The sequence below is a fragment of the Coenobita brevimanus genome, chromosome 57 (assembly GCF_032717465.1).
Source record: "Coenobita brevimanus isolate Jiangsu-jjx chromosome 57, ASM3271746v2, whole genome shotgun sequence".
Classification (NCBI taxonomy): Eukaryota; Metazoa; Arthropoda; class Malacostraca; order Decapoda; family Coenobitidae; genus Coenobita; species Coenobita brevimanus.
In genome coordinates, this window is record NC_137010.1 from 27,822,452 (window position 1) to 27,892,081 (window position 69,630).

At 44.7% G+C, this 69,630-nt stretch overlaps 1 protein-coding gene and 1 non-coding gene across 2 annotated transcripts; one reads left to right on the forward strand and one right to left on the reverse strand.

Moving 5' to 3' along the window:
• Nucleotides 1–24,130: 24,130 nt before the first annotated feature.
• On the forward strand, nucleotides 24,131–52,909 carry LOC145402321 (uncharacterized). Its single transcript, XM_080274461.1, has 6 exons — nucleotides 24,131–24,236; nucleotides 31,703–31,904; nucleotides 34,524–35,518; nucleotides 35,994–36,133; nucleotides 50,751–50,997; nucleotides 51,324–52,909. The coding sequence occupies exons 1-6, from the start codon at nucleotides 24,192–24,194 to the stop codon at nucleotides 52,386–52,388; spliced, it is 2,694 nt and encodes an 897-aa protein (XP_080130587.1). The 5' UTR covers nucleotides 24,131–24,191; the 3' UTR covers nucleotides 52,389–52,909.
• On the reverse strand, nucleotides 30,552–30,670 carry LOC145402502 (5S ribosomal RNA). The gene has a single exon (XR_013897797.1). It is a non-coding gene; the product is annotated as a 5S ribosomal RNA (ribosomal RNA).
• Nucleotides 52,910–69,630: the final 16,721 nt, after the last annotated feature.

Below are 69,630 nucleotides of genomic sequence, written 5' to 3' on the forward strand. Positions count from 1 at the left end.
AGGGTTAACCCGCCGTGTAACTTGTTGCGGGTCTGGGCTCACCTGGTGTTGAGGTAGTTGCGGGGAGAAGGGGCCTAGGTCAGTGGTGGTCGGATGACCCTCTTGTCCTGGGTCACTAACCTGACCATTATCTCCTCCTCGGGTGGTGGGGTGGTGGTGGCCCGGTGGTGGTGTGGGGGGTGGCGGGGCGGAAGGTCCGGTCGCGGGTATTTTACCACCGTCGTTCGTGAAAAAGTCACGACCCCGTGACTGCAGGTGGTAGGTGATGGTGGTTGGTGTCATGTTGACTGGGGTGAGGTGATGCAGGAGGTTGGTCCAGTGATTGGTCATTCTGGTTGGTTCGTGGGCTGGGTTGATGAACAGCCTGATGGAGGATGGGTGGTTCGTGCAGCGTAGACGGCGAAGAAGCTGGGGCGTCTGTCGGATTCTGATGGGCGGCTGACCGTGAGATAGCCACTGGACGCGGGTGATTTTCATGCTGGTGGTTGCTGCTTGGTGGGGCGGCTGTAGCTGAATGCTGGCTAGGGTTGGCGGATTGGTGCTTATATGGGGGATGGGTCGGTGGTTAGGGGATCTGACTTTGGGGAATTGGGACTTGGGGTTTTTCCATCGTGCTTGGTGGAGAGGGAGAGTGATGGGGGAGGTGTTTGGGGTAGGGGGTCTTTGTGGTGGGGTATGGTGGGTTGGCTGGTTACCGTGGGGTGGTGTAGGTGTATATCTGGGTGGTGGGCGTGTATAGTAGTGGTGGTGGTAAGGGTGGGTGTGGGTGGTGAGGGTGGTTGAGCACGTGGTGGTGGTGAGGGTGTACGGGTGGTGGGAGGTGAGGTGGGTGGCCTGGTTGTGTGGCGGGTATAGTGAGCATGGTCGCTGGGTAGGGCGGGCGCGTTTGCTTGGGTGGTTCTGGGCGTGGTGCGGGCGCAGGTGGGCGAAGGTGGAGGAGTATGGTTTGAGGAGGCAGTGGTTTGGGTTGATGGAGAGGTAGGGGATGGAGGAGGTGTGGTGTGAGGGGTGGTGCGTGAATGGGTGGGGGAGTGTGGTGTGGGCGTTGTTGAGTATGTGGTGGTGGTGGGTGGCGGTGGTGGTGTAGGCGGCGGCTGAGGTGAGGCAGGATCCGGGGTGGTGAGGGGTGGTGTGATTGTAGGTGAGGTGCTGGGTGGGGGTGGTGGTGAGGGTGGCGGTTGAGTTGGGTCAAGGTCTGGGGTGGTGGGGGGTGGTGAGGTGGTAGGTGAGATACTGGGTGGGGGTGAGAAGTAATAGGCGTGGTAATTTCCGGAAGTGTCGTCATGGCCAGGTGGTCGGGTAGAGGTGTTGGGTGTGTGGTTATTGTTGGGTGGGTAGAAGGGTCGCATGTGGCGGTTGCGATACGTGCGCTGCTGGCCGTGTTGATTGATGATGACTTGATACGGGTTGGGGACTTGAGTTATGGTGAAGGGTCCGATGAATCGTTGCGCAACTTTGTTAGGAGTAGGTAGTTGGGCGACGACGACGGATTGTCCTGTTTTGTAGGGGTTGGTGTGGTTGGTATCGGGTGTCAGGTCTTGTTGTGTTTGTAGGTGGTGGAGGCAGCGTTTGAGATGGTGGAGGGGGTCGGTGGGGAAGGGTGGGGAGGGTAGCTGGAGGTGGTGGCGGAGCGGGAGGAGGAGCAGGGTTTCCCTGAATATTCGCTCGTGTGGTGTTATGCCGTCTTCTCGCGGGCATGTGTTCAAGCCCCATTGAACTATTTTGATGTGGGCAGGCCAGTCTTCATTTCCTGTTTGTGTGATGCGAGTGCGGACTTGATTTAGGAGGGAGCGATGGCTTCTTTCACAGATGCTGTTGCCTTGTGGCCAGTAGGGGGATGAGTGGGAGATGTGGAATCCGAATATTTTAGCTAATTCCTGCCAAACTTTTCCGGTGAATTCTGGTGCATTGTCGGAATGCAATGCCTGGGGAATGCCAAAATATGGGAACACGTGGCGAGTCAAAGCATCAGCGACAGATACTGCACTGTGATCTTTAGCAGGACAAGCTATGATGAATTTTGAGTAGACGTCCACGAAGGTGATAATATATTTATATCCTGCCTTGGGGGTGAGTGGTCTGACGATGTCAAGGGATAGCAGTTGCCAAGGTTTAGTGGCCGTAAGTTTTCCGGATGGGCCTGGTGTGCGGGTGATATCTTTTCCTAGCGCACAGGCTCGGCAGGATTGCACGATGGTTTTGGCGATGGTGGTGGGGTTTGGTGTCCAGTATATGTCGTTGAACACTTGGGTGAGCTTCTTGCTGCCCAAGTGGATTCCGTTGTCGGCATGGAGGTGGAGCATGGTGTCATGGGCGGCTGTGGGGCTTAGGACTATGTGGCCGTTAGGGTCAAACAAGTGTTCGCCATGCAGGTGGAGCTTGCTGAAAATATTAGGCAGAATCCAGGTAGGCCTTTGGTTGTCTTGCCACATCTTAATCAGGTCGGGTTCTGGTGTGATGGCATTAATGGGTAGTCTTGATAGGGCGTCGGCGTTCGTGTGGAGCTTGCCTGGATGATACGATATTTCAAAATCGTATTCTTCTAAGGTTTCGCGCCACCTAGTGAGCTGGGCGTTCGTGGTGTTGGACTGGTGCAACCATTGTAGGGATTGGTGGTCCGTGATGATGATCACATGGGTGCCTGATATGTATGAGCGGAAGTACTCCAGTGACCATATTATCCCTAGGCATTCACGTTTGGTGGCCGCGTAATTTTTTTCCGCCGAGTTGAGGGTGCGGCTGGCACAGGCGATGATGTGTTCGCGGCCGTCCTGTACTTGTGCAAGAACTGCCCCTATTGCGTGGAGGGAGACGTCCGTGTAAAGGCGGAATGGTAGGTTGTAGTCCGGAAAGGTGATGACTGGGGCGGAGGTGAGTTTGGCTTTGAGAGTGGTGAATGCGATGTGTCAGGGTTCAGTCCAGGCGAAAGGTTCTCCCTTTTTTGTCAGATCGTGCAAGGGTTTTGCGATGTTCGCGAAGCCTTTCACGAAGCGCCGATAATAGGAGGTTAGTCCTTGGAAGGCCCTGGTTTCGTGCACGTCGCGGGGTGGTGGAATGTTGGCGATTGCACGCAGCTTGTCGGGGTCGGGGGAGATGCCTTCTGCGTTGATCAGGTGTCCGAGAAAGGAGACTGATCTTTCAGCTAGCACACTTTTGGTTGGTTTTAGCTTCAATCTGGCCTGTCGTATGCGGTGGAATACCTGTTTGAGGCGGAGGAGATGGTCGGCCCAGGTATGGCTGAAGACAATTACGTCATCCAGGTAGGCTAAACAGGTTTTCCAGGTGAGTCCACTCAGCACAGATTCCATCAGGCGGGAGAAGGTCGCAGGGGCGTTGCAGAGTCCGAAGGGAAGGACGTTGAATTCGTAGTGCTTCCCGTTTGATGTAGAAAAAGCGGTTTTTTGTTTGTCGTCGTGGTGAACTGGAACCTGCCAATAGCCTGATTGGAGGTCTAAGGTAGAGAACCAGGTGGATCCATGTAGTGAATCTAGGGAGTCGTCGATCCTGGGTAGTGGCGTAGCGTCTTTGATGGTAACGTCATTTAATTTTCGGTAATCGACGCAATACCGCATGGTTCCGTCTTATTTACGCATGAGTACTACAGGTGATGACCATGGGCTGGTGGAGTTTGATATGACACCGGCATCTAGCATTTCTTGAACCTGCCGGTCTTCTTCAGCCCGTTGTTTAGGATTTTTTCTGCGAGAAGGTTGGCGAATGGGAGGTCCTGTAGTGTGAATTTCGTGGCTGAGGTAGGTGGTATGGCCGAGATCAGTGGGGCCGACGGAGAATAAGTCCTGGAAGTCCAGGAGTAGTTGGTGGAGGCTGTTTGACTGGGCAGGGGAGAGATGTGGTGGTATGTTGGGGAGGGTGGGGTGATTGGGGGGTGGTGTTGGACATGGTTCTGCCTCTTCTGTGTCGCCGATGATGAGGCCTCGGGGCAGGGTTAAAGGTGTTGTGGCGAGATTAGCAATACGTATCTGGTGGGCGTTGGGAGGGAGGAAAGTGGGGGAGACTAGGCAGGATGCTAAGGGCCCGTTGGGGATGGATGGTGAAAAAAGGACTGATGTACTTGAGGGTCTGGTGAGCGTCACCCATGCTTCGTGGTGGGGTGGAATGGTAATGGTGGAGGCAATAGTGGCAGGGAATGAGGGGGTTGGTGATGGCAAGGGTGGAGTGGGGGGTGGTGGTGGGAGGGAAGTTACTGAGGTCCTTGGGGATTGTAGGCTTGGGTTACAGGAACAGGTGGGCTGGAGGTGGAGCGTGTGGTGGTGTGTTGTGTGGGTGGGTGGTGTGGGGGTGGTGTTGGTGTTTTTTTTTTTTTTTCTTGTCGGTGAATGCTTGGTTGGGTTGGGCTGGACCGAAGTGGAGGCGACGTTGATAGCAGTCAATGGTCGCGTGGAGTTTCTGCAGCAGGTCTAGGCCAAGGTAACCATTATATTGGCTACAGGAGGAGTCAAAAATGATGAATGGGTGGTCGGTGGAGACTCGTTGGTGGGTGGTAGTTTGTAAGGCCCTGGTTTCCCCATGGATGGGTAGGGGGCCATCCCCGGCGTCTACGAGGTTGGCTGAAGTGGGGAGAAGTGGGCCGAATGCTGAGATGTGGCGGGAGTAGAAGTGGGAGTAGAGACAAGACCTGGCTGCTCCCGTGTCCACCAATAATCTTGTCTTGACCCCAATCAGCCATATCTTGTTGTAGACTGGAGGTTTGTAGGTATTTGAGGTGGCCCCCGCCACCGTGGGGAGGTGTGGGGGCGGGCCTAAAAATCCATCTGCTGAGGATGGGGGTAGTCGTCGTGCTCGTCTTGTTCCGGTCCTTGGTAGAGCAGTGGTGGTACGTCGTCCTCTTGGGCGTCGTCTTCAAGGGAGGAAACTTTTCTACGGCTTTGTTGGGTGTTCTTTCGCCGATTCGCCTTGAGTTGTTCCCTTATGTCATGAAGGGGGCAGGTGCGGCTGCAAGCCGTGAACTCCCAAGGGTTTATACTGATTAAGTTCCCTTATTCCCTGGGGTTGTGGCGCTTCCTGTACGGGTAAGCCCGGGGTACTGTGGGGGGCGGGTCTGCAGGCGTCTGGTGGGGCGTTGGCTTGGCTTTTGGTGGGAGGTTGTGGTTTGTGGGGAACTTTGTCACTGCGTGAAGCGGTTGTGGTGTGGGACGGGCGGCGAGAAGGCGCCTGACGAGCTGCAGGTCTTGGTCCATATTTCCTGAGGGATCATATATGGAGAAATGTTCCCTGACTATGCTCGGGAGGATCCTCAGCAGGGCGTTGAAGGTATGAGTGTCCCGAGTATTTACCTCAGCTTCGGGATAAGCGGCGGTGACGAGGCGCCGAGCCTGGGTGAAAGTATCATCCAGGTTACCGTCATAGGTGAGGGCGTCGAGTTGTGAGAGTGCGACAACTCTGCCCATGGAAAGCATAAAAGCCTGTTTCACTATCTGAGTGAACTGGTCCCATGACAGTTCTGGGACTATTTTGGGTGCGACATTTGTGATGATTTTTCCCAGATTCGGTAGTGTGACTGCAATTTTCTCCTTATCTGACTCAAATCCTATGTCTAAAAGGGGTTTGATCATGTCCAAATAAACATCCATGTCACATTGGTCCGGGTTGAATTTTGGTAATTGAATGTGCGGTTTAGCTGCCATTGTGCAAGGTTTCCTTTAACGTTCCCCCGTGCGTTACTCGGATCCAGAACCACCGCTTGCCACCAGTGTTATGCTGAGTGTTTTTAGGCCGACTCCTCGTACTAAAGACACTAGCTACTGAGCGGGATCCTCTTTCCGGACCGGAAGTAATGCACTAACAAGGGAACAGGACATAAAAACTAGGCAGTCCACCTTTAACACATCTATTACCTTAATTACAACACCTTAACAATATCACATAGGATGGTATTATAAACAGAGGATACAGATATACAGAGTTACGTTAGTGTAATATGGGATATTCACACACTCCTTAATTATGCTTTATAATAGGTTAAGAGTCCGTAAGTGGATGGGATTCACTTGTATCAAAGTCCAAAAGGTCTTAGCGTGTCGGGGCAATAGAGATGTCTGGGCTTGATGAGCCGAGGAGGGATTATTACTATAAATTAACAAGGGAGGTAGAGCACTAGAGTTCATTGTTTAGGCTCGGCGCAGCAACTCTCGCCCGCGCGTACACTGACAAGGGCGGAGACTACTCTGGGTTGGACTTTGGGATAGCACTGCTCGGATGATCCCGGAACTTATAGTCTTTGCTAGGGGAAGGTATTTACGGACACTTTTTGGTGTAATCCCGCTGGTTCACTCTGTCACTGGATCACTACAGGAAAGGGAAAGTCACTATTCTTGCCCGAGTTTCTGGGGCGATATCACTTTGTCACTGTAAGGTGTAGGTCCTCACTCTGGTCACGGTGCAGGGAGACCCTCTTGCCTGGGGTCTCGACCTGCTGTAGACCCTCCTCTGGTCACGGTGCAGGGAGACCCTCTTGCCTGGGGTCTCGACCTGTTGTAGGTCTTCCTCTGGTCACGGTGCAGGGAGACCCTCTTGCCTGGGGTCTCGACCTGTTGTAGGCCCTCCTCTGGTCACTGTGAAGGGAGGCCTGTCTGTGTTGGCCCTAGGGACTGGGGCCAAACAGGTGTAGCAGACGGGCCTGACGTCGTAGGGTCTGCGGCAGGGGGAGGTCGGCGTCGACGGGTTGCCGGGCCCGCCTAGGGGTCCGAGGACTGCGGAAGTCTACTGGGGGACGCGCCGTCAGGTGTGGGCTGCGGCCTCGTCTTCCGCTGGTACCTGGGGAAGACAAGAATTTCCCGGGGGTAGGAGGTAGGTCCCAACTGGGACCAGGCCTCTGTTCAGGTGACACTTTAAGGGTAACTCCCCCGGGTGGTGTCCGGCTACTCCTGCAGGAGTTAGCTGGCTCTAGAGGACACACGGAGGCCGTGGTCTCTCTTGCACTTATGGAGGGTAGCACAGAGGCGACTCTCTCTCTTGTCTCTACAATTGCCGTGGCACCAGGTTGATCGGTCCTGGGACCCACTTGTGGCGGTGTGTGAGGGTCTCTTACCCTTAGAGTGGCTAGGGGCGTGAGCCCCGTACAATCCACTATTGGGCCTCCTGCCCTATTTGTCATAGAGGGCTCTCTTTTCTCGTCAAAGGACCTCCTGTCCTGATTGTGGCAGAGGGTATTACGCCCTCATGGCTCACGGTGGCAGAGGATACAAGCCCCTCGTGGCTCACCTGGGTTGTTGCGGCAGAGGAAGGTACTTCCCCGTGGCTCGCGGTGGCAGTAGGTGTAAACACCCCGTGGCTCGCGGTGGCAGTAGGTGTAAACACCCCGTGGCTCACCTAGGGACCTCCTGTCCCGTTGGGGTGAAGTTGTGGTCGTCACCACAAGACTACGAGGGACTGACGTATCAGTCCCACCCCACTGCTGTCGAGGGTTAACCCGCCGTGTAACTTGTTGCGGGTCTGGGCTCACCTGGTGTTGAGGTAGTTGCGGGGAGAAGGGGCCTAGGTCAGTGGTGGTCGGATGACCCTCTTGTCCCGGGTCACTAACCTGACCGTTATCTCCTCCTCGGGTGGTGGGGTGGTGGTGGCCCGGTGGTGGTGTGGGGGGTGGCGGGGCGGAAGGTCCGGTCGCGGGCATTTTAGCTACCTAGTGGAAACATATAAATTAAGTTACAAGGAAAACCAAAAAAAAAAAAAAAAAAAAAAATGGCCAACACAAATGACGTTAGCAAGAATGAACATCAACACAATCGTGAAGACAAAGATTTCCACACAGTGCTGACACAAATATTGCCCACGATAGGTACAAGTGAACAACGTCAGTGTATATAGTTAATACTGTATATAGTGTATATATATTTTTTATATAAAATAACAAAATATGGGACTACAGTATATAATATCATTTTCAGTAATATCTGTGCAACATAAACTAAACCTTAAAAAAGGATCCCAAGGAAATTAGCCAGCAATTATGCAACCATGAACAACAGAAAAAGCGTAGACAAACGAAGAAAAACAAACTATAGAAAATCAATACATACAATACAAAAAAAAAAAGAAAGAAAAAGAAACAGAGTAAGATCACATAACAAACAAGTGAAAATAAGTGTACTGTAAGTGTTTAATTACTACAAATGCCAAAATACCACATAAACTACAAACAAACAAGCAAATTGTTGTCTCCACAAGCTAGTGGCATGGCACATCATATCATCGACCGCAGCATGACCGGATTCAATGTCAGGACTGCAATTATTACAATTATGTAACTACAAACGATATGTAACAATTATGTAACGACAAACGATTGCATTATGTTACACTTGCTACAATTATGTAACTACAAACAATATGTACCAATTATGTAACAGTTGCATTAACAAGATGTAACTTTTATGTAGCTTTAACTACAATTATGTAACTACAAACGATATGTAACAATTACGTAACGACAAACGATTGCATTATGTTACACTTGCTACAATTATGTAACTACAAACAATTTGTAACAATTATGTAACAGTTGCATTAACAAGATGTAACTTTTATGTAACTTTACAATTATGTAACTACAAACAATATGTAACAATTATGTAACAGTTGCATTAATAAGATGTAACTTTTATGTAATTTAACTACAATTATGTAACTACAAACAATATGTAACAGTTGCATTAACAAGATGTAACTTTTATGTAACTTTAACTACAATTATGTAACTACAAACAATATGTAACAATTATGTAACAGTTGCATTAACAAGATGTAACTTTTATGTAACTTTAAAATTATAAGGCCAAGACACTTATGTAACAGTTGCATTAATGACCCTTAGTTAATACTCTGCCTCATGGTGTCATGGTGTGGTGTAGCGTGGTGTGGTGTGACGTGGTGTTGTTTGGTATGGTGAGGTGTGGTGTGGTGTGGGGTGGCTTCATTAAAGTCTACGGTAAACAGTTCGTGTCCAAAAAGCCTTAATGAGAGACAGATGGACAATTCTTGGAGATGGTTCTGTAATCTGTAACAACTGACTGGCAGGGAAGTGGAGCTGATGGAGCCTCCTGGCACTCGACAATACGGCGAAAGGCTTCGTAGCAATGTTCTTTTTGCGTTAAAACTTTCATATTACACGTTAATATTATCTACGCTTTTTACATCTTTGTAACATCATCAGGGTTTGTCAGTAACATACAAAGGAATGTTAAGATATAACGAGACTAAATAAATCTATGATAAAGAGTTTTTACTAATTCTTGTAAGTCAACTAGAATATGCCCCATTGCTACCACAAATCTCCATGCCAGAGAAAATACCAATAAAATGGGTGTTATACCAGGGACTGTATAATGCCGTCAGCTTGTGAGGTTTTCTCCCTTTGCGATTTATTTTTACATACTACAACCTTGTGACTACAACTTACTGTGCCTGCGAGTTATTTACGTCTTGCCAGCAGTAACCGTTTCACTAAGATGTCGTCGCTTGTATTATTTCTTCTTGCCTACAGACGATTTTATTAAACCTTGAAGAGAGTTTTTGAATTATAGGTGTTGGATCGTCTGTTAAATATATAGTTTACCTCGAGCGAGGGAGTGAGGGTGTCCTTCGCAGATAACCTAACAAACCAGAATAAAGAAAAGAATAAAAAAAAGACATCCCCAGGCTGAAAGAGATAAATACAAGGGAATAGGCCTATGTATGTGAGGAAAAGTTTCGCTTGTTATTTACGCCGTGTTTGGAGGACATCTTAAATTTATACTGACGATAAAGAAGCTATTTATTGTGAGTATTTGATCAGTTTTATATTTATGACTTATTTTCAGCGATACCTTGTATTTTCTTTGTTCCCATATGTAAGCAGTTAATTATGACTATGCTGCTATTACTGTACAATAATTTATATATATATTATATATATATATATATATATATATATATATATATATATATATATATATATATATATATCTACGAGGTGTGGGTGGTAGTGGGTTTTGTTGGAAGGATGCCATTACATCAAAATTTAATTAATGTAAGTTTGCACAACAAAATAAGTACAAGCAATAAGGATATAGTAAGGACAAGTGCTCGTGGGGGCCTGCTCGCACTTGCTCCTGCGGAGGGCTCTTGCGCTGGGCGTTCGCTTTCTAATGCTTCTCACTCGTTTCCTCGCGCTTCGCGCGCGCGTTGCGATCATTTAAGATAATCCGAGTCACGTTTATAGTCTAACGTTGTCACTATCGGCCGTCAAGGCCACATCGAAGGGCCCATGATGGTCCGTTTATGTGCTGTTCTAGTCTAACGTTGTCACTTGGATTTTTGATCGTGTTATTTGCAGCTTCGGGAATGGAACCCAAGTTGTCCGCATGCAAGTCCGAGATATTATCCACTCGGCCACGGCAACCGACCGGGCGCCAGGAGCGGCGTTTTTTTGTCAAAATTTGATCGTTCATTAAATATAGTAAAAGTTTTTCAATCATGATGGGACAAGTTTTTTCACATTAGCGATTTTTTTTGCGATTTTTGTCCCAATTTTGGTGCGACTTGAATGTGTAGTTTCGGCTGCCCAGAATACACACACACACACACACACACACACACGGCTACTGTTATAGTATATTATACAAGGAAGTACACAGATAAGCACCAGAGTTATGAAGCACACATTCTGAACAAATCACGTCTTTCGTAGACCAGATAAATGATGCGAGTGGCAACCCAGATGAAATGATATGAGGAAGAGGCAGAATGAGATCCCTGATGGAAGGTTGCGTTGACGTGAATGCTTATTAACCAACAGAGCAAGCCTCCCAATGGACTAACACTGCTAATCTGATAATGATTAAAATGCCCGCGACCGGACCTTCCGCCCCGCCACCCCCCACACCACCACGGGGCCACCACCACCCCACCACCCGAGGAGGAGATAACGGTCAGGTTAGTGACCCGGGACAAGAGGGTCATCCGACCACCACTGACCTAGGCCCCTTCTCCCCGCAACTACCTCAACACCAGGTGAGCCCAGACCCGCAACAAGTTACACGGCGGGTTAACCCTCGACAGCAGTGGGGTGGGACTGATACGTCAGTCCCTCGTAGTCTTGTGGTGACGACCACAACTTCACCCCAACGGGACAGGAGGTCCCTAGGTGAGCCACGGGGTGTTTACACCTACTGCCACCGCGAGCCACGGGGTGTTTTCACCTACTGCCACCGCGAGCCACGGGGTGTTTACACCTACTGCCACCGCGAGCCACGGGGAAGTACCTTCCTCTGCCGCAACAACCCAGGTGAGCCACGAGGGGCTTGTATCCTCTGCCACCGTGAGCCACGAGGGCGTAATACCCTCTGCCACAATCAGGACAGGAGGTCCTTTGACGAGGAAAGAGAGCCCTCTATAACAAATAGGGCAGGAGGCCCAATAGTGGATTGTACGGGGCTCACGCCCCTAGCCACTCTAAGGGTAAGAGACCCTCACACACTGCCACAAGTGGGTCCCAGGACCGATCAACCTGGTGCCACGGCAATTGTAAAGACAAGAGAGTCGCCTCTGTGCTACCCTCCATAAGTGCAAGAGAGACCACGGCCTCCGTGTGTCCTCTAGAGCCAGCTAACTCCTGCAGGAGTAGCCGGACACCACCCGGGGGAGTTACCCCTAAAGTGTCACCTGAACAGAGGCCTGGTCCCAGTCGGGACCTACCTCCTACCCCCGGGAAATTCTTGTCTTCCCCAGGTACCAGCGGGAGACGAGGCAGCAGCCCACACCTGACGGCGCGTCCCCCAGTAGACTTCCGCAGTCCTCGGACCCCTAGGCGGGCCCGGCAACCCGTCGACGCCGACCTCCCCCTGCCGCAGACCCTACGACGTCAGGCCCGTCTGCTACACCTGTTTGGCCCCAGTCCCTAGGGCCAACACAGACAGGCCTCCCTTCACAGTGACCAGAGGAGGGCCTACGACAGGTCGAGACCCCAGGCAAGAGGGTCTCCCTGCACCGTGACCAGAGGAGGGTCTACAACAGGTCGAGACCCCAGGCAAGAGGGTCTCCCTGCACCGTGACCAGAGTGAGGACCTACACCTTACAGTGACAAAGTGATATCGCCCCAGAAACTCGGGCAAGAATAGTGACTTTCCCTTTCCTGTAGTGATCCAGTGACAGAGTGAACCAGCGGGATTACACCAAAAAGTGTCCGTAAATACCTTCCCCTAGCAAAGACTATAAGTTCCGGGTTCATCCGACCGGTGCTATCCCAAAGTCCAATCTAGAGTAGTCTCCCCCCCCCTTGTCAGTGTACGCGCGGGCGAGAGTTGCCGCGCCGAGCCTAAACAGTGAACTCTAGTGCTCTACCCCCCTTGTCAATTTATAGTAATAATCCCTCCTCGGCTCATCAAGCCCAGACATCTCTATTGCCCCGACACGCTAAGACCTTTTGGACTTTGATACAAGTGAATCCCATCCACTTACGGACTCTTAACCTATTATAAAGCATAATTAAGGAGTGTGTGAATATCCCATATTACACTAACGTAACTCTGTATATCTGTATCCTCTGTTTATAATACCATCCTATGTAATATTGTTAAGGTGTTGTAATTAAGGTAATAGATGTGTTAAAGGTGGACTGCCTAGTTTTTATGTCCTGTTCCCTTGTTAGTGCATTACTTCCGGTCCGGAAAGAGGATCCCGCTCAGTAGCTAGTGTCTTTAGTACGAGGAGTCGGCCTAAAAACACTCAGCAGAACAATGATGATAACGATGTAGCCGCCGCGAAGAAGTTGGTTAGAGTGCACGCCATCGACCAAGGGGTCAAGCAGTCGATCGCACTCACCCTTGGTTGACGTCAGGAAGGGTATCTGATTGCAGATGCGAAACGCTTCAAGCAGAGTCTAATTAAGTAGCCCCGCAAAGAGGAACATTCACGACAAAACTTCACCATCACCATAGTGATGACGATATAAATTGCGACTTGAATAATGATGAAAATGATGATGGTAATAATGATACTGATGTTAACGCTATTGGTGATAAGGAATTTGATGATTATGATGATGATGTAGGTTAGTCAGCATTTCTAGCGGTTAGAAGTGCTAACGATGATAACAAAGCTAATGATGAATGATCATTATGGTGAAGCTTCTAACATCGATAAAGTTGTTAACCCCTTCATCCCCAAAACAAACTCTTCTATTAATGAGCTGTTGCTACCACCAGACTATTTCATCCAAGGATATAGATATATATATATATATATATATATATATATATATATATATATATATATATATATATATCCAACACAACCTCTTCTATTAATGAGCTGTTGCTACCACCAGACTATTTCATCCAAGGATATATATATATATATATATATATATATATATATATATATATATATATATATATATATATATATATATATATATATATATATATATATATATATCATTTCTAGCAAAGGAGTTGCTTAAGGTTGTCTAACGTCTCCAGTAAACATGTCCCCTAAACTGAAGATGCTCAGTAATTGGCAAGAATAAACAGATAAATAAATAAAAAAGTACTGCACGTTATCCGATTCATAGGTGAATGGTAACTAACGATAAAATCTGTTGTGGCATGGTTCTTTCACCTAAATTACCCAAATATCAGTCTTCTTGTAACTTATTTCACATAGTAAATTTGCAAAAGGAGACAATGCTGCGATTCTGCATCCTTTCCATTGCACGTCGCGCACTAACACCTTATATTAGTGTTGATCTGTTGTTACAACTCAGTATTCAATATGGAGAAATGGCAGTTTTAATCCAAGTTAGAGTGAAAAAAGTACAGAATAGTGTTAATCTCTTCCCTGCACTGACGCATTGTTACCTCAGCTAACGAAGTTGGAGGAGGCTATATTCACCCATGCCTGTCCGTCTGTGGACAAGATATCTAGAAAAGGGAGGTTGTGTATTCACCCGTGCTGGTCTGTTTGTCTGTCTGTATGTGTTGTGGACAACACATCTCAAAAAGTTATTTTCGAATTTCAGTGAAATCAGGTAGATCGGTGGGCACTGGGTCAAGGAAGAATTTATTAGATTTTGAGATGCATCGGGATTGGAATGAAAGAATCTTATCTATATTTTTAAAGTGTGTGTGTGTGTGTAATTCACCGGGTCGGTCAGGATCACTTGATGGTCGTGATCGTCAGCTTTTACCCTCCCGGAAGGGAGCTGAGAGCTCATATAGTCCGATCTAAGAGCAAGACTGTGACCTTCACACACGCGCACACCCGTCCCCTTGCTCCAGGGGGACAGTGACCACCCACTTCGTCAGTGAAACTTTTCACAACCTGAGCGAGGCGCGAACTCCCGTCTACCAGATGGCAAACGAGAACGTTACCACTGCGCCAGCGAGCGTGTTAAGAATATATGGAGTGGAGTGGAAATTGTTGAGTGCTGTGAAGAGTATGTACGAAGGAGCTAGGGCTACGGTGCGAGTGGATGGTGAGCTGAGCGAGTTCTTTGATCTCAATGTGGGACTGAAACAGGGTTGTGTGATGTCTCCATGGCTGTTTAATATATACATGGATGGGGTAAAGGAGGTGCAGGGTAGGGCAGTGGATGTGAGGGTGGCTCTAATGAATGAGGGTGAGATGTGGAAGACTCCGATGTTGCTGTTTGCTGATGATACAGTATTGTTGAGTGAAGATGAATGGGAGTTGCAAGGTTTGGTGAATGAATTTGGGACAGTGTGTAGGAAGAGGAATCTGAAAGTTAATGCAAACAAGAGTAAAGTTATGGTGTTTGAGAGGAATGAAGTCACAGAATGCACAGTGAGGTTGGATGGTGAGGATGTGGAGAATGTGAGTGCATTCAAGTACCTGGATAGTGTGATGAGTAAGGATGGAAGTTTGGGGGATGAAGTGCTTGAAAGGGTACAGTAGGGAAGGAATGTTGTTGGTTCACCGAAAGCAGTGACGAGAAAGAGGGAGGTGAGTATGGAAGTTAAGAAGTCACTGCATGATAGTATCGTGATCCCTACCCTGACGTATGGAAGCGAGGCGTGGACCTTGCTAGAGGGGAACAAGTCAAGAGTGAGAGCAGTGGAAATGAGTTACTTGATAGGAACATGTAGAGTGACATGGAGGGATAAGCTGACGAATGAAGAAGTGAAGGAACGTTGTGGGGTGGAAGTGGATGTAGTTGAGAAGATTAGGAGAAATACACTCAGGTGGTTTGGACATGTGGAGAGAATGGAGAATGAAAGACTGACTAAGAGGGTGTATGTAGGTGAGGTGGAGGGAGGGAGAGGGAGGGGAAGACCGAGGATGAGGTGGAGGGATGGAGTTGAGAGGTATATGAGGGAGGGGGGAGTGAGTTGGGGGGGGTAGGCAAATGGTGGGTGACAGAGCGACTTGGAGGCGTTTTGTCTGCTGTCACCCTTTGCGGGATTAGGGCGTCGGGCTATAGATAGATAGATAGATCTCAATAAATGACAAACAAGATAATTTTAAACAGTGGTGTGCAAAATAAACTGTTTAACAAGAGGTCCTACAAAACCGCCTAAATCAAAGAGAATGTGGTTGCTATAATTCGTCTGTAGTCGGTTTGTTTTCAAATGACGAAACTGGATCACTCGTGCAACTTGAATACTAAATCGTTGTTGCATCAATTCGATGAGCCTAAGTTATGAGATAAGAATGAGTCTCCTTGACTATGAGTTAAATTAATCCTCCAATCTGCATACATTCGGCCATCAACTGAGGCGTTAGGGATCTTCGTCAGGTAAAAACAAACGTACCTTATGCCCAGCCCCAAAGACTAGTGAACAGGTACTGCACGATGTATCAGAGTTCTACCAGGTCCACGGCTGAGAATATCCAGCAAAACTTACAATTGGTTCCCTGTAGTAACGAACTCTTGCTTTTTTTTTGGGGGGTGGGGAGGGGGAAGGACAATAAAGGATAGAGTAGAAACATCCCATAGATGTTCTTCCTGTCAAGACATATAGTTATGAGAGGGAAATGCTGGTACATCAATGAATCCGTGGCTACGCTAACACTTCGACCCCACCATTCTGGGATTTGCAAACCTGAACTGCCTCTCGTCACTATTTTTTTTTTATTTTTCCTTTTAAGAGAAGACAAAGAGGGTGTAGCTATGACTGTCTGTTGGTTACCCCGAAAAAAAAAAAAAAATCTTAGTGACGAGGGGAAAATTATCATGACCTATTTTGTGTTTTTGCGATAAATTTGCAAGGAGTTTCAGAACTGTTTATGTCTGTTTTTCTTTCCTGTAAAAATATCACAATGAAAATTTTTTCTGCGAGGAAAAGGGAATGCTGATTTTCTTATCGTAACTAATATTTTTTTCCCCCAGAAAGAACAATATACATGGTATTACTTCACATTCTCCTCATGTGTCCTGCAAATATTCATTTGGCTTAAAGGGTGCTGATCGTAGGCTTGTGGTGAATCCGGGCCCGCCTTGACCGGGATGAATGTGGGCAAGGATGGGCAAGTCACTGGCCAAACAACCAGCGTAAACACCAACAGGGATCGTGTGTTCGTAAAGGATCTTGGGACACTTTTCACGATAAAAGATATCTGCAATATTATCATGAATCATTTTGTTATGGGTATATTATACGCCATGTTACTCACTCTAGTCTGACTAACTGAGCTCTGTAGTATGGAGAGGCTATCTCCGCCGCGGGCTTATGATTTTGGCCGCCATATTGAAACACCAGCACTCAAATTCAAATTCAAATACCTTATTTCCACTAAGCAGTGGTTGTTAATGAAGATACACTCGTCGCTTATAATACAGAAACATATATGGGTTATGATTTTTTTTTCCTGTCTAGTTCAATGAATAATATCGACAATATTTAGCCAATGAGTATATAAAACGCCACAGGCTGCTGCAGTGCGGAACTAGAACACCTTAACAGAGGAACAGGGCATAAAAACTCGGCGGGCTACCTTAACACATGCATTACCTTAATTCAACCTTCTTACAATGTACATACAATACTACACAATACAGGACATGTGGACGGGACAGACTTGTTAGTGCCAGTATTTATATTACATTATACATACGATGGGAACACCATAGGTCAGTTGCACCAATAATACAAAGGTTTCAGAGATACAGTCCATAGAGTCCTTTCCCTCACAGTCCTTGGATATTGTTCCCAGTCCCTGAACTTAGGTAATTCACACTGTATGATAGGATGTTTTAGTTTATAGGCACAGTCACTATTACTTTCCACTGTAACACTGTTCCAGATTGTAATACTCTATATTGGCAGGGTTAGTCTATATTTCCCGGATGACACTGGCGAACACTAGAGAAATTCTTGGGCTGCTAGTCCTGGGTCTTAGATGAGATGGCGTCCCGGCGTAGTGGGGCGGTCCCGGGGGCCGGGGCGTGCCCTTACATTAGAGGCACGGAACTAGTACCCGGGGCATGAAGGCCCGGGCGCAGTCCTGGTCGGTGGTGTAGGGAGGCTTCCTCCTGGCGGAGCCTCAACCTGGTGAGTGGCCCTCGGGGCTGGGGCCAAATAGGGACAGGAATCGTTCCTGGCGCCTTCTGCTCCTGGAGGAGGGCTGGTGTCGGGCAGAGCCAGGAAGGTCCCACCCTGGGGACCAAGGGACGTCCCTGGGAGGCTGGGGACTGCGGTCGCCACGAGACTGGGGTGCTGGCAGTGGTTGGCTGCAGCTTCCCCTCCGGGTGGCGTCCGTCAGGTCCGGGAGTCGACCAGGGGTGATCCGTAGGGTGTGGATCCTTCCTCAGTAATCGGGCCCTGCCATCATTCTTCAAACGGCAGTTCCCCTGGGAGTCCACACCTGGAGAGAGAGGGAAGAGAATGTCCTGCGCGGCCTCTGGGTGGAGGGTGGGCCGTGCCAGGGACTTCCTCCGACGGGGAAGTCCTAGAGACTCTGGGAGAAGGGCGGATGGTGGCCGACCCTTCCCCGACCCAGACAGTGGCCAAGGTCGCGGTTCCAAAGTCCCCAAGGGCAGCAGCTGAAGGGCGGATGGTGGCCGAGGTTGCGGTACCGCTCTTGTAGGAGGTGGAGGTGGATGAAGGGCAGACGGTGGCCGACCCTTCCCCAGTCCAGACAGTGGCTGAGACTGTAATGCTAGGTGAAAAAGGCCCGACGCCTCGGTCCTAAAACACCTACCGTGTAGCGGGGTCCTCTTTCGTGACCGGAGCTTAGTGGAATGAAAGAGAGGTAGGACACAAAAACTCTGGGCAATAACCTTTTACACGCATATTCCCACAGTCAGACACAGGACAAAGTACAGATATTACAACACGAATAGTGACACAGAAATAAAACCTTACTTAGGATATTAGTATCTCACAGGATACTGACTTAACCACTACGGTTGCCAAAACAGAAAGTCTAGCGAACAGGTGTACAGGGAACACGGGTGCGCGTGAGAGCGCGGGAGGGGGAGTTCACACGGGTGGGGAGGGGAAGGACTCGTGACGAGCCGGAACAGAGTTATAGTAATACTGGGAAAGGATACGTCTTTCTAATTCACTCTTAGTATCACTTGATCGAAAAAGTGTTTTGACATTTGATCTATCTCTCGTTTATAGTACGTTTGTTATGGGGAGGGGATGTTGTAGGGAGAGAGAGACTAGCGGGACACTGGATATTCACTGTATTTACGGTAATACAAAGGGACGGATATTATTCTCACTTTCTATGGTTTTCTGACAACAAGGGACATATGTATATTTTCACTACGGAGACTTCCTCAGGGGAAGAGTTCTTGCTGGTTCCTTACGAGGGCGTCACTTATGAGTCAGAGTTCTCGGGATTCACTCACTGTTCTCATCCTTACTCACTCGCCCGTGATTTCACTCGCCCTGCTACTGGACATACATTTAGTCACTATATCACTGTAACCTGTTTTCTAGGGCAACGTCACACTTAATATAATTTCCGTCACCAGTCTTGGGGCAATACCACACTTGACACATATTCACTTGTGTCGTGGGGGCGGCGGGGAGACACGCCGGCATCTATTTAGCCGGGCTAGGGGCACCGCCAGGGAAAGGCGTGCCGATAGGGCACGGGACGGCTCGCAGGGGCGTCTTCTCTCGTCCAGGGCTGCACGTGGCACATAGGCCCGTAGTCTCCGGGCTGGGATTAGGGGTGTGGCCCTCAGGGCTGGGGCCAAACAGGTCTAGGAGTTTCTGGTTCCTGTCTCGGCCAAAGGTGGTGGTCCGTCGCCGTCTCTTGGGTGTGGAGAGGTTGCGCCCGGGAGTCCTGGGGAGGGCCCGAGGAGGCTGAGGGCTGCGCTCCTCAAAATCAAGGGGTGCTTTCAGGTGGGGGCTGCGGCACCGTCTCGTGCTGGGGCCCGACAGGTGAGTCTTCTCTAGGGCCAGGCGTAAGGACTGGAGGCCATTAGGCCTCGCGGGGTCCCTCTGGTGCTGGGGAGCCAGGCGTCTGTCTCACACAGGGGCGATGTCGGCACCTCTGTCTGGCCGTAGTGCCCGGCAATAGGCCGTGGCTGTGTGGGGGAATCAGCACCCCTCTGGTCGTCTCTCCAGAGGCCATGGCCTCGTCTCTTCTGCAGGAGGGGGGAGCAGCAATTGGCCGTCTCAGGGGCAGCGCCTCTGGAGCGGCAATCGGCCGTCTCCTTCGGCAGGAGGAGTGAGCGGCAATTGGCCGTCTCAGGGGCAGCACCTCCAGAGCGGCAATCAGCCGTCTCCTTCGGCAGGAGGAAGGAGCGGCAATCGGCCGTCTCAGGGGCAGCGCCTCCGGAGCGGCAATTGGCCGTCTCCTTCAGCAGGAGGAGTGAGCGGCAATCGGCTGTCTCCTTCAGCAGGAGGAGTGAGCAGCAATCAGCTGTCTCCTTCAGCAGGAGGAGTGAGCGGCAATCGGCTGTCTCAGGGGCAGCACTTCCAGAGTGGCAATCAGCCGTCTCCTTTGGAAGGAGGAGTGAGCGGCAATTGGCCGTCTCCTTCGGCAGGAGGAGTGAGCGGCAATCGGCCGTCTCAGGGGCAGCGCCTCTAGAGCGGCAATTGGCCGTCTCCTTCGGCAGGAGGGTTGAGCGGCAATCGGCCATCTCAGGGGCAGCGCCTCTAGAGCGGCAACCGGCCGTCTCCTTCGGCAGGAAGGTTGAGTAGCAATCGGCTGTCTCAGGGGCAGCGCCTCTAGAGCGGCAATCGGCCGTCTCCTTCGGCAGGAGGGTGAAGCAGCAATTGGCCATCTCTTGGGGCAGAAGAGATGAGTGGCAATCGGCCGTCTCAGTAGAAACACCTTCAGTGCGATGCTTGGCCGACTGACGAAGGCGGGAGCAGCAATTGGCCATCTCCAGAGGGGCGCTGACGGAAACTGAAATATCATTTCCACCCCAGTCTGATTCGGCAGTCCCGCTTTCCGAAGGTAGTGTCCTCCGTCTGCTATGGTGGCGGTGCGACAGCTGAGTGTGATAAGGGCGCACGGCCCGGGCTGGCTTATGCCGTTGTCGCATTGGATCCCCTAGCGTGGGCGTGGCTACTCCGTGGGGCCCAGGTAGGGGTGTCGGGGTGTTTCTGGAGGCACTACACTGTTTCTTTCTCACTGTGTTTCTGGGGGCACTACGTTGTTCTCCCATATTTCTGGGGGCACAATGTTGTTCTTCTCTCACATCGTCTCCAGGGGCACTGATTTTAGGGACCGTGGTTCCGCCTTCCTCTGACATACCAGGTGTGGTTGCAGTGGCGCTGCAAGGGGCTACAGCAGTAGGACGGACGGTGGCCGATCCTTGCCTGGTCCGGACGGTGGCCAAAACTGCGGTGCTGACTGGGACTGTGAGTTCACAAGTCCCACCCTGATCATGGCGAAGGCTTGCTCAGCCAAGAAGTAGTTTCTCATTTCTGCGATGGTACTGCTGGTCGTGTTGGGGGCGAGAGGGGCGTAGGGTAGTGATGTCCCGGGGCCCATCTGGCTCAGACCTGATGTAAGCCCCACTGTGGTGTCTTCCTGGGGTGGGGGACTCCGCGGGGGTTCTGCAGGAGTATGCATCTCAGACATAAGTATGCCCAGGCCATGTGCCCCTATTCCCCAGAAGGCGCTCAACAAGACCATCCCAGTCCGAGTGCACTACCTCTCAGGCAAGCTAGCCCTCACCAGGATCACGGTGGAGCTGACCATGCAACACCCCAGTGATGGCCCAAAGCCATTCAAACAAAGAGACAGGCCATAGCCGCTCCACCCAAAGGGCCACGGCCTATAGCCAGGCCCCAGTGATGGCCAATAGCCACATCTAAAAGAAGGCAACGGCCTATAGCTGGGCCGCCAATAAGGAGACAGCCCATAGCCACTCCACCAGGTGCTGCCCACACCCCCTGCAGAACCAGTGACAGCCCATAGCTGTGCCAGGGAGAGAAAGGTATGCCCCCCTCTCCTTCTGCAGTTGCCTCGGAGAGCACAATACAGGCGATGGCCTATAGCCACACCTGTAGGCAAGAGACGGGCCATAGCCACTCCTCGTCTGCATGTCACCCTCCATACGGGACTTCGGCAACGGCCCACTGCCGCGCCGACAGACAAGTGATGGTCCATAGCCGCACTTCATCTGCATTCCCGTCAGGGAGTCGGGCCCCGGTGATGGCCCATAGCCGCACTGACAGCGTCGAGATGACCATAGCCACCCTTCGTCTGTTGCCCAACGGAACCCAGCAATGAATCATAGCTGCGCCGGGGAGGGACACCAAAGCCCCTCGCCCCCTGTGACTCCGCAATGCGAGGGTGACCTGCGGTCAGCCCGGCCTATCAGCAGGAGAGTAGGGCTCCCCTCTGTTTCCCCAGACCGAGGCAATCTCCAGAAAGAGGACTGGTGGAGAGGCCCGGTGTTGTCCCCAGGGCTCTTCTCTATCCAGTTGACTCCCGAGGAGGACCTCCCCCGACGGACTCCGGCCAGACACAATGCCACAGCCCCAACCTGACGGCGCCACCACTGGAGGGAGACCGCAGCCCCTGGACCTCTGAGGGCACCCCCAGGATGCTGGACGAGACCTCACCCCTCCCCGCCGAAGGCAACGCCTTCCTCCACCAGGCGCCTGCGGGAGAACTTCAGAGACTTGTTTGGCCCCAGTCCCAAGGGCCAGACCCCAGTTCCCAGCCCTGACAGTAAGGGGCCCTTCACCACGCCCAGTCCAAACCCTCGACGAGAGACAATGCCCCTGAGAGTGGTCCCGTGGCCGCAGGACGAAAGGACTCCTGACGGGACTCCTCCTACCCCAGGCAGGCGGCTGTGAGTCCCGTGGCCGCCCCCTTCTCCTCGTCCGATCAGTAACATTCCCCTATAGTGACAGTGAGATACGACTCTTGCAGGCTGGCAACGAGAGGCTAATACAGTGTTATATAAGTGACAATGTAAATCAGTGCAATCAGGAAAACCCAAGAAACAGTGCATACCTATTTTGTATGAGACGGAGGCAAATTCTCAGTATTATTACCATAATTCAGTATCAGTGCCCAACCATATTGTGTAAGCCCAGAATCAGAGAACAGTGGCATAATTCCCAATATTATCCTAAGTGCTAGAACTAGAATCTGTGCCAGAACAAAGTCCCCTGAACTTATAACCCTTGTGTATCGCCCCCTTTGGTAAAAGAGCCTCTCGTGCAGTGACTGTAAAACTGTGTATTTTCCAAACCTAAACTGAGACTCCTGTCTGACTAGTATCTTGCGAGATACTTCAAACCCAGCTGCCAGCCCATGTATTAATTTTGATCAGTGTATTGTGTATAATTCTTCCTGTTCTGCAGTAGTGAATTTGTCAATACATGTGTAAGGTTGTGGTAGGTGGTGGCGACCATCATCCACTCACTTGATGTAGTGCTGCATACTTCCTTAGCTTTTATCATTCTTTTTCTGTGCCTGCCCTCCTCTCTTCCTATTTCTCCTATATTTCCTGTCACTTCTTATTCCTTTTCTTTCCTTCACAGGTGGCTTTACATTGAGTGACAAGCCAAATGGTTTCCTGTAAGCCAAGAAACCATTTACAACGCTGGGTGGTAACCATATAACCAAACCATACGTGCTCCCTACGTGTCAACAAGTGGGTTGGTGCCCCTCCCTGTAAAACAACTAACTCAGTGTCAAATGGCCACCCTTTACGGGATTATGGAGTTTGGCAATAGATAGATAGATAGACAGATGTGTAAGGTTTATCGCCCTGTGTTTTTATGCCCTGCTCCTCTCTTACTGTGTATACGCTCCGGTCTAGAAAGGGAACCCAGGCATTCTAGGGACGGGAAGCCGCCCCTTAAACACCTAGCATAACATTATCCTTTATAACAATATCCATAAACCGAATGTCCAGATTGATAAAGGCCGGAAGGAACACGGAAATACCTACAAGAGAGTGTGGACAGAAGAGAAGAGAACGTGGAGAGAAAGACTGGAGATAAATGGGCCCGTTTTAATGGCCTCTTTCATGCAGGGATACTGGGGAAGAATATTCCCGCCTCACCCCTGTGCCTATTTTTGTATCTGTAAGCTGCACAGTGGACTATGGCACTATATTTTCCGGAATCATCAACTGCTTTCAAAAACATACAGCTCAGTACAAAAACGCGGACATACGTGGTGTAACATGGCTGCCGCTACACCAGCGCCGCCCTGGCGGCGGCTACATCAATTATGCGGTGCTACTCGTGAAAAGGCTTCTTCATATTATAGAGCTCAGTGGTTTGACTGTCAAGTGTTTGTAGGCTATACAGGTGAAGCTAAAACAGTAAACGAACTATTTCATACAAAACTAAAGACAGTTAATAAGTACAGCTCTAGGGTAGTTGACTATCCCTGGGACGAACTAAAGTGACAGATTAAGTGACAGATTGGCTTTGGAGCCGCATGAACCTGAAAGTCGGACGTGGTGGATTGCCACGGTTTGCGTGTAAAACTTGACGTTGATATCTTCAAAATTACGCATTTCAGCACCTTTTTAAAAAACTATCACAGGGTCAATACGTTATGGTTTTATAAGGAAAACTATCAATTGTGAATTCTATACACGAGAGCTCTTCTGCAGTTACACTATTTATAGCTTACTGCAATGCACAATTCGTATAAAGTGACCCGTTTGCGACAAAGAAAACGGACACAAACTCGGAGGAGACTAAAAAGTGAGCTTAAGCGACGTAAACAGAAGGTGGCGTCAAGCTGTTGGGGTGTGGGAAGTAGTGGCACAGTTCTGAATTCTTACCATGATAACCCTACAGTGTGATACCCATGTGGCCAAGAGTCTCCAGGTAATAAACTATGAGTATCTAAGCTCAAGTCATGCCAACATTGTAACTCAATTTCTCTTACTGGGCGTTACCCATTTTCAGTAATTCTTTACCAAACGGGCGCGCCGTTTGCAGCTCTCTTATAGCAAATTCATGATCTCAAAGGTAATTATTAGTTCGGTAAATATTTACAACCTGCCAATACATCCCCAGGTTGTGCAGTATATTTTTCTGGTAGTTTTTTATGAGATTTGAATGATTTTGAACTTCATTTTTGTCGGAAATGCATCATTTTGCCACTTTATCATTCGTCAACTTCGACTGGATGAGGAGGTGAAATGAAGCATTTCCGACAAAAATTGAAGGTAAAATCGCTCAAATTGCATTAAAAAAAGCAGAAAAATTTACTGCATGATAGGTTAACCTAACCTAACAGACCTACGGTAGCCTAACCTAACCTAATCTGCTGCAACGGTATGCTTACCTTACCGGTAGAGATATGATGGCCCAGGAAGGTAGGTGTTGTCTAAAAAATTTCCTTTGTAGTTGGAAACACGAAAACCACACTGCTTCTGTTTCTTGGTTTTTGCATATATATGTCTTGTACCATCCACATACCACTGGTTTTTGTCTTTTCAAAATTTGCAAGGTTCCTGATACTCAGGACAGGTAACATGAGAAGGTAATATTCCTTTATTTCTCAAAAACTTAGTGGCTTCCTCCACTTCTGAGTGGAAACACTTAGTGACTCGTAAATAATCAACATCACACCTGATGCACAGATCACGTCCTACTTCGTTGGAAGCCATAGCGGAAGGATTTGAATTATCTGCCCAGAAGGAATCAAAGAGCGCGCTTCAAACTGATTGGCGGATACCATCACGTGACCAAAAGTATGCCTATGAGTGGCGGACATAGGCCTAGAAGACACTTGCACAGTAGACAGAAGGAGAAACATACATATGAATGCACTCATTTTTTTTTACATGGTCTGGCAGAGTCAAGTTCCTATCATCTATCTATCTATCTATAGCCCAATGCCCTAATCTCACAAAGGGTGGCCGCAGACAAAATGCCTCCAAGTCGCTCTGTCACCCACCATTTGACTGCCCTCCCCCCTCCTTCATATACCTCTCAAAACCATCCCTGCACTTCATCCTCGGTCTCCCTCTCCCTCTTCCTCCCTCCACTTCACCCACATACACCCTCTTAGTCAGTCTTTCATTCTCCATTCTCTCCACATGTCCAAATCACCTCAGTGTATTTCTCCTAATTTTCTGAATGACATCCACATTCACCCCACAATGTTCTTTCACTTCTTCATTCATCAACCTGCCCCTCCATGTCACTCCACATGCTCCTCTCAGGTAACTCATTTTCACTACTCTCACCCTTGACTTGTCACTCTCTAGCAAGGTCCATGCCTCGCTTCCATTCGTCAGGATAGGGATGACAATACTGTAGTCTCATGTAGTGACTTCTCAACTTCCATACTCACCTCCCTATTTCTCATCACTGTTTTCAGTGAACCAGCAACCTTCCTTCCCTGCTGTACCCTTTCAAGCACTTCATCCCCCAAACTTCCATCCTATCACACAACCCAGCTACTTGAATGCACTCACATTCTCCATATCCTCACCATCTAACCTCACTGCATTCTGTGACTTCATTCCCCTCAAACACCATAACTTTACTCTTGTTTTCATTAACATTCAGACTCCTCTTCCTACACACTGTCCCAAACTCATTCACCAAACCAAGGTGTTGTATTAAGGTAAATTTTTATTTTAAAAAATCAATATCTCTGTAAAGAGTGATTTGCAAATAGGGTTATGGGGATCCATTAGCATTCTTAGGCATCATACTATGCATTTATGGTGGTAATATCCCTGAACTGCATATTGGCAAGTTGTAAAACAATACCATTAGTTCTTTACCAAACAGGCATGGGCTTTCTATATTTTCTGTTGAAATTAGTTTTTAACAGGTAACTGATTATTCCTGGATTACCACAGTTACTGGGCATTTTTATAAACTTACCTCTAGGTCATTTAGAATGTGTACCGTATATAAATATTCCGCCAGCGTCTGCCAGTAGCCAGTCATATTTAACATTCCTAACGCGCATTTTTAAATTTGAAAGCGGGCTGTCAAATGCAGAAGAGGTCAGGTTAGATTATGTTTGGTTAAATTATTACCATACATTTCCCATTGCTTTGACACGGGATACACTGAGGCGTCCAGTTGGAGCAAAGGTTGGTAAATAGTGCTCCCATTCAGAGATATCATCGGTAAACATTGCCATTAGCAACCTGGCTCCTTAAGTACACAAAAATGGGTATATTTTGTCTTTTCCTTATCATTTCTTGTTGCACAATTCAACAGGTTCTGTGTTGCACACATTCCAGAATTACTGTACTTACCTTGAGATCGTGTTTGTTATAATTTAGGTGGAATTGCCACACCCGTTTGGTGAAGAATTACCAGTTAATTTTGGCACATATGTTGAACATAGAGAATGAAAGTAATGCCAGTGTAAGTGGCTGGGGAATGGCTGGGAGGAGGAAGGAGGTGAGAAGAGAGGAAGGAATCAGTAGGATGGACTTTTTGGAAGCAATGAAGAAAGTCAAAATGGGGAAAGCCCCAGGAATTGATGGAGTGTGTGGTGAAATGCTGAAGCATGGGGAAGAGATAGTGGTAGAATGGACATGGAAGATGTGCGGATTGGTCTGGGAGGACGGTAGAGTCCTGGAAGTCAGGTATAATTATTCCCCTGTTTTATGAACAAAAAGGGAAAAAATAATTCTGTGGTAATCATAGGGGCATTTGTCTTGTTAGTGTAATAGGAAAAGTTAGAGAAGTAACTGAGGAATTACTGTAGTTGGAGAAAAGCAGGAAGGTTTTAGGAAGGGAAGAGGTTGTGTAGGTCAGATATTCATTATGAGGTCTTTCATGGAAAAGTTTCTAGAGAAGGGAAAGAAGTTGTATGCAGCCTTCATGGATGTGGAGAAAGTACATGACAGGGTGGATAGACAAGGAATGTGGAAAGTATTAAGAATATATGGAGTAAATGGGACATTGTTGAATGCTGTGAAGAGTATGTATGAGGGTGCTAAGGCTTTGGTGCATGTGGATAGTGAACTGAATGAATTTTTCTCTCTGAATGTTGGATTGAAACAGGGATGTGTCATGTCCCTATGGTTGTTCAATCTGTATATGGATGGGGTTATAAAAGAGATACAAGGTAGAGCGGTGGATGTTGGAGCAACCCAAAGAAGAGAGGGCAGTGTTTGGAGACTCCCTGTGCTGTTGTTTGCAGATGATACTGTACAGGGAGTCTCTGATATACAAAGCCCCAGTGTATGAAAATTCGAAGGTAGGAAAGTGAAAAACATAGAACAAATTCCCCTACGTGAAAAGCATATGCTTCGATGGTACGAAAAGCACTTCAAGAAGATGTTTCAGATTTGGCACGCGACCGACCGGAGCACCGCTGTCATGTATGGCGAGGCAGGCAACTACTTCCGCTTCATCCCAGTCTGTTCCCGCTCCCCGGCTGTGTAGTGTGTGCCTTCTGTACTCCAAGAATCTTTCGCATCTTGCATCATACCACCCAGGCGTCCTTCACCTTCATCATCATCGTCTGTGGAGCCTTTCAAGAAGAATCAACACCAAACCCTGATGCTGGGGTGCAAGCTTAAATTTCATTTACCTTTTATAATGTTTCTACTGTACAGTATATTTAAGAGCTTACAACCAGCCTAGTACAGTACAGAGTAGCTAGTTGACAGTTTTGGGGGGACTCCTGGAACTCATCTCCTCATTTTCCTAAGTTTCTTATGGGAAAAATGCTTCAGTGTAAGAAAAATTGATATATGAAAGATTTTACAGGTGCCTAACCTTTTCGTTTATCGGGGACTCCCTGTATTGTCAAGTGAAGATGAAAGGGAACTGCAAGGCTTGGTGAATGAGTTTCATTTCATTCATGTTATTTATAAAGGCTCACGTCTGCATGTGTCAACCTTGGTTACCTAATGGCGGCCCTCCATGCTCCTCGATCTCTGGCAGCCTCCTTATTCAGTCCCTTATCCCTGAGGTCACACTCTGTGACCTCATCCCAGGTCTTTTTCAATCTGCCTCTCACAACCCTACCCCCAACATTAATACTTCTCACTTTCTGCACCCAATTGTCATCCCCCATCCTCTCCACATGCCCAGACCAACTCAATCTACCTCTCCTCATCACAACACCAATGCATTCTAGTCCCATCCTTCCTCTTAGCTCTTCCATCGTAAACCTAGCCCCCCTAGACCTCTCATTTAAGGACGCAGTGCACATGTGCCTAATCATTGTCGTTTCCATATGTTTGAGCCTGCGTTACTGCAGAGGTCTTGTTACCATACAGCATTACACTCCTAACACATGCCGCATACAAAGATCCCAAAGATCCCTTAGAACTGAGGGAGAGCTCTCTCATTGTCAAGAGAGGCAACAGCTCCCTGATCATCTTCCAGCCACTACTTACTGTAGCCACAGAGTTAGATCCAGCCCCACCTCCAGCACATAGCATGTCTCCCAAGTAACAAAACTCATCCACACACTAGAGAGGCTCACCAGCAAGATCAGTCCTTTCACGCCTGACAATCTCTGCACATATTCCCCAACATACTGTACACATGAAATCAGCATTCTCTTGCAGTCTACCTTTTAATACCACTTGTCTCTTATACACCCACTTATCACAGACACTGCACAAGATGGAATTACTTCCCACACCCGTGCTGCAAACTGCACGTGGCCACTCTCCCTTTCTTAACTGTACCTTCACCAACCTTAGATACCATCACCTTTGTTTTATCTTTGTTTACTTTCAGGCCCTTGTACCCCATACCTTCTCTCCACTTCCTAAATCTTTCCTTCGCCTCCCATTCATTCCCTGCAATCAACACCAAATCATCAGCATACATCTCCCATGGGAGTCCAATGCTGAAATCACTTGAGAGAGCTTCAAGCACCATGATAAACAACAAGGTTACAATTTTGCCCTCCAGTAAAATGTATCCATCCAGACCTAGTTTAGCCATCCAGTGCCAGCTTAGCTGTCTTGCACTAATTGGCTGTCCATGACCAGTATATCCATCTAATTTGGCATGGAAAACTCATATCATAAGGTAACAATTCATACAGAAAAAAGAATAGTTGGTTGAGAAATGTTTAGGATGTATGATGAGTGTAGTCATGTTTGATTTGAGGGTAAAATCAAAGGCTACAAGGTTATTTTGTGTAGAATTATTGATTTTTTTTTTTTTTTAACTGCATATCTTGTAACTTTTTTTTTTTTAAATGCAAGGAATAAGGAACCAAAGGCAACAAGACTGCAAGCTTGTCCTCCCCCCCTCCCCAAACAGCCAATTCCAAGGTCCATTCAGAAAGAGGGGGAGAGAGAGAGAGAGAGAGAGAATGAAAAAGGGATTGCCATGCACCACATATGACTGCTATGTAACACTACTGTGTACTTTTTTTTGCCTAACTAATTGGATGATACTGTTTTGCAGACACCTTAACATATTGCACACAAAAACAGCAAAGAAATATTTAAACTGATGAACTGTCTGGAAACTGTGGCATCATTATCAACATGATGACGTAATAAACCCACAAATGTGGGGATGTCCGCACTTGTCAAAACTGGAATATAAATTTGTTTGAGTCTGTCTCAGATATTTATGATATTACACTGTTTTTCAAACTGATTATTACTTCCCAGACTGGGTCAGGATTTGAGATTATTACTCACCTGTTTATTTTACTTGCGGCTAAACAGCACAAAGTTGGAAATAAAAACAGCGAGCTTTGTTACCTGATTTCTCCTATTTTTGAAAGTCAGTTAGCAGCAAGGATTGAAACCTAGGTAGATTTCAGTGTTACAAAGGAGTCTCAAAGCCAGACACGGCAGGTCTTATTAGACTGGTTTTTGCCAGTACTGTACAGTACAGGTATACCCCAGTTTAACGATGCAATTGGTTAGGTAAAACCCCATTGTTAGGCGGGGTATCGTATATCAGGGTAGTTTTAACATGTAAAGTAATGGGATGCGTTTTTCAGCCTTGGGTTTTCCTCCCAGCCAAGTCCAAAACCCATCCAAATGAGCCCAAAAATGAGTTTAAAGCCAATCTAAATGGCCTAACAGCTGAAAAAGATGCTAATCTAAGCCTTCATTCATTCATTCATTGCCAGACGCCATGTATCCCAGACGGGGTGGCCAAGGGCTTAGAGTTAATTGTTTTACAGGGAGGGGCACTAATCCTCCACCAACTCCACTTGACACGTAGGGATGCCAACAGCATCTGGTGTTCCCAGGCGGTCATCCATCCAAGTACTAACCAGACCCAACGTTGCTTAACTTCGCTGATCGGACGGGAAGCGGTGTACTCAGCGTGGTATGGCCGTTGGCTAATCTAAGCCTTACACCTGTAAATAACTCACTAAAACCAACATAAAATCTGAAAATCGTCAAATATAAGCCTGGAAAAAATCAAACTTAGTAAACTGTACCCCAAAATGACAATGTTCACCCCACGTATGGCTAAAACACATTAATCTAAGTCCAAAAACTGTTACTAAATCAACCTAAACACACAATTTTAGTATAAAATATCATCAAAATCGGTTAAATAAAATCAAAACCCATCATTAAACTGGCGTTTGGCCATCGTTAGGCAGGGTATGGTGGTATTTCTGCCCCCAACATTAAGTCGGGGTATCGCATCTAGGGGTATCGTGTATCGGGGTAGTATTGTATTCGTAATTCTAACCACAGGTATGGAAGACCCTCAGGAGCATATCTGTGTGTTTGTGTATGCAATACCTACCATATCTAGTTTATCTGATGTTGATGCTGTTATGGTTCAGATTTGAGTATCTCATAACTAGTTTTTGTCCAAGAATGGCATATCGTTCTTCATTCTAATGGGTTGACATGTTTGGTTCCTGAGACACACGGTGGATGGTTTTTCTCTCTACATGAGTGCAATTATATACAATATACAGGTATTTCCAGCCACTTTTACTTAATATTGTACTGTGTATTCATTGATGAATGTGTAAATTACTGCTGTATTGATTTAATACATCTGTAAAACTTAAAAATTTTCAGAAGCAAAAATAGGACACCTTTCCAAAGGCTGGAATCATCATATGGTATTTCAGAGGGTCAGAAATTAATTCAGGCCAGTGCTGCCGTACACACCCCAATGATTTACGTATTCTTACTAACACCAGGTTGTTTTCCTCAGGTAGGAGACCTTCCAGTGGATAATTTTGTTTGTACCACCATATTAAGTACAGATTTCTCCACAGTGCTGTGTAGCTATTATTTATATTTTTATTATTCTTTTCAGTTGTCTTCAGCCAGATGATTGATCCCAGAGGTCATTTATGGTAACCACAACAAAAGCTCCAAATCTGCATTAATGTTTTTTCCCAGTGGCTGCGAGGGAAGGGTGAGCTTTGTGACATTGTTGTGGTGGGTGGTGATGGACAACAGACTTTGGGCCACAGCTGTGTCCTGGCTGCACACTCAACAGTCATTGCAGCTGTCCTTCAGGGACGACTGGCTGCAGCACGGGATTGGTCGGTGGTGCGGCCTCTTGTCATCTCAATTGACGACTTCTCAATCAGAGATCCTGGTGGGTAAGAATTCAATATGCAGTGAATGGGTTGGGTGAGGATGAAGGTTAGCAGGGCAGTAGAGAGGAGGAGAACAATGAAATTATTGAAGCAATTAGTTCTCTAGCCTGTTGATATACAGAATCTCAACACGTTACAGAAATTTGCACATAAACAGTGACATTTGTATGTCATGTTCTTCTCATCATATTTTTGTTTACTGACTTGTTATATAAATACTGTACTGTATAAGTGTGGTATGCTATTGTTGTAAGCGTGGTGTTAATGTTGTACTGGACGGGTGCTTCCCCACTTGGAAAATACATTTTTTTTTTTTTTTTTTTTTTTAATAAGTGGTAGGTGGGGGGCACTCACCATCCACTCAGTCAGTGTAGTGCCGCTCTCAGGTGACTGCCCTTTCCTCTCTTCTTTCCATCCGTCCTCTTCTGTTTTTCTTTCCTTCATTCTTTCCTTTTCCTTTAGCCTATGGGTGACTGTACACTGAGTGACAAACCAAATGGTTTCCTGTACACCAGGAAACCATTTACTATGCTGGGTGGTAACCATATAACCAAATTATGGCGCTTGGTAGTTTAGTGGGTAGATAAGACGCTCCAATCGGATTGAGCCTGTGCAGGTTTATATCAAAGGGATGGTTGGGGTCTATTAGGTAATGCCACTCAGGGATGAGTGAGGCTGATCACTCTCATTTTAAATGTCAGGACTAACTTGCCTAGCCCCGAGCTCCTACCCTCCTCATGGGGCATCACGGGATAAGATGATCATCATGATTTTTTTTTTTTTTTTTTTTTTTTAAATTGAGTAATTTGTCTTCTTAGTATAATAGGAAAAGTGTATGGCAGGATACTTATAGACAGAGTTAGAGAAAGAACAGAGAAATTAGTTGGAGAAGAACAGGGAGGCTTTAGGAAGGGAAGAGGTTGTGTAGATCAGATATTCATTCTTAGATCTTTAGTGGAAAAGTTTCTAGAGAAGGGAAAGAAGTTGTATGTGGCTTTCATGGATTTGGAGAAAGCATATGACAGGGTGGATAGACAAGGATTGTGGAAAGTGTTAAGAATATATGGAGTAGATGGGAAGTTGTTGAATGCTGTGAAGTGTATGTACGATGGTGCGAAGGCTGCAGTGCGTGTGGATGGTGAACTAAGTGAATTTTTCTCTTTGAAAGTTGGTTTGAAACAGGGATGTGTCATGTCTCCATGGTTGTTCAATCTGTACATGGATGGGGTAATAAAAGAGGTACAAGGTAGGGTAGTGGATGTTGGAGTGGCCCTGGTGAGAGAGGATAGTGTTTGGAAACTCCCTGTACTGTTGTTTGCAGATGATACTGTGTTGTTGAGTGAAGACGAAGGGGAGCTGCAAGGCTCGGTGGATGAGTTTGGGAGAGTGTGTAAGAAACGGAATCTAAAGGTGAATGTAGGGAAGAATAAAGTGATGGTCTTTGAGAGAGGTGAAGTTAGTGAATGTACAGCGAGGTTGGATGGTGAGGAATTGGAAAATGTGAGTACGTTTAAGTACTTGGGTAGTGTGATGAGTAAGGATGGAGGTTTGGAGGGTGAAGTGCTTGAAAGAGTACAGCAGGGAAGAAAGGTTGCTGGTTCTTTGAAAGCAGTGATAAGAAACAGGGAAGTGAGCATGGAAGTGAAAAAGTTACTACATGACAGTATTGTGATACCAACTCTAACGTATGGAAGTGAAGCTTGGACATTGTTGGAAGGACACAAGTCAAGAGTGAGAGCAGTGGAAATTAGTTATTTAAGAGGAGCCTGTGGAGTCACGTGGAGAGACAGGCTGACGAATGAAGATATAAAGGAGCGTTGTGGTGTGGATGTGGATGTGATAGGAAGCGTTATGAGAAACACACTGAGGTGGTTTGGCCATGTGGAGAGGATGGAGGGTGAAAGACTGACGAAGAGAGTGTATGTGAGTGAGGTGGAGGGGGGAAGAGGGAGGGGGAGGCCGAGGATGAGATGGAGGGATGGGGTGGAGAGGTATATGAGAGAGGGGGGTGTGAGTTGGGAGCAGGGCAGTGAAATGGCGTGGGACAGGGCGACTTGGAGGCGATTTGTTTGTGGCCACCCCAAACGGGATTGAGGCGTCTGGCAATAGATAGATAGATAGAGTCATTTATTGGAGTGAAATATAAAGAGTACAGTAGCTTGTCAGTGTACCAAAGCTTCCAAAGTTAACATAATAATTTACTTGAAGCAGTTGATGCAGCAGTATTACAGTATTTCAGTTTCTACCAGTTTTCAAAATGTCTGCCTATGATTTGCATGTAATTGTCCTCAGGTATTTGTGAATTGTGATTACTAACTTTTCAAATTACAAACCAACTCTTGAAACCAGTTAAGTGTGTAAGTATGGAAACGGTTTTATAGAACATTCCACCATGTCTTTGGTTGGTTAACATTTCATTCAGTTATGCTTGAGTGTGTAACCTCAGTCAGTACCATTGGCCTTATTAAGTAAAATTAGTACAGTAATAAGAAAAAAAGTAACAGCCACTCAGATATACCATTTGCAAAATATAAGATATTTTGGCTATTCAGCCATAGTCCAAAGCATTTATGAGGATGTGACTAGATCTTAATAACCCCATCAAATATTGTAAACAGATGGTGGGTGTAAGGTGAACGTTGTGGAGGCTCTGGTTGGACTGGTATACGGTGAGGCTGTCAGTGTGTCTGTGCCACACCTTCCTACATTCATCAAGTATGCTACACTCCTTGGCCTCTCACACCACATCTGCTCCTGTCTTGAACTAAGCAAGACCAGAGGGGAACCAGACCAAAATGTCAATCTTAGTATAAGTGCCGAGACTGTAAAAGGCCACAGGAAACAGAGCAGGAAGCCAGCCATAACCAAAAGCATGGAGAAAATTGACAGTTATGAAGGAAAGCAAATGGACCAGGTGATGAGAAAGGATATGTGTGAGGTTAGGGGAACAGAACAGGTGACCAAAAGAAGTAATTGTGAGGTGACCCAGACAGAACAGTCGATGGAGGTTAGTGTGAAGGATGAGGTAGTTACTGAACAGTTTACACATAGTGAACTCGAGGGTTATGTATTGCCACATTCAGATGCAGTAAAAGTAGACTGTGAGAGCAGCATCCTGGAACTGTCTATTCTCTGTAGTGACACTAAGGACTTGGAAACATCAGCAAGCACCAGCTGGCCCCTCAGTCAGTGCCGAGATAAGCAGTTGACATTTGAACATCCTCTGGTATCTGATGCCCATTCATCCAGTGCCACCAGCTTATTAGATTCTGTGAGAGAATTATCTGAAGAACCAATAAATGAAAAACTACAAAATGTGTGCCACACTGATATTCAGGAAAATATAAATAGTGAGAGTGTAAATACTCAGGATATTATGGATCTTGTGACGGGGGAAGAACAGAGTAGGTTTTGCAGTGAGAGCCAGCAGCAACAGCAACAAGAACAACAGCATCAGCAGCAACAACAACAGAAGCAGAACAAACAGCGAAACCTAGGAAAGGGGTTGGTGTGTGGGGTGTGTGGTGCCACTTTCCAGCGGTGTGGGGACTTGGTGAAACACGTGCAGCTCTCTCAGCATTTCACGACGCAGTGCCCTCTCTGCTTTGTACAGGTTAAATTGTATCTTGTTATAATTACTGAAAAAAAAAAAAAAAAAAAAAGTATTTTGCTTGCACAGGATTGTTGTTGCTTGCATTAATGTAAATGGTGGTTTTTAAGATGGTGTGTATTGAGAGTGAATATTCTGAATATTTAACCTTTTAAGCTAATCTACTATAATGTCTGTACAGTATCAGATACTTTACCTCCACTGAAGTAACAATACCCATTGATATGAAAATATTTGATTACTGCACTGACCTTTTTGTGAACTTTACTACTTTTGTGTGAATTTTACTGCTTTTCTGCCATAGGGTGGGGGATTACATTTACATGAGTAAGGAACAAGGAGATAGTGCTGTAATACATTATAGCCTACTTATTGACATAATCACAATGGCGATATGAAATGTGTCCAGACACTGACATTTATTGGTTATTGTTTTCTTGGCTGTCAGGAGTAACTGTGAATGATGTTGTGCCGGCAGGTGCGTGAGGCAAAGGATCAGCGTGTACACTTTGCCATGCATGACCAAGCTCTGCCCTTCTTTTGTATGTACTGTGACCTCAGATTCCGCACCCGTGCTGCCCTCATGATGCACGCACCCAAGCACTCAACCACCCGCCCGTGAGTCATCTCTAGCAGTTTCCGTATGACAGAGTTTATCCTGAACTACCATATTATAACAGTCAGCCCTGTCCTTGCACACGAAGTTTGATAAAAAATTGTCATCATCATCATCATCATCATCATCATCATCATCATCATCATCACATCATCATAATCTTGTTTCCCTTGCCTACCTAGGATGGAGTTAGATGTTTAGCAAACTTCATTCATATCCTTCAGTTAGAGTTGTTGATGTTGAGTAATCATGGTCTGTCTAGCTGAGCAAACCCATCAACCACAGGCAAGCAGTTGCCTGTGCAGGGCCATCCCATGCAGTGAATTGATGTTCCCTTGCAGTGGACAGCACCTCACCACAGCAAGGTGCGAGGAAGAGTATGGACGTTTGGTTCCTGGAAATACGTTGCATTTATGTAACAGGCTGCACATCATGCCATTATTTGGTTATATGGTTCCCATCCAGTGTTGTAAATCTTTTCCTGGGTTACAGAGAGTCATTAGGTTTGTCACACAGTGTAGAGTCAGCCAAAGTGGAAAGAACAGAAATAAAAAGTGACAAGAAGGATGAGAGAAATAGGAAGAGAGAGGGGAAGACAGAAAAAAGAAAGATAAAGGTGAAAAAAGAAGTGGGAAGCACTACATTCAGTGAGTGGATGGTGGTTGCCACCACCCACCACTATTAGTTAGAGTAGTCTATTATAACGAGCCCTGTGCAGTGCTACCATGTATTTGGGGGTATACTCCACAGTTCCAATTCATCATCATCATTATCTAATCTTACAATTATATATACGAGGTCTGATAAAAAATTGTGCAACCTTTAGCCGGTGAAAAAATCATGCTTACTGAGCTCAGACTTTAATCCCATTCAAAGCATGCCCCTTGAGACTCAGCACACTTAGCCCAGCAGGCCTTCTATTGCTTAAAACTTTTGTAAGATCAGGTTTTTTTTTTTGGATCACCAGCAAGATCTTTAATCACATTTGTCTTGATCTCATTTGTGTCCTCAAATCTCTAACCCATCAGTGGCATCTTCAGTTTAGGAAATAGCCAGAAGTTGCAGGGCACCATGTCAGAAGAGTAGGGATCCTGCCAGACCTGTGTGATCTTTGTGTTTGACCAAAAAAATCGTGGATGAGATGGGATAAGTGGGGCGGAACATTGTCATGGTGGAGCTGCCATTCCTCTGCCTCCCACAACTCTTGTCTGTTGCAGTGCAGTGCTTTCTGTAGGTGATGGAAAATTCCCTGGTGATATTGTCTTTATTGATTGTTTAGCCTTCTGGTGTGTATTCATAATGAACAACACCCTGATGCTGTAGATGGTGGGGGGTTGGGAAGTCACCATGGCCTTCACCTTTTGAAGTGATTGTACCAGTCCTTAAATTGCATGACACCCACAGTTTCAGTGCCAGCAGCTGACTGAATCTTGATGGTATCAGGTTGTGTGTCACCAAGTTTTTTTTACCAAATTTGATGCTATAACATTGCTCAATTCGCTCTGTCATTGTGGCACAAAATGAAAATGTGATGAGCAAAGAACACATCCTCTAACACACACTGCTTCACAGTGACTGGGCTGAGTGACAGCACTGAATGTATTCGCGCATGTATTCGACTCAAGGTCATGTTTCACTGAGTCACATCCCCTTGCTCCTACTGGTTTGAGAGAAAAAAATTATGGTTGAATACTTCTTGATCAGACCTCATGTGTATACTGTATATATCATTATATATATAGATAGATAGATTGATAGGTATAGACACTTTGCACACACACACACACACACACACACACACACACACACACACACACACACACACACACACACACACACACACACACACACACACACACACACACACACACACACACACACACACACACACACACACACACACACACACACACACACACACACACACACACACACACACACACACACACACACACACACACACACACACACACACACACACACACACACACACACACACACACACACACACACACACACACACACACACACACACACACACACACACACACACACACACACACACACACACACACACACACACACACACACACACACACACACACACACACACACACACACACACACACACACACACACACACACACACACACACACACACACACACACACACACACACACACACACACACACACACACACACACACACACACACACACACACACACACACACACACACACACACACACACACACACACACACACACACACACACACACACACACACACACACACACACACACACACACACACACACACACACACACACACACACACACACACACAGAGACAGAGCAGTCAGGGTGTGAAAGACTGAAAGTTGAGAAGCTGAGGATCAAAGAAGTGGCAGATGAGTACAGGACCAAAGTAGAGGATGAGTTAGAATCACTGAACTGGAATAAATGGGATCTGGACAGTGTGTGGAATGCATATAGGGATTGCTTAGTTAGGAATGCTAGAGTGGTATGTGGTGTGGCAAGAGTATCAACAAAAAAGAAGGGTACGGCATGGTGGGATGAGGAGGTTAAGAGAGTGGTGGAGGAAAAGAGGAAGAAGTGGCTAAAGTGGTTACAGGGTAGGGGTTCAGTTGAAATAAGAACTGAGTACAATATATCGAGAGCAAGAAACACATAAAGAGACTAATGAAGAGGAAAAAGGAGGAGGTAAATGATGATCTAGGAAGAAAAATGAATGCGAACTACTCTGAAAATAGGTAGTTATTCTGGAAAGAAGTGCGGAAATGTAGAAGTGAAAGCTGAAAGAAATGTGATAGTATGAAGGATGCAGGTGGTAGGTTACTAACCCATGGAGATGAAGTAAGGACCAGATGGAAAGAATGTTTTGAAAGCATGATGAATGGGTATAGATAGAGCAGAGCAGCTGTAAACATGATTGGTTTTGGGGGTGTGCAGAGAAGGAATGCAGTGCCAGGAAACGTGACACTCGCACAGGTGAAGAGCGCTGTGAAATGGCTGGAAAATGGGAAAGCAGCTGGGGTTGATGAGATGTATGCAGAGATGCTTATGTGTAGTGGAGAGAGTGGAATGAAGTGCTTGTTGAAGATATGTAAGAAGGCATGGATGAGTGAAACTGTGCCTGCAGAGTGGAAAAAGGCTGTGAGTGAAGTGAGTGAGAGAATTATCGTGGCATAAGTTTATTGAGTGTGGTAGGGAAGTTATATGGAAGAATTATTATAGAGAATGTAAGAAAGATATCAGAAGTCCTAGTGAGTGATGAACAGGGTGGCTTTAGGAGTGGCAGAGGATGTGTGGATCAGTTATTTGCAATGAGACAGACAGCAGAGAAGGCTTGTGAGAAGGACCATAAGGTGTTTATGGCATTCATGTATCTGGAAAAAGCATACGACAAAGATAGAGAGGGATTGTGGAAAGTTTTGTGCATGTATGGTGTAGATGGTAAGCTGCTAGGTGCTGTCAAGAGTCTTTATGATGGTAATGAAGCATTTGTAAGGGTTAATGGGCACCTAAGTGAGTGGTTCACGATCAGTGTGGACGTGCGACAAGATTGTGTGATGTCCCCATGGCTGTTCAATATATATATGGATGGGGTGATGAGAGAAGTAAAAACGCGAGTAATGGAGAGAGGGATGGCGTTAGTAATGATTGGTGATAAATGGAATATCTCAAATTTGTTGTATGCTGATGATGTAGTACTGCTTGCAAGTACCGGACAAGAACTTGGTAGGCCAGTGCAGAGTTTTGCTGATGTCTGTGAGTGTCGTGCCTTGAGAGTAAATGTAGAGAAGAGTAAAGTGATGGTTATTGAGAGAGAAGGTGACTCCCAGTTTGATGTCGCAGTGAATGGAGAGAGACTGGAATTGATGAGAGAGTTCATATACTTGGGTACAGCGATAGAAAAGAGAGGAAAATGTTAAAAAAGAAGCTGAAAGTAGAATGACACAAGGAAGAAAAGTAGCTGGTGCAATGAAGGCCTTGATAAGAAACAGGTTTGAGTGTTGCAGCTGCACGAGGCTTACATGAGGGAGTGTTAGTGCCAACTCTAACATATGGGTGTGAGACTATGGTGTGGCATGAAAATGAAAAGTCAAGAGTAAGAGCAGTGAAGATGGGACTGCTGAGGAATGTATGTGGAGTACAGAGGGTGAATAGGATATGAAATAATGTGATTCATGAAAGGTGTGAAGTGAGGAAGTCGGTGGACACCAGAATCAAAGAGAGTGTCCTGAGATGGTATGGTCATGTGGAAAGAATGGATAACAATAGAGTGGTAAAAAAGGTATACCTGAGCGAATTTGAAGGAGGGAGGGGGCGAGATAGGCCAAGGAAAAGGTGGAGAGATATGATGGATGACTGTTTGAGGAAGAGAGGTTTTGAAGTCGGTGAGGGTAGGGAACTGACCAGAGATCGAGCTGGCTGGATGAATATTGTGAGGAGAAGTGCATGATCAGGGATTTTGGCACTCCTTGTGAGCATGGCAGCATCCTGATTGACTCAATCGGATACGTTTGTGTGAAACTGCAGAATGTGGTGAATGTTTTTGGCATATTTGGTAGAGCCAGGATTCCGGGGGCTTGAATGATGAGTGAATGGAAGTGTGGCCTATTTGGATTGGGCAAGTTTGTGCTGTCTGCACATTGCTATTCCTCACCCTGCCCTTGGGTGGGAAAGGAGGTCTGGATGATGATGGTATATATATATATATATATATATATATATATACAGTACCCTCGCGTCCAACATGGTAATATTGTCATGCATGCATGGGTCCCTTGTCGGACCAAAAACGTGTTGGACAAACAACAGAGCTTATGGGGAAAAATGAATTATGTCAGTAACCCTAGGAAAAGTCACCCTAAATACCTACCATATACCTATACATATATTGGTACTACTGTAATTATAATAAATGATACTGTACTATGAATGATAACTAACCTTTTAGGATAATGTTGGTGGGCTTGCTGGGAATGGAGGGTGATATCCGAGACTAGGTAGTCCTACTGGATCCCTGGAGGATGGCTGCTGGCGTCACTAGCGGGTAATGGCTGCTGCTCCTCCTCAACCTCCCTCATAAATCCTTTGAAATTCCTCTCCCCTTTCTGTTGCCTTTCGATGAATTCTAGCTTGGTGGCCTGAGGTAGGTGCCGCCGTTTCTTGGAGTTCTCAGAAGGCTTCCTAGGCATCGTGAGCAGGGTAAAATGCAGTAGCAGGGGCAGAAAATGCAGCAAGAAAAAAGCACCGTCCAATGCGAATTATGCAACTGAGTGGCGCTGTGGTGGGAGAAATTTAAACAAAACATCACATGAGAGCAGAAGCGTTTTTCATTGGACGACATCACGATCTCGTCACGATAGCGGGCGGGTGAGGCTACTTGATCGGAAGTTTTGATTGGCTGTCAGCGTCACGGGAACGTCCAATATGACCATGTTGGACCAGGGATGATCGTGCTAGAGGCGAACTCTGCGGATTTTGCCCACTTCTCGGAGCTCTGTCAGTGTTATGCTTACGCATCCGTTTTACAGTACAGTAACCCCTCCAATATCCGGATCAATAGAGCCATAGGCAGGTCCGGATAGTGGTCCTGTCCGGATATTGGGCCCCAGCTTATGGACTAGTACTTACGGACCCTAACTCTGAAAAACACCTACACAACTCCCTCTGGACATGCATAGCACCTATTTAACACCCAAATCACACCAATAAGGGACATAAAAGACTGAAATAATTGCAAAAGAACCATAAAATGAGGTTTTAGAGGTGAGTTTATACAATATTAAACATTCTGGGTACTTACAAGTCCCTTGGTCTTGGACTGGTTTGAACCGCCAGTTTGCAGTCCACAGTTAATCCTCTGCACTCTAAATTCTAATTTCTTAACACTGCACAACACTGTAAATTCCTGTGTGTTCTAGTGGCAAGGTATTGCAGTTTATTCACTGTTTATTCACAAAAAACAAGCACCTGTGGCTTGCACTGTTATGAGTATCTGCTCTCCATCGGAGTTAAGCTGTGACTGTTGATGTTGGTGGGGTAACAGAGTTGCCAGATCGCAACAGCCACATTACCAATCTCCTCAACTTTCATTGTCAAATATAACTTTTCATTACCAAATTCGTAAAGCTAGCATATATTCTTCACTAATTATATATACAAGTGGAAATACATGTAATCACTCTCCTTATAACTAACACCATGTTGATTATTTTCACACTATATAGGGTAGCAGATTAATCAGAGAGAGCAAACAATCCACCATCTCCATCCTGTGTATCCTCATACATGTGAAAAATCCATTTGGTAATGCATTATTCTAATGCATTACCAAACGAATTTTTCATTACCAAATTGGCCCACACTTGGTAATGAAAAATACCAAATGGCAACCTGACAGGGGAGGGGGGAGGGGGAGGAAGGAAGGGGTGAAGGGACCATGGTGTAACAGCTGTTTGGCGCCAGGCGGGAATTTCAAATTATGGGAGGGAAAAAAGTCAGATTTTTTTCGAATTTTTTGCAGTTTTTGGCCCATTTTGGGAATATTGGATCCCAGGAGGATTATGTCCGGTTAGTGGGGATGTTCGGATATTGGGCGTTCGGATATTAGAGGGATTACTGTACTTAAATAATATTAAATCGTACTAATTTTTTGTTCTCCGTGCTTGATGCGAATCGTGCTGGACAAACGCGAGGGTACTGTATATATATATATATATATATATATATATATGTATATATATATATACCGGTATATACTGTATATATATGTACTGTGTATATACTGTATATATATGTACTGTGTATATACTGTATATATATATATATATATATATATATATAGTATCATTTTTCCTATAGTTTATAAAGGCTTCAACATGCTTGCATGGATCAGCTTTGGTCACCTAATGGTGTGCTGTCCATGCTGCTCAATCCTTGGCAGCCTCCCTGTTCAGTCCATACATACATACATCCATTCATCCATCCATCATCCAATCCTATGTTGCCCCATAAGGAGCATGGGAGCCCAGGGCTATGCAAGTTGGTCCTGACACTTAAGATGAGAGTGACCAGCCTCACTCATCCCTGAGTGGCATTACATGAGCAATAAACCCCACCCACCCCTTGGATATGAACCTGCACAGGCTCAATCCGATTGGAGAGTCTTAATTATTTACTAAACCACCAGGTGCCATAATTTGGTTATATGGTTACCAGCCAGCATAGGAAATGGTTTCCTGGTGTGCAGGATACCATTTGGCTTGTCACTCACTGTAGAGTCACCCATAGGTAGAAGCAAGAGGAAAGGATGAAGGAAAGAAAGACAAAAGAGGGAGTGTAAAGTCACCCGCAGGCAGAAGGACGAGGAAATAATGAAGTACAGAAAGACAGAAGAGAAAGGAAAGAAAGAAGGAAGGAGGAGAGGAAAGGGCAGACACCTGAGAGCAGTGCTTACCATCCACTCACTCGATGTAGTGCTGCTGTCAGGTGTTGTGTCTGCCCTTTCCTGTCCTCCTTCCTTCTTTCCTTCCTTTTATATATATATATATATATATATATATATATATATATATATATATATGTACTGTATATGGAGCCTTTGTGGTAGAGTATGCGTTTTCATACATGGGAGAACCATGGTTTTGCCCCGCCAGGGTAATAAACTTTGGGAGTGTTCACGCGGCCACGTACTACTTTGGCTGTGATTGAGCCAGTGTTGCATACTATAAAGTATGCTTGCACCCAGTCGGCTTGTGCCGGCCGATTACACTTGGTTCACAGACTACACACACGTCCAAAGCCACTCTAACAGTACAGTCACACTTACAAGCACTTTTTACCCTACATACAATCTCTACCAGACAGCCTAAGCCACTTGGTAGAGATACATAGACTGTATCATTGTCACTTTGGTTGGGATAGGCTGGTCCTGCAGTGGATACTCAAACGGCTGATGATGATGATGATATATATATCCATCCATCATCCAATCCTACATTGCCCCATGAGGAGCGTAAGAGCCCGGGGCTAGGCAGTTGGTCTCAACATTTAAGATGAGAGTGACCAGCCTCACTCATTCCTGAGTGGCACTACATGAGCAATCAACCCCAACCATCCCATGGATACAAACCTTCACAAGCTCAATCTGGCTGGAGTGCAATAATTACCCACTAAACCACCAGGTGCCAAAATTTGGTTATATGGTTACCACCCAGCATAGTAAATGGTTTCCTGGTGTACAGGAAACCATTGGCTTGTCACTCAGTGTAGAGTCACCCACAGGCAGAAGGAAAAGGAAAGAATGAAGGAAAGAAAGACAGAAGAGGGAGTGTAAAGTCACCCGTAGGCAGAAGGACAAGGAAAGAATGAAAGAAAGAAAGACAGAAGAGGATGGAAGGAAAGAAGGATGGAAGAGAGGAAAGGGCAGACACCCGAGAGCGGCACTATATCGAGTGAGTGGATGGTGAGCTCCCCCACCTATCACCTGATATATATATATATATATATATATATACATACAGTATACTCTCTCTCTCTCTCTCTCTCTCTCTCTCTCTATATATATATATATATATATATTGCCAGATGCCTTAGGGGGTGGCCACAAATTATCGCCTCCATGTCGCCCTGTCCTCTGCCATTTTACTGCCCTGCTCCCAGCTTACACCCCCCTCTCTCATATACCTCTCCACTCCATCCCTCCATCTCATCCCTGGGCCCTCCTCCCTTTCCCCCCTTCCATCTCACTCACATACACTTTCCTCATCAGTCTCTGCTTTCCATCTTCTCCACATGGCCAAACCACCTCAGTGTGTTTCTTGTAACACTTTCTATCACATCCACATCCACACCACAATTCTCCTTCACTTCCTCATTTGACAGTCTGTCTTTCCATGTGACCCCACATGCTCCTCACAGAGAAATTTCCGCTGCTCTCATTCTTGACTTGTGTCCCTCCAAGAAAGGCCAAGCTTCACTTCCATATGTTAGAGTTGGTATCACAATATTGTCATGCAGTAACTTTTTCACATCCATGCTCACTTCCCTGCTTCTTATCACTGCTTTGAAGGAACCAGCAACTTTTCCATGTTTTACCCTTTCAAGCACTTCACCCTCTAAACTTCCATCCTCACTCATCACACTACCCAAGTACAGAAATACCTCAACTTACGAATATAATTGGTTCCAAGAGGCCGTTCGCAAGTTGATTTTGTTTGCAAAATGAAAATCCTTTACAGTACTACACATACAACATAAAGAACACTGTACTGTTCACTGATCTGTTGGTAGGGTTTTAAGTATTAAGCAGTTTATATTGTAATATGAAATATAAATGCATAAATTAACACAAGAAATACACAAGAAAAGCATACAGTTGAAGACACAACTTTGTTCCTGCTCTTGTCCGATGCCTATTTACTACTGACGAATGATAATGGAATGTTTGCCACCTGCGAAGATGTGGATGTGGCAAGCTTTTCATTTTGTTTCATTAGTTGTAAATATACATTGGACATAAGTGATAACAGAGTTATTTTATAAACATTACTGTAGCTCCCCTAAGGGCAGACATAACAGGACTTGCAGGGAGTGAGAGGAGGCAGACGGAGGAGTGGAAGTAGTTGGAAGATGCAGGTGAGGAGAGAGCAGTGGGCGAGTCAGGATTTTTGGGAGAAGCAGGCTGAACGGATGTGGCTGAAGGCTTGGCAAAGGAGGTTGAAGGCCCAGCATAGGAAGTTGAAGGCTGTGGTTCGTCTAATTTCATTTCCACCCTTGGGAAAACCTCGTGATTGAAGACTGGGAAGCATTGCCACCCAACAGGAGAGTTATCCTGTCCTTAGAGACCTTAAATCCTGACATCCACTTCTCATCCTTAGATATGAAGGACCTGTCGGGCATCCTTTTCCTAAATAAACTTGTCTTATTAACATTGAACACTTGCTATGGGAGATAGCCACCCTCCCCGATGATCTCTGCCAATGTAGACGGGAACTCCTTTGCTGCCACCGGGGGGGCACGGTAGCACAGTGGTAGCGCGCTGGACTCGTAATCGGGGGATTGCGGGTTCGAGCCTCGCCCGGGCTGCCGTGCTGGAAGTGGTAGCTCGCTCCTGTAACCCTAGCGGGGCTATATAGTCCAATACAGGGCTTAGCTCGGGGGAACTCCATTTCTCCCATTTTTTTTTTCGCTGCCACCGTGTTGGCACTAGCTGTCTCACCACTTACCTTCATGTTATAGAGGTTAGCCCGTAATTTAAAGTGGTAAAACCATCCAAGACTTGCATTAAACTCTACATCCTCTTCCTCAGGATATTTCTTCTTTAGGTTCTGGAACAGCTTAGTGTCCTTCTCCTGTATCAGCCCCGTGCTGAGAGAGATGCGCTGGTGAATCTGGTTGTCAGTCCACATACACAGAAGTTTCTCTATCTTCTCTATAATAAGCCCACGCTTTTTGGCAATAATGGTGGACTTCATGAACACAGCACCCTTCACGTGCTTAAGAATACATTCCTTATCCTTAACAGTTGTCCCCAGAGTTGATCTATTCATCCCAAATGAATCTGCCACTGACATGAAACATTAGCATGGTGTGTGTAAAACTCAGTGCATTTACTTGCTGCTTCTTAGTGAACTGTTGCTGTAGTTCATTATTTATTTGACAGAAAATCAAGCACTGTCATAATGGATATACAGTATATCACTTCACTAATTCTTTGACCTCGTTCAACACGCTTTATTATTTTGAGTTTTTGTTCCATAGAGATGGCACGTTGCTTCCTAGATAAGCCAGAAGCATCACTATAAACATGCTTTCATTTATCAGCCATATTAAATGGAGTGAAAGTACTAAAAGCACAATGAACAGTGATCCTCTCTCCTCCACATGAGCAAAAACAAAAGATGGCGGTTAGCCCCCTAGCACCCACACTGCAGCTTAACGACCCGCCTCGCAACTACTGTCACCTGCCACATTCAAAAGCGGTTGCAATGGGCCATTACAAGCTAAATTAGTTTATCATGGTTACGTTTGTACTTGTGAAATGTTTGTTATTTTTTTCATGTTCGCATCTTTGAAATCCTCGGATCTTGAATGCGCATAAGTTGAGGTGTGTCTGTACTTAAATGCACTCACGTTTTCCATTTCCTCCTCATCCAACCTCACTGTACATTCACTGACTTAATTTCTGTCAAAGACCATCACTTTACTCTTCCCTACATTCACCTTTAGACTCCAGTTCTTACACACTCTCCCAAACTCATCCACCAAGCCTTGCAGCTCCCCTTCATCATCACCAAACAACACAGCATCATCTGCAAACAGCAGTATAGGGAGTTTCCAAATGCTACCCTCCCTCATTAGGGCCACTCCAACATCCACTGCCTTACCTTGTATCTCTTTTATAACTCCATCCATATACAGATTGAACAGCCATGGAGACATGACACATCACTGTTTCAATCCAACCTTCAAATAGAAAAATTCACTCAGTTTGCTATCCACACACATTCCAGCCTTAGCACCCTCATACATACTCTTCATGGCATTCAACAACTTCCCATCTACTCCATATATTCTTAATACTTTCCACAATCCATGTCTATTCACCCAGTCATATGCTTTTTCCAAATCCACGAAGGCCGCATACTTCTTTTCCCTTCTCTAGAAACTTTTCCACTAAAGACCTAAGAATGAATAGCTGAGCTACAGAACCTCCCTCCCTAAAACCTTCCTGTTCTTCTCCAACTAATTCCTCTGTTATTTCCCAAACTCTGTCAATAAGTATCCTACCATATACTTTTGCTGTTAGACTAAGAAGACAAATGCCTTTATGATTATCACATACTTCTTTTTCCCCTTTTCCTTTGCACAGGGGAATAATTATACCTGATTTCCAATCCTCTGGGACTCTACCTTCCTCCCAGGCCAATCTGCACATCTTCCCCATCCATTCTACTACTATCTCTCCCCCATGCTTCAACATTTCACCACACACTCCATCAATTCCTGGAGCTTTCCCCATTTTGACATTCCATTGCTTCCACAACTTCCATCCCACTGATTTCTTCCTTTCTTCTCACATCCTTCTCCCAGCCATTCCCCAGCCACTTATACTCACATTACTTTCATTGTCTGTGTTCAACAATTCCTTAAAGCTTTTTCTGCATCTGCTCACTTTTTCTCCCTTCTCCATCAGTAATCTCCCATTTTTATCTTTCACTCCCTGACTAACTTCTTTGCCACCCTGTCTAACTTTCATTACCTCTTTCCAGACCTGTCTAACTCTCTTTACCTCTTTCCAGAACATTTTCTTACATTCCCTCCACTTTACATTCAGATTCCTTCCAAATTCCTCATCCACTCTCTTCGTACTCTCTTTTACTTATTTTTTCACCTCTCTCTTCCTCTTTATACATAACTCTCTCTTCCATCTCTCAAGGGTGGCTCAGTGGTCGAGTGCCTGACTTGAGACCAAAGGATTGAGAGTTCGTGCCCCGCGTTGGTAGCTGCCCTGCTGGGAGAGGTAGCGCTCTCCCATCACATAGCAGGACTATATGATCTATCAAGGTTTAGCTTGGGGACTTCATTTCTCCATATAAAAAAATCCCCCACCCACCCCACCCCCCACCCCCCCAAAAAAAAATCTTGTTCTCTAAGCTAATGATCAGTTGTGGTATGATCAGTTTCATTATCTTAACTCACCCTAAACATTGTTTCCTGAATCATGCTAAGTAAATTAGGGTTTTTAATATTACTGGGAAATTTCACTTAAAGATCTGAGCAACCAACCGAAGCTCAGATTTAGTAAGACTGTCCACCTTAGATTGTTTAGCCTCAGTTCACAGGAATGCTCTTACAGCATCAAAATTTGTCAGCACCATTATAGATAATCATATATTTAGGTTAAAAGAAAAATTGCAGTGCTATCCTGGGAAGGTCACCATTTTAATTCTGTTAAGGAACATGGAGGGAAATGTTAGTCTCTGAGGGTTCAGATCAAAGGCAGTGACGCTTAATCATATGAATCTTACTTTACTTACAAAATCTCTACACAGTGCACCACAAAATTAGGTTCTTTAATAAACAGATGCACAGTAGGACACTCCTAATCTAATTAAAACCACTCATGAAGTTCTTCAAACAAGATCAGCCAGACAGCAGCTAACAGAGTATTAAATGGGAACAGTTAAATTATTAGGCTGGTATGTACAAGTTAATGTATGTACAAATTTTTAACTTAAAACTTGACATCTTGGAATACTTCATACACTGTATCACTAAACAAGGAGAGAGACTTAGGGAATGCTGGAGTCGAGAGAGTGGTCCATCCACCTCCAGCCACTGTTAATATATCCCAGTAGCCACACCTCCTTTCCTCCACTCTATCTGAAGCAGCACTATGTCTGTTTCCAGTCAGCTCCTAAGGAGGGCAGTCTTGACTGGTCATTCTAACACAATGGGAGATGATCCTCATCACTTGGGTCTGCCTCCTTCTTCTCCTTGTGATTTGACACTGGTTGACCCTTATCGTCAGTGATATGCCATGCAAGAAATAGAGTTTGCAACTTAGTCAATTTAGGGATAACTTGAGCCAGGGGTAGCCGAGATAGGTTACGAATAGGGATGACATCACATGGTCAGTCCCCAAATTAGTGGTCAAGTAGCGACCAGTAAGTGTGTATGTGCCTGCATGTTCACGTGTGTGTACATTTAATTTCATGGCTGTAAGAATTCTTTCGTAAGATGAATGGAATCATCCATTGCTAGCAGCAGCAAAATTAAAATGGAGTTATTATACTGGAGGGGTTAATATGTGTTTATTTATGTCCAAAATGTTGTGGATGTCCCAAAGAAATTGTATTCACTGTGTTTGCACCATTTAAAGGCTCCAACAAGCTTGCGTGCATTGGCCTTGGTCACCTAATGGTGGTTCTCCATGCTGCTTGATCTCTAACAGCCTCTCTGCTCATTCCAATATCCTTGAGGTCACACCCTGTGACCTTGTCCCAAGTCTTTTCCGCTTTGTCTCTTACAACTCTACCCTCAGCGTTCACACCTTGCACCCTGTGCACCCAGTTTTCATCCTCCATTCTCTCCATGTGCCCAGACCATCTCAATCTACCCTTTGTCATCACAATACTAATACATTCAAGTCCCATTCTTCCTCTCAGCTCTTCACTCTCAGTCCTAATCTCTCCAGGCCTGTCGTTCAAGGATGTATTACTCTTCCGTCTAGTCATTCTCACTGCTGTATGTGTGAGCCTTTGAATATCCTCGTTCTTTATTGGTCAAGGCTTGCTACCATACAGCTTTACACTCCTCATACATGCCATCTAATTTTATTGAATGGCTCATATCCTCGTATGTTACTGGTATGTGTTTTAGTGAGATGAGTAGGATCCAGTTTGTGGGTTCTGCCTCCTGCTTTGAAATAATGGAAAATTAGGTGATAGATATGTGGATATATTCTACTGAGTCACCCTTAACATATAAGGGCTTTCCTTTTGTTGAAAATAATCAGCAGTTGCCAGAATAAACAAAGTGCATACATTGTTTGGGAACGTTAATGTGTTATGTTGTGTGGCAGGTTTGTGTGCAGTGAGTGTGGCCGAGGGTTCAAATGGCGTCACGCACTGCAGGCCCACTCATACACACACAGTAAATCCTCTCGCCTGCTGTGTGACATATGTGGATTTTCTTCTAAGTACGTCACCAGCTTCAAGGCACACTTGGTTCTTCACTCAGGCCGATCCTTCCCTTGCCCTCACCCTGGCTGCTCCTTCACCTCCAGACGCAAGACTCACCTTAACGACCACCTTGCCACACACTCAAAGGTCAGGCATTTCCTTTACCATGAGGCAAGATTTAGAACATATTATAGTTTCTTCGAATTAAGGTGTTTAGCACTGCATAAGATTTCTTCAAGGGCATTTGCCATTTTTAAATTTTATATATTCATTGCAGAGTGGGGTTGAGGGCTGAGAACTGAAAGTGTGGTTACAGGTCTTATAGTTTTTTCTGTGTCCAAGCAGCTGTTAGTTGTCATTTGTCAATACTGATGTGGTTGGTTACCTTTGAATGACTAATTCTTTCTTGGTCGTGTGGCTGTTCTGGTGTAGTGTTATGCTCAGTTAATAATTAGTTTTCTGAATTTCCGCAGACACGTGTGCACCAGTGTGAGGTGTGTGGCCACTCTTTCTCTCATGCCAAAAACATGAAGAGACACATGAGGCTTCACGCTCCAGCCTCCAACTTGCTGGCATGCACCCCACATTCCAAAATCCAATGTAATTTTAGAACCACTCGGCCGGACAAACTGCGAGATCACTTAGCTAAGAAACACAACCTCATGCAGCATCAGACTTCCCAGGGTACAATATCCAAGGTCTTGCCTGCTCCCGCACCTCAGTTCCTCTCAAGTGACACAGACTTTATGCAGAAAACAAACTTGCAGACCTATACGGGGCTGGAGAGGTTTAAGAGAGCCGCAGCTGCCTCAGATTTTGCATCACTTGTTCAGGAAGCCACAACACCAGACTTGTCAGGCTTGGACAAACTAGACCTCAAAGCAAATGAAAGCGAGAGATTACCCAGTATGAATGTGGAGGGTCAGTCTGGGTTCCAAAATGCAGAACAAGTGGTTGATGCTCAGCTGTCAGTTCATGCTGATGTTACTGCTGACCATCAGGGTGAATTTGCAGCCCTTGTCAATTCACCGGATATTTCAGAACTGACAGATATCCAGGAACTTGACACCCATGAAGATCAGACAGGTAAACAACAGAGTGCAGAGGAAATGGCAGATAGCTTCTCTCCTGGTTTTTTAGTAGAACATGACATTCTCCTGGACAAAGCTGAGGAGACGACAGAGATGACTCAGTCTCAACAGCTGGAGTCGGACGCATGCATGGAAGAGCTCATGACTGAAGCAGACAAACTGACCATCCCTGTGACAAGTTCTCTAGAAACCCAGGGGGAGTTTACAGCGCACATGGATCCTCCTCCATATCCTGGCTTCCCTTCGCAGGATACTTCTGAGAGTGTGGTGCTGGAAGTGATGGCTCCCACACCCCCAGACAGCTCCATAACCCCACCATCCACACAGTCAGCACCCACACTTCACCTCCTGGACACAACTGCTCTGGACAAGAAAGCAGAGAAGCAGCAGCAGTGTATGGAGTCCCTGCATATTCTTGAATTCATGTTGGATAATGTGACTGACTAATTGAAGTTATATTGTGCAATTGTCTAACTAACCATCGCAGGAAATACTGGCCAGGTCTAGTTACAAAATGTAATACAGTATATCTAATTTACCATGATCCAAGAATTAAACTAGTGAACTTAGACAAATACTTATTTTGTATACTGTGTTCAGAGCTTTGAGTTCAATTCCTTCTTTCTTTTTTTTTTTTATTCCAACTTTTGACAGTTGTACTCAGCTTTGGAAAATCCTTTCCAAATTATGAGTTTAAAGATGACTGTATATTACACCAACTCAAAAAGTCTCTCCTGAGCAGAATAAAATCATTCGATGACTCAGAAAAAAAAAAAAGTTAAACAAAAAGGGTTAAATCATCTGATGATCATTACCTAGTGTTGATGGTAGAGAAGTGACTACTTATGTTAAAAGAGAACATTTTTCCATCGACAACACTGTCACCTTTATAAAAAACGTATTAGGTGTAGCATTATAAAGATACGATTTTGTATTGATAATTTATATTTTTAAACATACAAACTTAAACAAATATCCATATAACATAAATGTTGTATTAATTTCCCCTCCATTGTCATCCCAGCTCAAAATCTTATCTGTAGAATAGGGTGAGTTGGGATTCAAAGAAAAAAAAAAGTAAGAACTTTCACATACATCATCATCTAATCATGTGTTGCATCATGAGGAGTGTAGGAGCCTGGGGCTAGGCAAGTTGGTCCTAACTTTTAAAATAAGTGACCAGCCTCACTCATCCGTAAGTGCCATTACGTGAACAATAAACCCCAATCACCTCTTTGATGTAAATCTGCACAGGCTCAATCTGGCTGGAATGGATGTAAATCTACACAGGCTCAATCTGGCTGGAGTGCTTTAATTACCCATTAAACCACCAGGTGCCATAGTTTGGTTATGTGGTTGCCATCCAGCATGGTAAATGGTTTTCTGGTGTACAACAAACCATTTGGCATGTCACTCAGTGTAGAGTCACCCGTAGACAGAAGGAAGAGGAAAGAAAGACAGAAGAGGAAGGAAGGAAGAGGAATGGGCAGTCACCTGAGAGCAGCATTGCATCGAGTGAGTGGATGGACAGCGCCCCCACCTACCACTAAGGAACTTTCAGTGTATATAAATTGCCTGGTAAAGTGAGTCACACAGTCATTCACAAATCATCCAAGTCTTCAGAGTGTTAGCTTCATTTCACATGCAAAAACCACTTTATCCGACGCAGTGTGTAAATAATACCCATTTCCCTTTTAGGGAATTCCCTATATTGTGGTTGGGTATGGCACACCTCATGTTTTCTTTGGACTGGAAGTTAAACCAAGTGCTAAAACCAACTATTTACTTCCCAGCAGTTGCTGAAAACTGTTTGGAAAAAATAAATTTTAGATGTGTAATAAGTTTTGTAACAATATACATTATGAGTCTCGGGTTAGACTTTGACTGTTGTGTATGTGCTGTCACTCAGATGGATCACCAGGTGACTGTACCTGTGGCTGAAGTGTTTCCTACCTAAGAGTGATCATGTGGCCAGCTGCCAAGCTTGCATCCACATTTCACTTGCATGGTAGTACCATCTAGGATCAGTCGTAACAGCCCATCTGTGTACCTTTTTTTTTTTTTTTTTTTTTTTCCAAACACTTCAAAGACACTTGTGGGAAATAGTCATTCCACTGAATACCGTAATAAAAGAAATGGGGACAGTTCTTATCATGTGCATCTTCATACATATTCATTTTAATCCCTTGTCAGTACCTTTAGCATTTTCAGTTGGCGAAACTTACTTTCTCACACATTCCTTTGCCCAATTCTCTCACTCTCTCTTTCCTGCAGCATTTTCAGTTGCTCAAACTTACTGTCTCACACATTCCTTTGCCTAATTCTCTCACTCTCTCTTTTATGCTATCTTTATTTAAAAAAAAAAAAAAAATGCAACTGACCAAGATTAGAATTAATATTTGGCTGTATATAATTATATCCTTTTCATTTCTGTTATACCATATTCTCCTTTCTGCTGATCTCTGAAATTTCCTTCAGGCCATTTAAACCCTGCACAATACTACTACTCAACTTTTTTTTTCCCTGTATGGCCAAAGTCAAAAGGTCTGGAGGGTGAGAGAGAGAGAGAGAGAGAGAGAGCCTTCTCCTGTGCTATCATTTTCTCTTACTTCAGTAACTTGAGTACTGTATTGGTGTTAAGGCTGGACTGCCTCGTTAGCACCATAAGGTCCGTGTGGTCTCTCTCTTTATAGTGCCACCACCATTTTTTTTTTCTTTTCTGTGTCTTTATTTTTATTGAATTATGACAAAAAATTAGAAAGAGCAAAGCATGCCTGAGGAAATTACCTCAAATCACCCAAGAGGAGCAGAGTGGCATAATTTAATGTGAGTAATTTGAAGGGTAGGGGAGGGTAAGAAGTTGAGTCTGAGTAGGAGGCAGGTGGATGTTGGTTGTGTACAGAAAGTTAGGTGTAGGGGAAGATTGGCCAGAATGTTTGCTGCGAGGGATTGTAGGTAAAAGCTACTCTGGCAGGGAAGTGTAGATTGATATGGTGGTGTGAGTGTGTTAAGGAAAAATGGGGGGAATATATCAAGAATATAATGCGTGAATGAATGGATTATAGCAGCAAAAATTTTTTTTGGCTGTGGTGGCGACCATCATCCACTCACTTGATGAAGTGCTGCTACTTCTTCCTTCATCTTTATCACTTGTTCTGTGTCTGCCCTCCTCTCTTCCTACTCGTATGTTTCCCATCTTTCCTGTCACTTTTAATTACTCTTCTATCCCTTTCAGGTGGCTTTTCATTGAGTGACACGCCTAATGGTTTCCCATAAGCCAGGAAACCACTCACAATGCTGGGTGGTAACCATATAACAACTCCATACATGTTCCCTACTTGTCAACAAGTGGGTTGGCAGATGGTTAGTGTCCCTCCCTGTACAACAACTAACTCAAAAACAGGCGGCCAGTCCTTACAGGATCAAGGCATCTGGCTATAGGTAGAGAGATAGCTCATGATTTCACTTATATCAGTGTATGCTCCACAGACTGGCTCAGAGATGTAGAAAAAAATAGATTCTGAGATGACTCGATATGTGTGGTACTCGTAAGTGTTATTGGGGGACAATGAGATTGTAGTTTTGGAAGGGAACTTAGATGACCATGTGGCAAAGCAGCTCAGGTATAAGAAGCACCACACAGTGAGTGGATGGTGGATGCCCCACCCACAACAAAACCAATTCATATTTAATGTCAAGAGAGAGAGTATAACTATACAGTGCTGGTGTAACAATAGCTATGAGGGAGGGAGAGAGAGAGTATAACCACAGTATACAGTGGGGGACCGCGGTAGCTAGGTGGTAGGGTGTCGGGCTCGTAATCATGAAGTTGCGATTTCACGCCCCGCCCGGTGGCTGCCGTGCTGGGAGGGGTAGCGCTCTCCTGTAACCCTAGCAGGGCTATGTGATCTGATGAAGATTAGCTCGGGGATTAATCCCCCCCTACAGTATACAGGACTAGTGTAGCTACAGCTATGAGGGAGAGAGACAGTATAACTATACAGTACTGGTGTAGCTAGAGCTATGAAGGAACAAGAGAAAAACGGAGGCAAATTCTGATATAACAAATTACAGTACAATCATGTTGTATAATGGGAAGGAAGAAAGGAATTAGAGACTAGCACCAAGCAAGAAAATGGCAACATGGCACTAGGCATTGATAGATGGTGTCAGCAGAGGCAATGTTGATTGAGCTGGCATTGACAAATAAGGTGGTGGCAGACTTGGCACTGATTGAGTCAGTATTGTCAGGGTCAGTATTGATAAGAGTTGCCATTGACAGATTTGGTGTTGCAGAGTTGGTGTTGATAGAGATGGCAGGCTTGACCCTTCCAGGAAAAGAGGAAAGATCAACATCAGTACAAGGTCCATAAACTCTGTGCCATGAAACCGAATGTCCAACCTGATAGGAGCAGAGGGAAAATAAAGGCTGAAAGAAATATTGATATAACAAGAAGAGAGTTTGGAGAGAGGAGGTAAAGATGGCAAGCAAGGATACTTGGGAGGTATTCTCTCTCTCCCTCCCTGGGGTAAGAGATGATGAGAACAGTAAGGAAAGAAAGACTGGAGACAAAAAGGACTCTTTTTAACACTTATCATGACAAGCAGGGATACTGGGAAAGTATCTCCCCACCCCCTCTACCTCCTCAGGGAGTTTGTATTAATAGGAGATATTACCAAGAATCAACTTTGTCTGAAAAAGAGTGACCAGAGTTATACAACAATTCTTTCACCTTCACTTGGTCTAGATTTTTGTCCACTTGTAGCTTATTTCATGTAGGTTAATGAAAGAAAAAGACAAGATTATGGCTCTAAATTCTTTCCACATCACTTTTTCATCGCTAGTATTGCATTTTAGTATTACAGCTCAGCATTCAAGATGAAGACATGGCAATTTTAGCCCAAGTTGGAGTAAAATGAGCATTATAGTTTGACTCTCATCTTAAATGTCAGGACCAACTTGCCTAGCCCCGGGCTCCTACGCACCTAATGGGGCAACGTAGGATTGGATGATGGATAGATGGATGGATATAGTTTGACATGTCATAAATATACCCTTGTTGCCAGTATACCATATAGCAAGAAAATCTCTTATCTCAAGGATGAAGTGGGGAGACAGTACCTAAGTGAAATTAGCAGTAAGAAGAGCAGAGTTAATGAGACGAAATGCCTTTGACTCCATCCTATTAAGAAGAGCTGTATGTGGGGAGCCTTCTCACACACAAGAGTTGTACTCCATACAGGGACGAATAAATCTCGTGTATAAAGTCAACAACTGAGCAGGGGTAAAGAAGGTACGGAGTCGGCTTAGCACACCCAATCTCTTGGAAGCAGATTTTACCAGAGATGTAATATGATCTTTCCAAGATAAATCCCACCCAATCTCTTCGAAGCAGATTTTACCGGAGATGTAATATGATCTTTCCAAGAAAAATCCCAAGTGAATGAAACCTCATGCATGTTGAAGGATGTTGCTGGATTGAGCTGGATATTATTAAATTTTAGTGGGTACTCCTGTGGAAGATTCTGTCAGGCTGATAGGTGCAAAAACTGAGTCTTAGATGCATTAAAAACAAGAGTAAATTTACCCCAGTCAGAGATATGAGCCAGGTCAGACTTTAGGAGTGCCATAGCCTCATCCCTTGTTTGTTGAAGTAACTGCTGGGATGGACGTTGCGGGAAATGAATGGAAGATGAAGGGTGGAATCATCAGCATACGAGTGGATAGGGTTAGATGTACAGCTTAGATCATTGATGAATAAAAAGAAGAGAGTTGGTGATAGGACAGAGCCCTTAGGAACACCACTGTTAATAGATCTAGGAGAAGAACGATGGCTGTCTATAACAGCAGCTATAGAGCGACCAGAAAGGAAGCTGTAGATGAAGGCACAGATAGAAGGATAGAAACCGTAAGAGGGCAGTTTGGAAATCAAAAATTTGTGCCAGATTCAATTGAAAGCCTTTGAGATGTCAAGTGCAGTGGCAAAGCTTTCGCCAAAGTCCAGAAAGGAGGATGACCAGGAGTCTGAAACGTAGGTGAGAAGATCGCCAGTGGAGCGTCCCTGACGAAACCCATACTGACGATCAGGAAGAAGATTGTGATAAGAAAGATGCTTAAAAATTTTTCTGTTAAGAATAGACTCAAAAACTTTTGAGACACAGGATGTTAAAGCTAGTTAGAGGGTTGGGAATGGTCACCCTTCTTTGGGACTGGCTGAATGAGAGCAAACTTCCAGCAAGAAGGAAACGTACAAGTTGAAAGACAAAGGCGAAAGAGTTTGCCTAGGCAGGGTGTAAACACAGAAGCACAGTTTTTGAGAACAACAGGAGGGACTCCATCAGGCCCATAGGCCTTGTTCGTACTGAGGCCAGTGATGGCAGAAAATACATCAGCTGAAGAAATTTTAATGTCAGCCATGAGGAAGTCAGAGGGGGGAAATGATGAACAGCACCGGAATCATCTAAGGTGGAATTGGAGGAGAAAGTCTGAGTGAAGAGATCTGCTTTATCAGTAGAAGAAATAGCTACAGAGCCATCAGAGTAGAAAAGAGGAGGGAAGGATGATGAGGTAAAGTTGTTAGAAAGGTTTTTGGCAAGGTGCCAGAAGGAGCGGGAAGAATTCGAGCTGGAGAGTTGAGAGCATTTACAGTAGTGCGGATGAATTTATTTTTAGCAGAGCGAAGAACAGACTTAGCACAATTCCGGGCAGAAACATAAAAAAGATGTGAATCAGGAGTGGGTTTGCGCTGGTACCTTTTATAGGCCCTCTCCTTGTTGCGGACAGCATTAGAACAAGCGTGATTAAACCAAGGCTTTCTTGCATTACTCAGAGGATATGAGAAAGGAATGCATGCTTCCAACCCCGAGAGAATAACCTCCGTAATGCGCAAGGCACACTCAGATGGCTCTCAGCCATGGAAGCAATAATCATTCCAGGGAAAATCAAAGAAGTACTGCCTGAGGGCCGCCCAATCTGCAGCTCCAAAGTGGCAGAGACGACGTTTTTTTGGAGGGTCCATAGGCTGTACAGGAGCAATAGGACAGGTGAAGGTAAAAAGGTTGTGATTGGAGGAGCACAACAGAGTTAAAGATTAACAGTGTAAGCAGAAGGATTAGTTGTAAGAAAGAGGTCAATTATGTTGGAGCTTTCTCCAAGGCAGTCAGGGATACGGGTAGGGTGCTGTACAAGCTGCTCTAGGTCATTAAGGATAGAAAAGATGTAGGCTTGTTCACCAGGTGGATCAGTGAAAGGAAAGGAGAGCCAAAGGTGGTGGTGAACATTGAAATCTCCTAGAGTGGAGATTTCAGGAAAAGGAGAAATGGATAGAATGTGTTCCATCGTAGAAGTAAGATAGTTGAAGAATTTTTGATAGTAAAATTAGGGGATAAGTAAATAGCACAGATATCTTTAGTCAGAGAATGACAGGAAAGCTTAAGCCAAAGTGTAGAGAATTCAGAAGAATCAAGTTCAGGAACACGAGAGCAAGATAAGTCATTGCGTACATATACACAACAGCCACCTTTGGCTTTGAAATGAGTACAGTATAGAGAAAGATGGAGGATACAGAAAAGGGTTTGCTGTCAGTTGCCTCAGACAGCTGAGTCTCAGTTAAAAAGAGAAGATGAGGTTTAGAAGAGGAGAGGTGATGTTCAACAGAGAGAAAGTTAGAGGAAAGGCTGCGAATGTTGCAGAAATGAAGAAGTGAGTCAAACAGTGGTTCCAGGCAACTTGTAGAGTCGTCACCGGGAGAGGTGGATGGTGGGGGCATTTGTGGTCTCCCCCCCCCCCCCGGGGGCTCCAAGGCAAGTTCTAACTACGCCATTTTTCTTTTAACTTTGGAAAGGAAGTGTAGTGTGTACTGTGCATGTAGTTTGGTGTAGACAGTTAGAGAAACTTGTATTAGAGAACATGCTGGCCTACTCTCTGTGTTACTGAAACACTGAAAAAGTTCAGCAAAGGGCGATAGTTGGGAACTAGTCCCGAGGGCTGATGCAATGGCAGCTCCAGCTCTCCCTGTCAACAGCTTTCCACCCACCTTGGGAGTACTGCCTTGCTCGACTGGTGCTACGGTATACTTTTACTGGCTCCCTTCAACCTCTGTCTCTTCGCCGCACTGTTGCCTCTTTATCTCTTTTCTATCGCTGTTCCATGGTCATTGCTCCTCTGAACTGTCTGCTTGCATCCCTCCACCTCTACAATGGATGCGTAGCACCCGTCTAGCAATAAACTCTCATCCCTTTTCTGTCCAGCTCTCTAATGCATTACCTCCAATCCTTCATTTATGCAACAGGTCAACTCTGGAACTGTCTCCCTCTGCCTGTATTTCCTGCTTCCCATGATCTCCAGTCTTTCAAACGCAGTGTGTCCAGGCATCTCGAAATTGACAGATCTCGAATTTGGCTCTCTTTTGTATTGTTTTTGTTTTTTTCTTAGAAGGAACTGTTTTGCGGGCTCGTAGCCTTTGGTTTCTTCTTCCTCGCTTAAAAAAAAAAAAAAGTTATGAAGTAGCATGAAGTAGCTCTACCTGCTGGATTACCAGGAATGCAAGGACTGCTAGGCCTCACAAAATGGACTGACTAGTCCGTGCCCAACTGGAGTCACGCAAATATTGAATGCGGGTTTGAATCCCTGCCAGGGCAGGAAACAGGTTAAAGGATTTGCATTTCGTTAATGCTGACTACTGATCTACTGTAAGTCCTGCCAACATGTCACAAAAACACTCCTGCTAATACTAGTGCACCAGCCCTATGTGAGACAGCTCTAGCATGTATTCATTTCAAATGGTGTGTCCCAGCACTGAAGTGGTGACATGTGGTATGACTGGTGTCAACAGCAAATGCCAGAGGGAGACCAGAAATGCTGTTCTACAGTTCCCATTTATGCACAGCCAAATGAATGTCCTGAAATGCTGGTGTGAGCTTTATTTGCTTGACACCTACAATGGAGATATGACACAACCCCCCTAGACTTGTGGCATGTTGAGATGGTTTCCTGAAATAATGTTTGTGTGCAGTGCTCAAGAGCATTTAAGATATTCTTCCTGAGGTGCTGACATTTACATAAAATGGCAGCAAATTATAAATCATTATCTGAAGAACATATGTTACCTTTCAGTTAAAATTTAGGCTCTGTTACAACTGAAATTCAGTGCTGAACTCCTACACACAACAGGTGCTCTGTATTAATGTATTCCATTCAAAGTCATAAGTACTTTAGTACTTGAGCCAAACTCTTAATACCTTAGAAAAAAATACCTGGATACTGGTACAGTTTTCTGCAACTTTCTGGCAGTCCTCCAAAATATACAAGTCAGGGTTCAGAAAAGTACAAAGATTACAATCACTTAGCTTTATTTACACATTATATAATCAAATATACTGTAATGTAAACTGGTGATAGTAGTCTTGAAATAAATTCATAATGCCTAAAAAGCCTTAAAACATACAAGCCAGGGTGTGGATTCACTAACACCAGAACAGGGCAGGCTCTCATAATAGGTGCAGATATGGACATATTCCTGATATTTAATTCAGCTAATTGGAGATCTTTCCTTGTAAAGGTGTAAGTGAAGGCTGTATCTAACCTCTCCAGTTTGAAAATTCTTTCCCAGAGAAAACTTGTCTAATGATAGCAAGAAAGGGCTAAGGTTGATGCAGGACTATGAAAAATCTTCAGTATTGACACTAGGCAGGGAGAGTCCTTAAGTCAAGATTTAGAGCAGTAGAGATAGGGTTATTAAGAAATGTATGTGGAAAGTGGAAAGGATAAGAAATACTGTAATTATGTAAAGAAGTCTGTGAACAACAGTGCTGAAAAGGGTGTGCTTAGAAGGTATGGTCATATGGAGAGAATGGTTATAAAGAGGGTGGTGGAAGTAGTGTGTATGAGTAAGTTTGAGGGTAGGAGAAGGAGTGGTAGGCCAAGAAGAAATAGATATCTATGGTAAATTAATATGTAAGAGAAGTATGGAGGCTGACTAGACTCAGGAACTGACAAAGGGATGGAGCTTGTATGATTATGTACCCTACAAAGCAGTACATGAAAAGGGTTTGGCACTCCTTTTTTAACCACATAGTTGTTGGATTGACTCAGATAGGTAATTATGAAGTTATGTGCAAAAAGGTGCACCTGTGAGCTGAAGCCATGATTCTGGGGTCTTGAGTGGCGAATGAATGGATGTGTGGCCCACATCATGAGGTGTACAGTATGTTGATTATTTTTCCACTACCATATTCTTTACTTTCATTGCTTTTAAACCTTACCTCACCTTGCCTGCAGATGGGAAAAGATGTGGGATGATGATGATGATGATGGGATGATGATGATGATACTGTATTTTTGCAACTCTCAAACAATTATATCCAACTCTAGGGAAATCTCTCACAGTGAAGGAGTTAGAAGTAAATTCCATTAAACTCCTCTGTTATGAAAGATCTTCCCAAATTGCAATTGCAAAGTGGCAGCTGGAATACAATGAAAATTATGTCCTCTGTAACGTGCAATGCAATCAATCTCGTTCCTTTCCCAGCCAATGTCTTGAAACATCTGTCACAAATTAGTGAAATGGCTCATGTAGTGGTTGAATCAGCCACATTTGATCCCTTGAGCACAACGACACCTTTATATTCCCATTATTGCTTAATGATCTCACTAAGCTTATGGGAAAGCTTTCATAATGAAGGGATGACAGTGCAAACAATTCCATTAATATCTTCAATACAATGATGTCTTTATTTCATTTTTGCAACCAACAGAGAATTCAGTCAGTGTATGGGAAAGTTCTTGTAATACACTGTCAAAGCCAATCGCATTCTGTCAAGAAGAGAGAAACCTGTAGTTTATACAGGAAAAATCATCCAATAATATTACCACTATGCTGGGAATCGAGCCCAGGACTCTCAGGTGAGAGCCAGGCAGCATACCACTACACCATGACCAGGGGCACATGGTAGCCGAATCGGTAGAGAGGAGGCCTGCAGTCCGAATGGACCCGCAAGGGGCAGGGAACAGTTTAAGGAATTGAGTTTCATAAAAAGTAGACTTTACTGATCTACCAGAGACCCGCCAATATGTAAAAATACCCCTGCTAATACCATAGACCAGTCCTGTATAAGACAGCCCTAGAATGTATTCAACATGGACGGTGGGTGTTAATGCCAAAGTGGTGACATGTAGAGGTGCGTAGGAGGACTACTGGGTCTTGGGATTGGCATTGAAGCCTTTGCCCAGAGTCGGTGGTGGGGGAGGCCCCCCACTGTAGCCTCAAGAGGCTGAGATATCTCCCTGGCACTCAAGCAATTAGATGCTTTTAATCTAACCCAAGCTCTTACAGCATGTTGTGGTGTAGTGGTATGCTGCCTAGCTCTCACTTGAGAGTCCTAGGTTTGATTCCCAGTACAGTGGTAATATATTGGACACATTTTATCCTGTTTGAGATGTGGGGGTCTGAGGTTAGATTACCACAGTTCAGTACATTTAAGGGTATATGACCAGCCTACTGCCTTTGGTGGCCCAGTATTACATGACAAAAACCTCTAGCCACTTCCAGGGGACTAAATCAATGCAAGGCGATCCCTCTGACTGGGATGTCAAATTTACATAAGTGGCAAAGCTATGATCCTTTTGGCATCTTGCATAGTCAGTGTTAGTAAATCCACCCCTGAATCCTGGATCAGTGTGCAAAATCAGCAAAACAGCAAGTTTATCATTTATTTATAAAATACCTTGGTTTATCATTGTTAAAATGCAAGAATATTGTGGCCCATGTCTTCTTACTGACATAATTACATTCCCTTAGACTAATTCTACTGTTAGTGTAATATGACAGAAGATTTATGGACACATTATAAAACTTAATATTTTGAAGGCAAAGGCAAGCTCTCAAGGTGTGTAAGAAAATAAAAAGTTCGACCTTCCTACCTTGTTGCTGATTGCTCATGTAAAGTGGAATGCAAACAAACCCCCTTCTTTCTTCACAGGTGTTTTCAGAAGATCTATAATAAATTATGGGCTTCTTTATACCTTCACATAATGTTTCAATAATATGGCCATTAGACTTATGGTTATCTTTGAGCACAAAAGCTGTCAAAATCTACTTAACCCCTTGAATTTGGTGACATCTAGTTTATTCTTGCTTTCTCCAAATGGCTTTATTCTGCTCTGCCTCCAACAACTACCTTACAACATGTTTCTCCTATGCTGAATAAAATCAACTGGTAGTAGCAAGAATGAATTAACAAAGATGTTTCCAGGCTGAAGGGGTTATGACATGGGTGACCACACAATATTCCCAATGTAATATTATACACAACCTTCATTTTCACAATCACTCAGGGTGTTTCACACTTCAGATATACTGTATAGTCAAAAGCCAGAGTATCTGCTTGCCCTCTAATCTTTTCCCTGGCTGATAAAGTAACAGCCAGGGTTTTACACTGACTGAAGACTGATGTTGGTAGTCTGAAACTTCTAAAACTACACAGGTATAACTGCCAACACAAACTGTTCCTCAAGTAGTCTAGAAGAAATGTTTCTGGACTGTGAATCCCTACCTGTGGGACTAAAAGGTGAGTAGATACCATGCCTCAAGACTGTACACAGGGGACACAAATAATGTATTAAAACACATGTTAACCCCTTCAGTACAATGATTACCATTCTATTTCATTCATGCAACCTCCACATGGTCTTCAGCTCAGGAAGGATCTCTTATAACCAAGGGAATAAAAATGACTGCCCATAACCCCTCTTTATACTATACTGATTTTCTGCTTTGTTCTTGCAACTGCCAGACTATTTTATCAAGCTTAAGAAAGTTCTCTCTTACTCTGGGGTTTAAGAGGCTTTAGTTAAAATAATGGAGATACGAATGCACACAAAACTAAAAATCACAGCTTTCACCACCAGTTTGAGGTAAAATATTATACAGCTTTGGACAAAAATGTTACATTTTAGCAACATACAATGACCAAAGAAGAAGAAGGAGAGAAATATTCTATATTTATCATGCAGCTTCTATCCAGGATGTAGCACTTTCACTTATCCCACAAAAATTGGGTTATAAAATTCACATCTGTTACAAAGTGGTTAAACAAAATTCAGTATCTGCTGCTAGGAAACAGGTAGCCAAGCTGAAGATTGAGGAATATAGATATGACTTAAGGTGACATATAAAGCTACATGGCTTTTCAAGACAGGAGAAATTCGATTATCCAGAAGTTCAATCTACCATGGTGACAATCCCATACTGCCTTTCTGGGGTGTAAGGGCCTGGGGCTAGGCTACTGTAGCCCACAACATTCAACCGCTAGAATCCAGGTGACACCCTATTTAGCTTATTCATGCTCCTACCAGGTGATTATAAATAACCTAGAAAAGGCCTCTCATACTGAAGAGGTTTATTGTCTATCTCTAACCTCCCCAGTTCAAAGAGTCTGCCCTCAGCTGAATAAAAGTGTCAGATGAATATATATATATATATATATATATAGATAGATAGATATATATATATATATATATATATATATATATATATATATATATATAGATAGAGAGAGATATAGATAGATATATATATATATATATATATATATATATATATATGTATATATATATATATATATATATATATATATATATATATATATATATAGAGATATAGATATATATATATATATATATATATATATATATATATATGTGGACTCTGTGGTACAGTGGTAGAGTGTACGTTTCATACATGGGTGAACTAGGGTTCGCGCCCTGCCACGGTAATAAACTTTGGGAGTGTTCACCCAGCCGCGTACTGCATTGGCAGACACAAGAGGTGCTGTGGTTGAACCAGTGTCGCTTATTATAAAGTATGCTTGCACCCAGTCGACTTGCGCGGGCCGATTACACTTGGTTCACAGACTACACACACATCCAGAGCCACTCCAACACTACAATTACACTTACTAGCACTTCTCAGTCTACATACAATCTCTGCCAGACAGCCTAAGCCACTTGGTAAAGATACATTGGGTGTATCCCGACTTTGGTTGGGATAGGTCGGTCCTGCAGTGAATGCTCAAATGGCTGATGATGATTATATATATATATATATATATATACTGTAATCCCTCTACTATCCTGACCCAGACAATCCAATGCCTGGATGCTGTGATCTGGCTGTTTGAAACCATTATTCATACATTTTTCCATTTTATCCTGACAAAATGCATGCGTCAAAGTGGAAATTATGGCCACACAGGAATAACGGCACTGCCCTGTCTGCCTGGGTAGTTCACCCAACATCCACTAGAGACCACCTTGGTCATTCTCAGTTCCTGTGCGGCAACGGTGCAGTGAACAGCTCCTCTTGGGCAACTGTTATGGCGACACATGTGGTGGCTTTTGTGGTTGTTTCCTACCTGCTTCAGGCCATGCTATTCTTTGCATGCCTCTTCCTAGGGTGTGAGATCATGGCCCCTCCACCATGGAGAAGGAAGAGGGTAGTGATGACTCTGGAGAAGCAGATCCTGGGTAAGATTGATGTGTGACAGTTGAATTGCGAGTGCTAATGATTTTATTCTAGCTTACTGTACTGTACCATGATTTTATTCCATTTTACCATTTTGTTTTGTGTGCCCACTGCATTTTTCTTGGGTAGCCAGTTTTTTCATGTTTTCATGTCACTGTAGGGTATGGCCTTGCAGTGGTGATTGCTTGTCAATGGTTGATGGATCTGCTTGACCATGGTAATTGACTGGCTGTAGTTTATAGGTCTGCTTGACCAGATAGCATTAAACAACAGGAAGAAGTGTTGTGCAATGTACTGTGGTGGCCTTCTACACCGGCTTTCAAAGTTAGGTTATGTATGAAGGGGGGCCTGGGGAGAAGGCCATTACCTGGACGGAGCCACCACCCGGACATGCCTTTGGCTCTATTACGTCGGATAATTGTGGGATTACTGTGTATGTATGTATGTATGTACAGTAATCCCTGTAATAATTGGACACCAAATTAGAGGTTTCACCAAACCCTGTTTCAGAGGTCTGCCACCAGGTGGTCTAGCGTCGCCCAACCTCGATTAAATATTTTTGCGGGGTTTTAAAGACCTGTGAAATTGTACCTAATACTAAGTTTATAATAATATTGCTATTTATGGGAATCTGTTTTCCTATTCAGTCAAGTGCAAATATATACCTGTAAGGAAAGACTAACCAGGCTCACAGAGAATCTTATCCTGGGGACTAAAATAGTGTGCTGTGTACAGTATTTACGTATGTTTGAATAAATCGTGTGCAGTTAATAAATGGAGATTACCTCCAGGACTTCTGATGTGTGTTTTAGCATGCTTTACAGAAGTAAGCCGTTCCACTGAAAATAATGTACTTAATGACTGCTTAGTTGGTGAATGAGCCATATTAATCCAAACAAATGGCAGTGCGGTATGACACTATAACCATAGCAGAGTAAGAAGAGCTGAAGTGTAAACTTACTATACTGTGCAATGAGCCAGGGAAACATTTAGAAGAATTCTTTATGTTAGACTTAGACTACTAAGAAGATCAAGACATCTAACAGATCTGTATTGTTATGAAAAGTCATACATCAAGCAGGGCAGCATATCGAAGGGTGCTTCCAAATCTGCAGCTACGTATCTATTTTCTTTTGTGGATACTAATGAATGACAAATATTTTAATCACTCTTGTCCTGCTTTATGGATGGTTCTAGTAAAATTGCCTAGGTTTTGTCTTTATGTTAAGTTTACAGAGATTAGTAAACTGATGAAAGCTGAGTTTACAAAATGACACTTATAATACATTATATATAATCAAAAGGCTCCCATATTGTAATTCCTTTGTAGCATATGATCCCATCTAAGTAATTTGATGAGTACAATATGTTTTGGGGTGTTTTACTTTGTGTCCAAATTGAAAAGATGTTAAGCACCTGCTACTTTTTCAATGACTACTCCACATCAGAGCTGGGTGATGGAAGCAAACCTAGTAGCAAATTTCTGAAACAGGATCTGGTGAAGTGTCTACTTCCCGGACACCCCAATTTCCGGACATTTTGGGCCTGGGCCTTCGGAACCCCCCCAAAAAAAAAATAAATAAATAAATAAAAATAAATAAATAAAAAAAATAAAAATAAAAATAAATAAAATAAAATTCCCACCTGTAATTTGAAATTGGCACGCAGCGCCAAACAGCTGTGTTTACACATGGCTGCCGGCCCCCTGCTGTTCCTCCCCCCTCCCCAGTCACTGCCTAACTACCATCGTGACTAGATACTCTTCGCAATGGATGCCGCACATGCTTGTTTTTGTGAATAAACAGTGAATAACCTGCAATACCTCACCACTAGACCAGATGGGTATTTACAGTGTTGTGCAGTGTTAAGAAATTAGAATTAAGAGTACAAAGGATTAAGTGTGGTGTGCAAAGTGGCGGTTGAAACTGGCGTGGAACAATTAAGAACAGACTGTACACTGTTAAACAATTATAATGCACAGTGCAAAGAATTAAGTGCGGCACAACACTGGATTACTGTACTTGCTTCAAGAGCACTTTCACCACTGCCAGAGCCTTAGAGGAGGCGTCCACAGACGTGCTGTAAGTACCCTGTACACTGCTAAATTTTTTCCATACTCACTTCTAACTCCTCATTCTCTGGTTCCTTTTCATTTATTTCATGCTTTATGTCCATTATTGGTGTGAATAGGGTCTTAAATAAGTGCTATGCAAGTCTGGTATGGAGTTATTTAGGTGGCTTTCAAAGTTAGGCTGGGTTAGGGTCCATAAGTATCAGTCCAGGAGGCAGGGGCCCAATATCCAGACAAAACCAATTCCCGGACATGTCTTTGGCTCTATTACATTGGATACTGGAGGGATTACTGTATGTATGTATACATATACAGTAATCGCTTAATTCACACAAACTTTTTTCACGTGATTTCGGTTATCCACGAAGTTTTTCGTACAATAATTAAAACAAAATTATAGTATTCAAATAAATAATTTTAATGAGAAATAAATAAAATATAAAAATGCCTACTCGCTGCCTGTGAGCATCCATGTGTGTGTGTGTGTGTGTGTGTGTGTGTGTGCGTGCGTCGGTGGGAGGTTGGTCCACCACGCACCACAGAGTCAGTTTGAATCCGATGCTTGAACCGTGTGAGACTCGCGAATCGTTATTTTTGTCTTATTTTTCTGTCTTCCAGTGATTGCCTGCCTTGTTTGCCAACATGGGGCCTAAGCGTTGTGCTAGTGATGCATGTAGTAACACACCAAAGCGGGCTCGTAAAGTGATGTTGCCGACAGAGAAAGTTAAAGTGTCGGACAAATTCACCGTAAAGTCAATTCGCCGTCACAACAATAACAGGACAATTCGCCGTCAGGACGATTCCTCGTCATTTATTTACACACCAGTTTATTTAGCAAGTACACTAGTTTTTTACTTATATGTTATAAAATCCCCTGAATATTAGTTATTAAAGTATTAATTAATCAATAATAAGTACTGTATACAGTATTTATAGAATGATGGGGAATCGTTCAGGGTGCAAACTGTCCTGATGGGGAATCGTCCATGTTTTGACAGCAAATTGACTTGACAGCGAATTGTCTCAGAACTGTATGTTTGGGGTGAATAAGTCAACTGTTCGTACAATAAAGAAGGCAGAACGTAGCATACGAGAG

Excerpts from the sequence above, each read along its gene's own strand:
- LOC145402321 (XM_080274461.1), top strand. The coding sequence starts at position 24,192 with ATGATAACCCTACAGTGTGATACCCATGTGGCCAAGAGTCTCCAG. Across the intron at positions 31,905-34,523 it reads CTTCTCAATCAGAGATCCTG|ATGGTGGGTGTAAGGTGAAC; the intron begins GTGGGTAAGAAT and ends TATTGTAAACAG. Across the intron at positions 35,519-35,993 it reads GCCCTCTCTGCTTTGTACAG|GTGCGTGAGGCAAAGGATCA; the intron begins GTTAAATTGTAT and ends TTGTGCCGGCAG.